At 40.0% G+C, this 67,551-nt stretch overlaps 2 protein-coding genes and 1 pseudogene across 2 annotated transcripts; 1 reads left to right on the top strand and 2 right to left on the bottom strand.

Annotated features, from left to right (window-relative positions):
- Nucleotides 1-9,323: 9,323 nt before the first annotated feature.
- Nucleotides 9,324-19,928, bottom strand: LOC103697586 (annotated as a pseudogene).
- Nucleotides 19,929-31,136: 11,208 nt separating this feature from the next.
- LOC103698269 (transcription termination factor MTERF15, mitochondrial) lies at nt 31,137-33,413 on the top strand. Its single transcript, XM_008780261.4, has one exon. The coding sequence runs from the start codon at nt 31,213-31,215 to the stop codon at nt 32,635-32,637; it is 1,425 nt and encodes a 474-aa protein (XP_008778483.2). The 5' UTR covers nt 31,137-31,212; the 3' UTR covers nt 32,638-33,413.
- A 1,992-nt stretch (nt 33,414-35,405) lies between these two features.
- LOC103698270 (ABC transporter B family member 25) lies at nt 35,406-51,961 on the bottom strand. The gene is made up of 17 exons (XM_008780263.4): nt 51,637-51,961; nt 51,467-51,517; nt 51,324-51,359; nt 51,167-51,241; nt 48,177-48,301; nt 47,252-47,351; nt 46,986-47,157; nt 45,977-46,095; nt 40,071-40,181; nt 39,842-39,986; nt 39,526-39,658; nt 39,350-39,425; nt 39,161-39,226; nt 38,918-39,025; nt 37,946-38,053; nt 37,667-37,864; nt 35,406-36,287 (listed from the first exon to the last, which is right to left on the bottom strand). Exons 1-17 carry the CDS (start codon nt 51,697-51,699, stop codon nt 36,060-36,062), a joined length of 1,914 nt encoding a protein of 637 aa, XP_008778485.2. The 5' UTR covers nt 51,700-51,961; the 3' UTR covers nt 35,406-36,059.
- Between the last annotated feature and the right edge of the window lie 15,590 nt (nt 51,962-67,551).

The following is a 67,551-nucleotide window of genomic DNA, read 5'->3' as shown; positions in this document are numbered from 1 at the left end:
GAAAGCAGGTAATTAAAGAAAAGAAAGAAAAGGGGCTTCCGAGCCAATGCGGGAGAACGACATACTGTAAGGCCGCCGGAAACCGTCCCAGGGTATCGCCAGAAATCGCCTCTCTCAGTCGCAGTCGGGAGAGAAGAAAAGAGGAGGCGCCGTCCAAACAAGCGAGACCTTTCTAAGGGCAAAGTCGAGGGTTTATATAGACCCTCCCGACGGCTCAGATCGGCGAGGCTGAAGCCCGCCTCCCGTCCGGATTGCGCCACGTGTCAGCCCCGAGAACCGAAGCGGTGCATTTATTCTGGACAGACGCCTCGGATACGGGACCGAGGCGCCGTCCCATCAGATCTTGGAGCCTCACCATGAGCCCGTTACACGAAGATGCCTCGAGGGGCGAAAGGGCGTCGCCTCCTTTCCCCCATTAAAAGCACCCCAAAGTGCGCGGAGTGCCGGCATAATTTAAGTCTCCCTGGCCCCCATCACCGCAATAAAAACGAACTACTTCCCACGTCCGAGCTTGCAAGCAACCCAAACTCGGAAGTCGGGAGGTAGTGTTGGTGAAAATACAAGTCCCCTCAAGTCATTTATGAACCTATGCAGGGGGAACCGCAGGCCGGCCCAAAGTGCATCGACGTACACCCCGACCCGACCTGGCGGAGGTCTCGTCACCTAATCTTCCGACCCTGCGAGTTCGAGACGAAACCCGGGTCGGAAGAAACATCGGGAGCGGACCAACTCCAGTTTCTCCTCGGTCAAAGTAGACCCAACCTCACCAGGACCAAGACCCATCTCGAGGGGAAAAAGGGGGACGAAGGAAACAGCAAGGAATGAAGACGAAGAAAGAGAAGAAAGCAGGTATTTAAAGAAAAGAAAGAAAAGGGGCTTCCGAGCCAGTGTGGGAGAACGACATACTGTAAGGCCGTCGGAGACTGTCCCAGGGTATCGCCGAAATCGCCTCTGAACGTCGCCGGGAAGGCTCAGTCGCAGTCGGGAGAGAAGAAAAGAGGAAGGGCACCGGCGGTACCAAACAAGTGAGACCTTTCTAAGGGCAAAGTCGAGGGTTTATATAGACCCTCCCGACGGCTCAGATCGGCGAGGCTGAAGCCCGCCTCCCGTCCGGATTTTACCACATGTCAGCCCCGAGAACCGAAGCAGTGCATTTATTCTGGACGGACGCCTCGGATACGGGACCAAGGCGCCGTCCCATCGGATCTCGGAGCCTCATCATGAGCCCGCTACACGAAGAGGCCTCGAGGGGCGAAAGGGCGTCGCCTCCTTTCCCCCCATTAAAAGCACCCCGAAGCGCGCGGAGCGCCGGCATAATTTAAGTCTCCCTGGCCCCCATCACCGCAATAAAAGCGAACTACTTTCCACGTCCGAGCTCGCAAGCAGCCCGAACTCGAAAGTCGGGGGGTAGTGTTGGAGAAAATACAAGTCCCCTCAAGTCATTTATGAACTCATGCAGGGGGAACCGCAGGCCGGCCCAAAGTGCATCGACGTACACCCCGACCCGACCTGGCAGAGGTCTCGTCACCTAATCTTCCGACCCTGCGAGTTCGAGACGAAACCCGGGTCGGAAGAAAAATCGGGAGTGGACCAACTCCAGTTCCTCCTCGGTCAAAGTAGACCCAACCTCACCAGGACCAAGACCCATCTCGAGGGGAAAAAGGGGGACGAAGGAAACAGCAAGGAATGAAGACGAAGAAAGAGAAGAAAGCAGGTATTTAAAGAAAAGAAAGAAAAGGGGCTTCCGAGCCAGTGTGGGAGAACGACATACTGTAAGGCCGCCGGAGACCGTCCCAGGGTATCGCCAGAAATCGCCTCTGAACATCGTCGGGAAGGCTCAGTCGCAGTCGGGAGAGAAGAAAAGAGGAAGGGCGCCGGCGGTACCAAACAAGCGAGACCTTTCTAAGGGCAAAGTCGAGGGTTTATATAGACCCTCCCGACGGCTCAGATCGGCGAGGCCGAAGCCCGCCTTCCGTCCGGATTGCGCCACGTGTCAGCCCCGAGAACCGAAGCGGTGCATTTATGTTGGGAATATACTGTCCCAGAAAATTTTAAATCTATAATACTCTACTTCAATAAATAATAGGCAGAAATAGGCTTAGAGAAAATAAATAGAGAAAGTGGAAAAATGGAACCCGAGATGCTGAGGCGTGGTATGTTGGTCACTTTTCTTGAAGTAGATTTCGCCGCCTTACAGTGCACTAGGCTTAGATGGCGTTCTACTCCTGAGATACAACAGCCTCTCGCACTGTTCCTTCTGCCTCAATGATTTGCACGGATCAAAGAAGCTTTCGAACCCAGAATCAGTATGCAGCAAGCCCGTTGATTGAAAGAAAAACAGCAAAACCGGGAGAATAGAAGTTCTCTGTTTTCAATTTTATATATATCTTGTCTAATCCGAAGAGGTCTATTTATAGACTTCTTCGGGACAGACGCGACCCAAAACCGATCCAACGGTCAAAACCGGTAAGAAAGTTTAAAAAAACACTGGGAGTATGGCCAGCAGATGCGAGGTTGGTTGCGAAGAGGTGCTAACGAGGAAGCGACGTGGCTCCTCGTGCTATGGGTGCGAGGCACGGCCCACGCACCTCTTGGCTCATCGTACCCGTTGTCCGACCTCGGCTCCTCTGGGCTCATCACACCTGTGGTCCGACCTCGGCCTCGGCTCTTCGCGCTTCAGTTGAGGTGGGTCGGACGAGCATAGGCACACAGAACCTCGGACGAGCAGGGGCAGGGCCCAGCGAGCACAAGCACATGCGCAAAGAACCTTCGCTCAGACAAGCACAGGCACAGCTCGGCTGCAGAGAACCTCGGCTCGGACAAGCACATGCCCAGCTCGGCTGCAGAGAACCTCGGCTCGGACAAGCACAGGCCCAACGAGCACAAGAGAACCGAGCTCGGCTCGGACAAGGAGGGAACATCCCAACGAGCACAAGAAAACCAAGCTTTACGTAATAGAAATAAAAAGGAGGGAATGGGAATCGAACCTGTTATCTCATCCCCACCCAAACAACACACCAACCACCAAGCCAAACTCCCTTATTAACATATATATATATAATATATATATTTTAAGTATGAAAACTTTTAATCATTATTTAATAAAAATCTAACATTCCCCCACCTGATTAAAATGTTTTCAAAAATAAAAAATAGTCAAATCGGGCTTGTTTATGTCACGATTTCAATAAAGGTAACTTGCGGCTTTGAACCTTTACCTAGTGAAAGTATATTTTCATCTGAAAGGTATAGTGGTAGCTAAAAAGCTTTGAACCAAATCCTTTGGTTCAGATTTCTATATACTTCACCCATGACAAATGCAAATACTGGGTTCATTATAGGTGGTGCTTTTTCTGGCCTTATGCACCAATATCTCAGTTTCATGAGTGCTCTAGGGGTTAAACCCTTATCCCCATAGACTGCGGCCACACAGTCACACTCACATAGGTGAGTCCTCCAAGGGTGCTCGCAGCACAGCACCTTGCCATAAACTCGGACTCATTCAAAGTTTTAAACTCTTCCGTATACCTCTGCTGTATTTAGCACTCACATTACAGGAAGAGACCAAATGACATAAAGTCATTTTATTATAGTGCTAACTAATCATTAAACAACTTGTTTTTCCCGTTGAACCTTTCATCTTGGGATCTCCAGTCAGAATAGGTTGGGTTGCTATTGTCAATGATTCCTTATGGGTTTTAGTCCCATCCCCTTTGATGTTTCTATGACTTTGCTTCCAGCCAGTCCTTTAGTTAAAGGATCTGCTAGGTTATCTTTAGATCCAACAAATTCCAAAGTTATGATACCATTTTTAATTAGGTATCTAATAGTCTTATGTCTCATACTAATGTGTCTTCTGTTTCTCTTGTTATACTCAGTATTTCTACAAGTATTAATTGCAGCTTCATTATCACATAACAAAGAGATAGCAGGTATAGGCTTTTCCATAATAGGTATTTCAGACATAAGATTCTTAAACCATTCTGCTTCTTGACTTGCAGAATCTAAGGCTACAATCTCAGCCTCCATAGTGGATCTTATGATCACAGTTTGTTTGGATGATCTCGAAGCAACAGCTGCACCACCCAACATGAATATGTATCCACTAGTTCCTTTTCGATTCACTGAATCAGTGATCCAACTAGCATCACTGTATCCTTCAAGTACAGTGGGAAATCTTGAGTAATGTAAACCATAATACATGGTACCTCTCAAGTATCTAAGTACTCTATCCAGTGCTTCCCAGTGACTAAGACTAGGGCAACTATTAAACCTATTAAGCTTTCCTATAGCATAAGAAATGTCAGGTCTACTTGTATTTGCAACATACATCAGTGTCCCAATAATTTGAGCATATTTCTCTTGGGCCACTGGATCACCTTTATTGCACTTCAAGTTCAAACCATGCTCATAAGGTGTACTCACTGGTTTACAGTTGTACTTATCAAATTTCTTCAATATTTTCTCAATATATTGTGATTGATCAAAGATTATACCATCAGGTATTCTGGTAATCCTGTTACCAAGAATTACCTCTGCCTGACCTAAATCTTTCATATCAAAATGATTAGATAAGAAAGTTTTGATATCAGTCACCATATTCATATCAGTACCAAAAATTAAAATATCATCAACATATAGACACAAGATAATACATGAATCATTTTCTAACTTTGAATATAAGCACTTATCTGATTCATTTGCTTTAAAGCCATAAGAAACAATTATTTTATCAAATTTCCTATGCCATTGCTTAGGAGCTTGTTTTAAACCATAGAGGGATTTGACTAACCTACAAACTTTTCTTTCCTGTCCTTGAGCCACATATCCCTCTGGCTGATCCATATAGATCTCTTCCTCTAAATCACCATGAAGGAAGGCAGTCTTGACATCCATTTGATGAATTATCAAATTATGGATTGAAGCCAGTGCAATTAAAGTACGAATAGTGGTTATCCTAGTTACAGGAGAATATGTATCAAAGTAGTCAATACCCTCTTTCTGAGAAAAGCCCTTAGCAACTAATCTTGCTTTATATTTTTCAATAGAACCATCAGGTCTTAATTTCTTCTTAAATATCCATTTACAACCTATAGCCTTACTACCAGGTGGTAAGTCAGTTAAAAACCATGTTTTATTAGTCATAAGTGAATTCATTTCACTATTAATAGCTTCCTTCCAAAACATAGAATCTAATGAGTTCATAGCATCTTTATAAGTTTTAGGATCATCTTCAACCATAAAAGTATAGAAATCAGATCCAAAATCTTTCTTTTTCCTAATTCTTTTTCCTTTACCAAGTTCATTAATATCATTAAGTTCATTTTCATTTTCATTATTAGGAATAATTAGAGAATTAGATGGCGAACTACAAGATGCATCATTAGATCTATCTATTACATGCTTTTCTATTTTATTCTTAAATGGAAAAATGTCTTCAAAGAAAGAAGCATCTTTAGATTCAATTATAGTATTCTTTTCTATGCCATTAATATCAGAACTAATGACTAAGAACCTATAAGTAACACTATTAAGAGAATAACCAAGAAACACAGCATCAAAAGTATTAGGTCCTAATTTTCTTTTCTTGATTAAAGGAATATTAACCTTAGCCAAACAACCCCAAACTTTTACAAAATTTAGGTTAGGTTTTCTTCCTTTCCAAAGTTCATAAGGAGATTTATTAGAACCTTTAAATAGAACCCTATTAAGCAGAAAACATGCAGTAAGCATTGCTTCCCCCCACCAAACCTCAGGTAAACCTGAGTTGGCAAGCAAAGATCTTACCATATCTTGCAGAGTCCTATTTTTCCTTTCAGCCACTCCATTAGACTGAGGTGAATAGGGAGGTGTAACTTCATGTAGAATTCCATTAACTCTACAGAATTCATTCAAGTCATTAGAGGTGTATTCTCCTCCTCTATCTGACCTGAGAATCTTTATTATCTTGTCAAGTTGATTTTCTACTAAATATTTGTAAGTCTTGAACATCTCAAATGCTTCATCTTTAGATTTCATTAAATAAACTTGACAATACTTAGAATAATCATCTATGAAGGTAATGAAATACCTTCTACCCCCTTTAGTCAAAGTTCCATTTAGATCACATACATCTGAATGTATTAATTCTAATAAAGTTGAATTTCTATTTACTATTTTAAATGGTTTTCTAGGTTGTTTAGATTGAACACAAATTTGGCACCTTTCCTTTTCATTTAATGAAACATTAGGTAATAAACCAGAGCTAATCATTCTTTTAATAGTATTATTATTCACATGTCCTAATCTAGCATGCCAAAGAGATGAAGAACATATTGAAAGCACAATTTTATTATTGTTATCAGAAGAAAAATCCAAAGATACATTATTTATTACATACAAGCCATCACACTCATAGCCTTTGCCTACAAATGTTCCATTCTTTGTTATAATCACTTTCTTAGATTGAAATAACAAAGAATAACCACTCCTATTTAAAAGAGATCCACTGATCAGATTCCTCCTTCCATCGGGCACATGGTACACATTAAATAGTGTAAGCACATTTCCAGACGTAAGCCTTAGAAGTACTTTTCCAGTTCCAAGCACTCGTGCCGAGGTGGAGTTCCCCATAGTTACTGTTAGGCCACTCCGGACCTGATAAGTAGTAAAAAGGGTATGATCAGTACACATATGAACATTCGCACCTGTATCCACTAACCAATCGGTAGAGCAAATTGCCAAATTTAATTCTGGACTTAAAGTTACATACCGATCATCAGTACTAGTAGGACCAATACTGGATAGCACCATGTTGGTTTGTGGATTTGCAGGTTGAGAAGGCGCATGTTCATAGTTCTGATACTTCTTCTTCTTCATCCGGCATACTCGAGCCATATGACCGAGTTTCCCACAATTGTAGCAAATCGGCTTCCGATCATTCTTATTGATATGATGTTTTGGCTTCATAGGTTTTCTTTTGTTTCTAGGTCCACCCTTTTCAAATTTGGAGTTCTTGAACTTATGGGTCTTATTCTGGCCTTCTACAAAGTTCACCTTGGTTAGAAGCTCAGGATTCATGAGTTGCTCATTATCTTTCTCAAGGTGTTGTTCTTGGATCCTAATGGCAGACAATAGAGTTTTCATTGTCATATCCTCGGTTTTATGTTTCAGGGATAACCCAAAGTCTTTCCAAGAAGGTGGGAGCTTGTCAATGGTACAAGCAACTTGAAGGCTCTCAGTTATTCCCATTCCCCTTAAGCCTAATTCATGATAAATCACTGTTAACTCATGGGCTTGATCAACTACGGGCTTGGTGTCAACCATCTTATAAGACAGGAATTGACTAGCAGCATACTTGTCCATTCCGGCATCTTGGATACCATATTTCTTATTAAGATCATCCCAAATCTCCTTGGAGATTTTAAAAGTGCAGTAGACATCAAAAAGGGGATCAGTAAGATAGGACAGAATCCTTCCCCTACACAGGTAGTCTTTCTTCTTAAATTCCTCCAAATTACAAGTTCTAGCTGGTTCATTCTCTTCCTCATTTGGAGGAGAGTCAAAGATTATGGAAAATAACCCAAGTGTGGTTAAGAAGATTTCTATCTTCTGTCTCCAACGCTTAAAGTTATTTCCATTAAATTTTTCAGGAGGAACCGGGTCACTTGCATTGGCCATTGGGGTAACTCTAAGTACTAGCCTATTATATGTAGGAGAATATCTACTTCAAGAATGTTGGGAATATACTGTCCCAGAAAATTTTAAATCTATAATACTCTACTTTAATAAATAATAGGCAGAAATAGGCTTAGAGAAAATAAATAGAGAAAGTGAAAAAATGGAACCCGAGATGCTGAGGCGTGGTATGTTGGTCACTTTCCTTGAAGTAGATTTCGCCGCCTTACAGTGCATTAGGCTTAGATGGCGTTCTACTCCTGAGATACAACAGCCTCTCGCACTGTTCCTTCTGCCTCAATGATTTGCACGGATCAAAGAAGCCTTCGAACCCAGAATCAGTATGCAGCAAGCCCGTTGATTGAAAGAAAAACAGCAAAACCGGGAGAATAGAAGTTCTCTATTTTCAATTTTATATATATCCTGTCTAATCCGAAGAGGTCTATTTATAGACTTCTTCGGGACAGACGCGACCCAAAACCGATCCAACGGTCAAAACCGGTAAGAAAGTTTGAAAAAACACTGGGAGTATGGCCAGCGGATGCGAGGTTGGTTGCGAAGAGGTGCTAACGAGGAAGCGACGTGGCTCCTCGTGCTATGGGTGCGAGGCACGGCCCACGCACCTCTTGGCTCATCGTACCCGTTGTCCGACCTCGGCTCCTCTGGGCTCATCACACCTGTGGTCCGACCTCGGCCTCAGCTCTTCGCGCTTCAGTTGAGGTGGGTCGGACGAGCACAGGCACACAGAACCTCGGACGAGCAGGGGCAGGGCCCAGCGAGCACAAGCACATGCGCAAAGAACCTTCGCTCGGACAAGCACAGGCACAGCTCGGCTGCAGAGAACCTCGGCTCGGACAAGCACATGCCCAGCTCGGCTGCAGAGAACCTCGGCTCGGACAAGCACAGGCCCAACGAGCACAAGAGAACCGAGCTCGGCTCGGACAAGGAGGGAACATCCCAACGAGCACAAGAAAACCAAGCAACATCCCAACGAGCACAAGAAAACCAAGCTTTACATAATAGAAATAAAAAGGAGGGAATGGGAATCGAACCTGTTATCTCATCCCCACCCAAACAACACACCAACCACCAAGCCAAACTCCCTTATTAACATATATATATAATATATATATATTAAGTATGAAAACTTTTAATCATTATTTAATAAAAATCTAACAATTTATTCTGGACAGACGCCTCGGATACGGGACCGAGGCGCCGTCCCATCAGATCTCGGAGCCTCATCATGAGCCCGTTACACGAAGAGGCCTCGAGGGGCGAAAGGGCGTCGCCTCCTTTCCCCCATTAAAAGCACCCCGAAGCGCGCGGAGTGCCGGCATAATTTAAGTCTCCCTGGCCCCATCACCGCAATAAAAACGAACTACTTCCCACGTCCGAGCTCGCAAGCAGCCCGAACTCGGAAGTCGGGGGGTAGTGTTGGTGAAAATACAAGTCCCCTCAAGTACGTGGGCGCGTCGCTAGCACGTGATCGGAAGCGCCCTAATCCGAACGACTGATTCCAGCAACAAAACCTGTGGCACTATTACATTGATACGTGCCATAGTGGAGAGTACTTATGTACATGGTTACTGAATAATGCATGTTACTTAACAAATTATATTTGTTGTTTTGATGTCTAGTAAGGCATGGACAAACCAAGTTAGTCTTTAATACCGCTCATCAGGTGCTTCACTAGATTCATATCTAGGTCCTTGCAGTTGCTTCTTCACCAATGCAGTATGGATGCCATTCTTACTCAGAAGTTCGTCGTGAGAGTACCACTTTCAGCCATCTGACCATCAGATATCACAGCTACAGTGTCTGCACTCTTGACAGTTGAGAGCCTGTGTGCTATGACAAGAACAGTCCTTCCCTTCATTAGAGAATCCATCGCATCCTGTATCATGTAGATGTACTCAATTAGTAAAAACAAATAAATATGTCAGGAGAACTCCTCAGAAAAAAATCAATCAGTAGTTTTTTCCTAAGCTTTTTTAGCATATCCAGGAACCATGTTCAACAAAAATGCTCAAACCACAGCTCAGAAAATTCCAGGTGACAAGAGATGTAATACTTTATTGAAATGTAAATCAAAATTATGTTCTAATTATTCAGGATACAGCAGCCCTTGTTTTCAGAAAAACAGTAACCAAAATAATTTATAAATATACCTGAACCAGATATTCACTTTCAGCATCCAATGCACTTGTAGCTTCATCCAAGAGAAGGACCCGTGTGTTCATCAACAAAGCTCTTGCAATAGCTATTCTCTGTTTCTGGCCGCCAGAAAGTCTCATGCCTCGCTCCCCAACATGGGTCTTATATTGTTCAGGAAATTTAGATACAAATTCGTGTGCATTAGCCATTTTCTGCGGTAGCAGATTAAGAGTGGAATTAGCAACATATGTCATTCAGAAGAATTATTGCCTAAGGAACGATATTAAGACTTAACAGCAGCATTTTCGATGTCAGTACTGCTGGCTTTGCCATCAAATCCATAAGCAATATTTTCTTCAACAGAGCAGTTAAAAAGGACAGGTTCCTGGCTAACAATGCTAACCTGCATTTTTAAAATTAATAATAAAAAAAATTATCGATCAAAATCTGCAAAAGAACTATGATTCTCAATTTTATCTCAATTTTATATTTTAATAGCAATAAAATCCAGAAAATGCAAAGATGATGCAAGTGGTAGATCTATTTTTTTGCGTGAGCATACAGCTTGAAACAGAGTGATGGGGACATCAGAGTCCTTCGTCCAGATAATCCTGAGCCCCCGAATTGAGCCAGACTCGGATAGGGTCCATTTGAGTCTGAGTCATTTTCTTTTATTGCATTATTTGCTTTTGTCTTAGTCAAGTAAATTTGGTCAGTTGTTTTGTTATTAGACTAGTCAATTAGGTTTATGTAATTGGGTCAATGTGTAAGGTCTATATAAAGACCACCCCTCTCATTTATGAGGGAACTGATGATTGAATGAAAAAACCCTAGCATCCTTCTTGTTCTTCTTCTTCTTCCTCCTCCCTTCTCTTCTTCCTGTGTCTCTATAACCTCTTCTTCCTTATTCCTCCCCTATTCTTCCTCCTCCTTTTTTTCCTGCAGTTATGCTACATCAGCTTGGTATCAGAGCCCCGGCTTTGCCCCTGTTGTCAAAGCCACGATCCAGCATCTTCTCCCTCAACCTCCCACGGTCCACCATCCCTATTCATTCACCCCACCAAAATCCCACCCGAGACATCATCTCTGTCTCTTCCCCTCGGTGCTCACCAGAAGAACACACACACAAAAAAAAGAAGGTCCCTCTCTCCCTCTCGGTTCTCATCAAAGACAAAAAGTGGAAAACCCCTTTCATCGGGCCCTTCCCATTGGCCGCCAAGCCCGCGGCCACCACTTCCACCGTTCGCCGCCGGCTGCACCGCACCCCACCGCCGCTTTGTGCCATCCCGACACCACCGACCTGCTGTGACCCCTCTTCACCGTGCACGTTTCCGCCTTCACCACCGGAAGATGCCTGCCGGAGCCATGACCACCTTGCCGTCGGCTCGCCACCAGACACCGCCGCCTGCCGGAGCCACCCGTCGCCGCGGACCACGGAACCGCAGCCGAGATCACCGCCCTCCGCCACGGCCGTCGGAGAGCCCTCCCGAACCGTCAGGAGGTTGAAGTTGCTTAACGGGTAAGCTTCACACCCGTTAACCCGAAACCCGGCAACCCGGATCCCACAAAAAAAAAGAAGGTCCGACACGTGATTTACATGTGACAACTCCGTAACGAGTATCGGGTCGGGTCAAACCCGATAACCAGAAACCCGGGTCCAAAAAGCCCGCACGTGACCGCACATGCGTAAAAAAAAAAGAAAAAAAAGGAAAAAAAGAAAAAAAAAAGAAAAAAAGGAAAAAAAAGAGAGACCTACCACTGTTCGTCTTCTCCGGCTGGACGCCGCGCCGCAACCCTTGAGCGCCGCTCCACCCGTGCCGCCGCCCACCCTTCGCCGCTTCTGCTCCGCCGGCCAAAGCCACCATCCCCTTCTATCTTCCGTGTCCGCCTACACCGCGCCGCCCAACCCATCCTACTTCTTCCCTCGAGCTCCGCCTCCATCGTCGCCGCAGCTCTGCCGCCACCTGCCTGCTGCTTTGTCTGCTCCGTCGCCGGCCATCCCCATCCCGAACCCTTGTCACCTTCCGCCGCCCCTCTTTCCCCTCATCCCTTTTCTTCTTCGGCCACTGCAGCTCACCCGAGCACCCTCCATCGACCCCCAGGCAGGCCCCTTTTGGACCCAAGTTTCGAACCACCCCACTGCCACCTCACGGGCCCAAGCCAGCAGGCCTTCACAACAGAGGCCTAATCCCATCCCACAAACTCCAACAAGTCCACTCCCCGCCATTTTACAAGCCCAGCTGACTTGCCAAGGTGCTGTGATTGGATCCAAGTTGAAGCCAATTGAAAGTGTCCATCAGCTACAACCACGCACCGATCGTCGCCCAGCCCACGAGCATACATTTTGGTCATCTATTTCACAACAGGTAATAAGGTTTCCACTTTTCTTGGGTTTGTTCATCTAATTATGTTCTAGTTCTCTTGCATGATAACCATATTCTTGAAACTTACTTTTGCTGTCAAAATTTAGAACATAGAACCCCTACTTTCAAACCTACCCTATTCGCCTTTTAAAATCTAGATATTAAATTAGTACACCCTAGCAACTGGATGTTTCTTAACATTCTTCGATCAGATTACTTTAGGATCAGAACAACTGTACTACTTGATTGCAATCTAATTTCGTAAATCGAATAATCTTAATCCTTAATTCTGAATAACTGAAGTAAAAAATTAGCAACATTTAAACTTTAAGATATTCTTGTGAAAACTTGCTGATCTCTGAAATCATAATAGATTACATTAATAGGTTGTCCTGCGTCAAATTTAGTCATACATCATATCTATTAGGGTTTCATTAGTGATACTATATTTTACATCATCACCTCGTGTCGTCATTGCATGCCAAATCGTTGTGAGAGGAAGTACTATTTCAATCAACCTAAAACCTCTGTAGCTACCATTAATTTCGACATTTTGAGGTCTCTCATAGAACAGCTCGATGCCATGCGGGCTGTACACAAGGAATTCAAACAAGAGATCCGTGAGCTCATGCGAAATTCTAGGACCTCTAAACCGTCAACCCCTGTTGCAGCCCGACCTAACCAAAATTATCTTCCACAATCTACACCTCTTTTCAATCCTCCTAATCAACCCGGCCTAACCCACGCACCAAATTGGACCTCCCCGATGCCTGTCCCAAACCCTTCAACTGATAAGAAAAAAGGAATATTAGGTTCCAACCCTTCTTCTCGAAGCCAAACCCAATGCTTCTGGTGCCAAAAGTCCGGCCACATCGCGTCCCAATGCCCTGCCAAGACTTACCTAATTACTGAACCAGAAGCTGGGACCCAAGAGACCGAGTATGTCAAAGAAGTCTATGAACCAAATATAAAAGACTATGTAGCAGACTTTGAAGACGAACCCACAGAATTAGACTTTGTCCAAAATAATTTCTGTAATAACCTCCAATTTTTTTTTATAAAAATGGATAGAATAGTCCTTTAAAATTGATATAAGGGATAAAATTGGAAGGAATCAAAAGATAATGGCATAGTTGTAGATGAGTTGAAGTGGTAGGATAAAATTGGAAGGAATCAAAAGTTAATGGCATAATAGTAGATATGTTGAAGTGTTAGGGGCAAAATGAAAATTTTTGGTGTGTGCTGTGACTTAATTAAGAGGGTTTGGTGGCTCAGACGTGAAACAGAGAGGAGAGGAAGGTCTCAGGCGTGGAAGGAAAGAAGAAAAAAAAAGAGAGAGAAGAAGAAGAAGAAGAAGAAGAAGAAAGAGAAGAAAGAGGAAGGGGATTCGAGGTGGAGGGGAGTTCCGGTTGCGCTGCCAGCTGAAGGGAAAGGCGTAGGTCTCCTTCCCCTCTACGCAAAGACCTCGATTTTCCGAAGAGAAAAAGGTAAATACCCATTCCTACCTAGTCTTTTGATGAAATTAGGCTATACAAAGGGTGGATGTAGTCTAGAGGGATTGGATAAGGATTGTAGAGATGGTTAAAAGAGGAAGAATTGGATTTCGACAAGTTTTTCCGGCACTGCAGAAAAACCATATCGAAGTTCCAACTTTGGCGAATTGTTTCGGAGGTCAATCGGCCTTCGATGGCAATGTATCTTACCTCTTTGGAATCCCTCATTGTGTATAATGTTAGATAAAAATGTCATAAAATTTGAAGTTTGAAAAATGGACCAAAATCAGGATGAAGTAACCTTGTCGGTCCGGGTTACTGTTCATCCGGGTGGGAAATAAGAAATTTCATGCCATAATAGGGTATTAAGCCTAGATTAGGCTAAGAGAGACCTTGTACTCGTGCAAGGGAGTCCCTAATACACATAAATGGTGAGGTAATTAATAAGAAAAATAAAAAAAAAAGAAAAGAAAAGATTTAGGGAAGGAGGGAGTTGAGTCAACTAAAGCCTTCTATGTTATGATTGATACATAGATAATAGGCCCTTGATACAAAACTAAGAGCATGATTAATATATGTTTTAGCTAGGCAAGAAGTTAGGGAGCAAGAAGAAGAAGCCCCCTACTGCCTACCATAAAGTTTTGAAGGTGTATCAGGGCTGTGCCAGATTGACAGGTAAGTGGGAGTTTGTACTTTGCACCATGAGCACATTCCTTATTCATTTTCATGAATGTTGCCAAGTGTGACTTGATTCCATCTGAGCTCATTGATTAATTGTTGTGGTAGATTCCTCTATGTTTTGTTCTCCATGCTTGATTAATCTGTACATGCATTTGAGAAAATATTGAGAGAAATTACGAGGGATAGATGAGTAATTAAATTGGTTCCAAATTGTGAAATGACTTCTTTTGTAAATTGATTTTATTTTCTCTATTTCAAAGACTTGTGAGTGGTAGTCTTGATTATACTCCTTTATGAGTAGTTAAATTGGATCCGAATTGTGAAATGACTTCTTTTGTAAATTAATTTCATTTTCTCTATTTCAAAGACTTGTAGAGCCTTTCTCATGATATATTGAGTTGCATTGTACTCCCATGATTCCTCACTCCCAACCCTGATATTAGTTGTGATTGGGTCATGGCCGAGTGAGTGGTAGTCTTGATTATGCTCCTTTGTAGTAGAGTATTGGAATGGTGCATTATGGCATTTATGCAAAGCTTGGCAGTATCTACAGGACACCTATAGTCGATGGGGTTAGATATCGGCCTTGTGCACATAGTAGCCTTCTGGGTGGGCGGAGCCCAGTCCCTTCTTAGGGGTGACACGGCCCTAGGCGTAGGATCGGTCGGTCCTACGACTTATATTCTGCTTGCCGCCGGGCATAGTAAGACCCCGCGAGGTGCAATATGGCTTTCCGCGGATGTAGAATTCCCGCGAGGTGCCGTTTAGTATATAGATGTGAGATGTTTCTGTGGATTTCTGTTCTGGATACTGGCCAGCATTTACATGATCAGTGTGGTGTCTTATCCTGCATATGCATGTGACAGTAGGAAGTTGTTGTGGTTCGCCTGGGGCGTAAGACCCACCTTCCGACAGCTGTCTAGTGATGACTTCGCATATTGACATCCTGATTTACATATTGGTGTGGTGTCATATTCTATGCATGCATATGGCAGTAGGAAGTTGTTGTGGTTCGTCTGGGGCGTAAGACCCACCTCCCGATAGCTATTTATCGATGTTTCAGCATATTGACACCCTAATTTACATATTAGTATGGTGTCATATTTTATGCATGCACATGGCAGTAGGAAGTTGTTGTGGTTCGCCTGGGGCATAAGACCCACCTTCCGATAGCTATTTATCAATGTTTCAGCATATTGACACCCGATTTGTATGTTCCAGTATTATGATCTGTCGAGCATATTCATGAGTAGCATATATGATTACTTGATTATTCCATATGTGCTCCAGATGAGTTGATTGTGATTGTGGTGATATTGATGATTTACTCTATATTCTCTATGTTGAGTTCATGTTCATCTTGTTATTGATCTTGAGATTTCATCTCGAGCCATGATTATATTCTATCTCATGTGCATAGTACTCTCTATCCACTCATTGAGTATTGATATACTCACTTCCCAGTTTGATATTTTTGATTGCAGGGCAGGTATTGTATAAAGAGGAGCAGGATTAGTGGTTGCCTGCTAGCTGTGCCGCTCCATAGTATAGTATAATGTAAATAGAGGTTTATACCTTTTGGTGTATTACAAAACTTCTGTTGTATGTAGTATATAGTTACAGTCATAGATCTTGTTGTGGATATGGGTTGACCATGGATGGATTGGGAAGCAGGTATATATATATGTGTGTGTGTGTGTGTGTGTGTGTGTGTGTGTGTGTGTGCAGATCAGTTGTGTGCCTGTGATAATGTATTGCTATATATTGTCCAGGTTTATTATGTGACAGATTATGTGATTGCTGCTCTGACAGGTAGTGTTGTTGTATGTATTGAGATAATTCTAACAGGTCACCATAGGAAAGATGATCATTTTGTGCATGCATCATGCCAATTTTTTTTAGAATTTACTGATGATTGATAGGTAGTAGGGTTCTACGTGGTGGCTGGTGGCCTTATGCCTACCCGCACCCTAGGACCGTCGCGGCGGCCCGCCGGAACGGGGCGGGGGTCGTGACAATTTCCAAAGGGAGACTATTGATCTAAGTACAACCATGCCATTTCACATCACTACTGTGGAAGAGGTAGTGAAAGATATTGAGAGCCAGTCACCTGAGTTGGCACTTGTGGCTAAAGATACCAATGCGGAGTCCAACCTTGAACATTCTCCTATAGTAGTTTTCTTTCTAGAGGAGTTTCATTTTGTAGTCCCTGATGATCTTCTAGATGCACTTCCTCCGATGCGTGATATCCAACACGCAATTGATCTAGTTTCCGGAGCATCTATGCCCAACCTTCCACAACATAGGCTCAACCCAAATGCATATGCTAGGACCTGGGATTTAATATTACCGACAGATGAGTTTGCATATAATAGTTCAGTTAATAAGTCCATAGGCATGAATCCATTCGAAGTGGTGCATGATTAGAAACCTAGGAAACCCATAGACTTGTTTTTCATGTCTCATTAGTATAGAGTCTTTGAGTTTGCACAATCATTTGCATCACATCCACATTCATTGCATTAAGAAATCGGCAATTGTAGTCACTTTAGTAACTTAAAATATAAATTCCTTGCTGATTTACACAGTTGTTATAAAGAGATAAGTGAAAGAGATTACGTCATGATAAGAATTAGGCTTGAACGACTTTCTTCGGAAATGTTTAAGAAATTGCAAGCTTGTAGTGCGGAATCGTTCAAAGTCTTAATGAAAATCAGTTCGAATGCATATGTTGTGGATCTTCCTGATGACTCTGGGATTAGTGCGACATTTAATGTTCAAGATTTAGTCCCATACAAAAAGACAATATTCATGCCTTCTGACCCCTTTATTGATATACCTGCCCATGTTGAACACCCTGATCTATTACCTGCTGTTGAGCCACTACCTCCCAAATTTCATGCATGCAGAGAACAAATAGAACATATATTGGATGAGCAGGTTATATCAACCAGGAACGGTGGTTACCAACGTTACCTTATTCGGTGGAAAGGTCGACCAAAGTCTGACATGACGTGGATTTTCAGAGCCCGGTTACAGCGCTTTGACCCCGATCTTCTGGAACAGTACGACAGCTGGCTAGACCTGTACCCGACGGGGTTGAGCTTTTCTCATCCGGGAGGAGTTGATGGGGACATCAGAGCCCTTCGTCCAGATGATCCTAAACCCTCGGATTGAGTCAGACTCAAATTGGGTCCATTTGAGTCTAAGTCATTTTCTTTTATTGCATTTGTCTTAGTCAAGTCAATTTGGTCAATTGTTTTGTTATTAGAGTAGTCAATTGGGTTTATGTAATTGGGTCAATGTGTAAGGTCTATATAAAGACCACCCCTCTCATTTATGAGGAAATTGATGATTGAATGAAAAAACCCTAGCCTCCTTCTTCTTCTTCTTCTTCTTCTTCCTCCTCCTCCCCTTCTCTTCTTCCTGCGTCTCTATAACCTCTTCTTCCTTCTCCCTCTCCAATTCTTCCTCCTTCTCCTCTTTTTCCTGCAGTTGTGCTACATTATTAAAAGTAGTTACTGGCTCAACAAAAGGATACATCAGCATTTTTTATATGTTTTTTTTTCTTTGCCTGAACTTATTCTGATTGACACTAACAGCTACAAACTACTGCAATAGTTAGGTGGACATGTGAGCAATCTCCACATCCTGAACAAAGCAATCCACTAGCATGTCAGTGGTTCTCTTCATAAAATTGTAAAATCCTACCATCTCTGCTTGAAGAACTGACAAAAATTATGATTCATTTATAGCTCTAGCAGCATCAAAATATACTAGCTCTCTTTATTGTGGGTGACTGAGAGTATATACTGGAGGAGCAATAAAAATATTGATATCAGATTTTCATTGTGGTTGTGGTATAGCTTTTTTGTTTGATTGTTTGTTTGTCTTCTTAGCACATTTTCATGTATATGCCCATATACAAACTTCCAAATGTCATGATCATAATTCTTGTGTCTGATAGACTCTTAGGTTATTATCACAGATCACTAACCATCTATATTGATGCATTACATTATTTAGAACTGCATATGTGCATCTCCGAGTCAGAAACTTGATGTGTGAAAGGTGGGATGATCTTCTTGTGTATCTATGCAAATGAATCTTAAGATGTTTAGGAAGTTTGGTGACAATACAACAAATATCATGTCGAGTACCTGTCTGTGTAGATGCTCGTGTGATACTTCTACCAATGGAACTCCGTTTAGTAAGATCTTTCCCTTTACAGGGTCATAGAACCGTTCAATTAAATTTGCTATAGTAGTCTGCAAGTTCCATGCAACAAGAATAAGTAGTGAATATCCTACAGATCAAGTTTAAAAAAATTTGCAAAAGCTAACTCCTTTGGCAGGATCCAATTACTAGAGAGACAAATGCTGCTGGTTTGTAAATGAAATTACTTTTCCACCACCACTTGGCCCAACAAGGGCAACCTTTGAGCCAGGCCTCAACTTCAATGTAATTCCCTAAAATTGAGAAAGTAATTCATCAAAATGAATTGCATGAGAAATCAGGATCAATTGAGAAATGAAAGTTAATAGAACTTCTATTTGGATTGTGTTTTAAAAACAACACATAAGATACCTTAAGCACCATATGAGTGGGGCGAGAAGGATAAGCAAACCAGACATCATCCAGCTCAGCATCTCCATCTTGGTCGCTACCATCAATCCACATTGTCAATTGAAAACATCAATAGCTATCAAAGTAGCTGAAATATTGTTAGTGTCAGCGTGCACTGGTTTATATGGATAACCAACCCAAGGGGGCATGTATCTCCTGATTTTGGCATGGAGGAGACACGATCAAGAAGCTGAAAACTCTTCGGCTTGCACCAGCAGCTTTCATCATAGTTGTATATAATCCTGATAGAGAAGACACTGACGAACCAACTACAGTGGGACAAGAAAAAATAAAAGAATCATCTCCATCTTGCATCAAATGTTTAGCATCTTTGCCAAAAAAATCTTTATGGTTCAGATGTATATATCTGCATTATCAGAAGATAACTAAACCATTTTCGAATCTTGTTTAAAGCTAAATAACTTGAAGTATATTTAAAGCCTTCAAGAATAACCTGTAAGGCTGTAAAGAATGAATGATGTAAGAGCACCAGTAGTCATAGACCCAGTGATGGTCAGATTAGCTCCATACATCACTACAGCGACAACTGACAATGTTGATGCTGCATTGAGTCCACAAAAAGACCAACAACTTTCTGGAGCAAAGGTCATTAACAGTTCAGCAATCAACTAATTATCTCAAATGCATAAACAATTGCAAACCAGAAAAGGAACTCACAGCCTGTTTGAGTCCTAGCTTCAATGTTCCATCTACTTTCTCAGGGTATCGTGAAATTTCATAATCCTCCTGAGCAAAGGACCTGACTGTGCGTATGGCTCCAAAAGATTCCTGAATTGGAAATTCACTCTCAGATTGTGACTTCATCTGTCATATGACCTGCTGAAGTGTGTAAAAGAATACAGCCTACAGATCAACTTAATGGAATCAGAATAAATAAGTTTCGATTTTAAGATCTGCTTCATCCCCAGTGTGTTTCAATGTCTATAACTCACTTAGCACCTTATAAGATTCAATCATCATAACTGGAACATGTTAGGAAAAATTCAAAAATTATAAATGGTGTATTGAAAGCAAAAAAAAGAGATAATGTTCGAAAAATCTAACAAAAAAAAATAAAAATAGCAATTAGAAAACTTGAAAATAACAAAAATTTGAATATTAAAAAAATAATATTAAAAAAAATTCAGAAAATGATGATGAGAAAAATATATAAATTTAGGTATAAAAATATGCTCCAGGGTGAATTTTTAGTTTTCAATGGCACATATGGCATACATATAAACACCTATCTACCATATATGGTGCGAAAGTCTCAAAATCCAGCACATTGGGGTGGCCTTTGAGGTTTCTTCCATGGATTCTTTTCTTTTTTCATTTTTTCATTGTTATTAGATTCCCAAATCTTCTATTATGTAAAGGCTTTCTAATGTGATGGGGGCCACATAGAGTCTCAACTCTCAATGTTCCCTTTGTGTGAAAGTTTTTCTAATATGGTGCCCACACGGCTGGAAGAAAACAATAGTACAAGATGCCGATTAGCTAGCTGATACGGTTGTGCCAAAGGCTCGCAAACAGACCCCCTCTTTGTTAGGGTTGGGCGAGTTCAATCGGGAAGGGCTATTCCATGTCAGAGCTAGAAATTGCTCATGGCCTCATCTACCAAAAAATTGCAAATTGTTTATAATTTATATAATGTGCACTACATGGAACAGAGCCTTGCAACAAATTTCAAGTTGTTAATCATGTAATAAAGATAATTACATTTTAGAGAAGAACTCCCAACAAAAGAGAACCTTATGTTGTATGGCATTTAATGGTTTTAATAGTTTTGAAATTTGGCAAGCAGGGCCATATAAAAGGTGATTCCAAATGTGCTTCCTTGTGATGAAGGGGTCCCAGTTGGATAACTTGTGGCAAGTGACTGTGTTTTTATTGAACCCTCCATCTTCATAGATCAAGTTTGTTTGGAAACAGATGAGGCACTGACTGGTATGACATTTTGTTAAACCTTGATATAAGCCTATAACTTTGTGCCTGTGTGCGAAAGAGAGATCATTTGATCCACCAGGAAGGGAGGAAGACATATCAATATGCACCCACGGAAACCAGTTATTTTGCACATTGGATTTAGATCAGAAAAAATCTTTCAATTATCATGCACTGAGCCTGCACAGGAGATGCTAGAACGTAATTCCATTTTCACTGATATTAAATAGGGCTCTTAACATGGTTTCATGCAGTGTGGTGGGATGTGGCTGTTTGTTTCTCGGTGTCAACTAACCCACGCTATATACAAGCATAACAATTTTTATTATTTACTGACACAATGGAATCGATTAAGTTTGAATCCTGGCCAGGAGGAACCAGAAATCAAGGCCGCCTACCTAGCCTATCTGGCTAGATAGGGATGCCCGGATTTTCGTGAATAAGTTGCGGACTGAGCTTTTCTTAGTGGAGATCATCCGTACCACCACATTATTATCCTTTAAGATAGCCAAAAAAAAAAAAAAAAAAAAGGAGCCCTCCTTTTGCTTTTGCGGTGCCCAAGACCATGTTAGTTTTATTGGAGCCTCAACCCCCACCCCGGTTTTCTCAAGGGTTTCATGGGAGCTCCCACCTCTCTAATTTTTTCAAAATAAAATTTGATGGAAGTGTTGGCGAGAGCGGATGCATAAGAGGCGCAGAATTCATCATCAAAGACTATGATGCTAGGCTGGTAGTAGCTGGGGGTCGGTAAATCTTCGACATATCCGTAGCCTATACCGAGTTCAAAGCTGCATGGGCGAGTATCACCTACGTGAGGCGTGTGCTAGGGCCGGACCGTATCTCCTTGAAGGAGATTCAGCAATGGTGATCGAGTGGATCTAAGGTTGGAGACGTAGCGCTGATTCTAGACCACTGTTTTATGACATCCACAGGCTTTTAAACGAGTGTGATCTCTCGCAGGCCTCATACGTCTATAGAAAGGCAAATAGCGCTGCCGATTAGATGGCTTCCTTTATGGCATATCATTCTGGAGGCTTTGCCTAGGTAAACCACATGTCGGTGCCTTTTTTTTCTTGCATTATCTTATCTTTTCTAATTTGGTTGGCAGCATTCACATCCGTCGCATGTGAGCCGCCGTTGCCAGGGAAAAAAAAAAGATGCTAAATTCCAAAAGCACACAGTTGCAGTCCTAACCAAGTTCCTTTTGAATATTCCAAGTTAATGTGACCACCGGTACCTTTTCAAGCCACGAGAACTCTCTCTTTGTTCCGATCTATGCATCAATTATAGAGGGCTCTGCGAAAAGGTCACAAGGCTGTAAATTAGATGAAAAGATTTCCATCTCGATGGAGATCTCAGCAAATATGTATTAATCATATCGATGTAAAGCTAATCTAACACCCTCTTTGATTTCTAAGAAAATTAAAAATTATAGAAATATAAGATTGATATTTTTATCGCTTGTAAAATTCAAGGAGAGAAAATATTTTAGAGAAAATAAAAGACTAAAATATTCTCTAAAAAGTCTAATTGTTTTTTTTTCTTTCCAAAATCTAGCAATTTTGAGACGAAATGACAAGAAGAAAAATGATTCAAGATAACCTAGGCCCCGTTTGGTAGAGATGTTGGCAGTAGAGTTTTCAGAAGTTGAGCTTTTTGAAGTAGAACTTTTGAAATAGAGCTTTCACAAAAAAAACTATTTGTTGTTTGGTAAACAAACTGAGAAAATACTTTTAGTACGACAAAATAACTATAAAAAATATTATATAGTATTATACAATAGAGCATAATAAAATATAATATGTATTAATACATAAATATATAATATAGTATAACATTACTGTAATATAATATAATTGTCATGACCCCCGCTCCGTTTCCGGCGGGCCGCCGCGACGGTCCTAGGGTGCGGGTAGGCATAAGGCCACCAGCTACCGCATAGAACCCTACTACCTATCAATCATCAATAAATCTTGAAAATTTTGGCATGATACATGCACAAAACGATCACTTTTCCTATAGTGACCTGTCAGGATTATCTCAATATATGCAACAACACTCCCTATCAGAGCAGCAATCACATAATCTGTCACATAATGAACCTGGACAATATATATCAATACATCATCACAGGCATGTAACTCATCTGTATAAAAATCTGGTTCCCATTCCATCCATGGTCAAACCCATATCCACAACAGGATCTATGACTGTAACTATGTACACTATATACAACAGAAGGTTTATAATACACCAAAAGGGTATAAACCTCTATCTACATTATACTATACTATGGAGCGGCACAGCTAGCAGGCAATCTCTAACCCTGCTCCTCTCTATACAATACCTGCCCTGCAGTCAAAAACACCAAACTGGGGGGTGAGTATATGAATACTCAGTGAGTGGAGTAGAGAGTACTATGCACATAAGACAGAATATAATCATGGCTCGAGATGAAATCTCAAGATCAATAACAAGATGAACATGAACTCAACATAGAGAATATAGAGTAAATCATCAATATCACCACAATCAATATCAACTCATCGGAAGCATATATGCAATAATCAAGTAAACATATATGCTACTCATGAATATGCTCAACAGATCATAATGCTGGAACATACAAATCATGTGTCAATATGCTGAATCATCGATAAATAGCTATCAAGAGGTGGGTCTTACGCCCCAGGCGAACCACAACAACTTCCTACTGCCATATGCATACATAGAATATGACATCACACCAATATGTAAATCAGGGTGTCAATATGCGAAATCATCACTAGACAGCTGTCGGGAGGTGGGTTTTACGCCCCAAGCGAACCAGCAACAACTTCCTACTGTCACATGCATATGCAGGATAAAACACCATATTGATAATGTAAATGCTAGACAGCTGCCGGAATGTGGGTTTTACACCCCAGGCGAACCAGCAACAACTCCCCACTGTCACATGCATATGCAGGATAAGACACCATACTGATAATGTAAATGCTGGCCAGTATCCAGAACAGAAATCCATCTCACATCTATATACTAAACGGCACCTCGCGGGAATTCTACATCCGCGGAAAGCCATACTGCACCTCGCGGGGTCTTACTATGCCCGGCGGCAAGCAGAATATAAGTCGTAGAACCGGCCGATCCTACGCCTAGGGCCGTGTCCTCCCTAGAAAGGAACTGGGCTCCGCCCACCCAGAAGGCTACTATGTGCACAAAGGCCGATGTTCAACCCCATCGACTATAAGTGTCCTGCAGATACTGCCAAGCCATGCATAAATGCCATAATGCACCCTCCCAATACTCTACTAAAAAGGAGTATGATCAAGACTATCACTCACTTGACTCCGACCCAATCATAAACTAACATCAGGGTTGGGAGTGAGGGGTCAAGGGTGTACAATGCAACTCAATATACCATGAGAAGGACTCTACAAGTCTTTGAAATGGAGGAAATGAAATCAATTTACAAAAGAAGTCATTTCACAATTTGGAACCCATTTAATTACTCATCTACCCCTCATAATTTCTCTCAATGTTCCCTCAAATGCATGTACAAAATAATCAAGCATGAAGAACAAAATACAGAGGAATCTACCACAATATCAATCAATAAGTTCAGGTGGAATCAAGTCACACTTGGCAACATTCATGAAAATAAATAAGGAATGTGCTCATGGTGCAAAGTACAAACTCCCACTCACCTGTCAATCCGGCACAGCCCTGATACGCCTCCAAAAAATCTACAGCAGGCAATGGAAAACTTCTTTCTCTTGTTTCCTAGCTTTTTGCCCAACTGTGACATGCATTTACAATACATTTAGTTTTGTATCAAGGGCCATAATCTACGTGCCAATTATAATATAGGGAACTTTAATTGATTCAACTCTCCCGTTCCCTAAATCTTTTCTTTTCTTTCTTTTTTTTTCTTTTTCTATTAATTAACTCATCATTTATGTGTATTAGGAATTCTCTTGCATGAGTACAAGGTCTCCCTTAGCTTAATCTAGGCTTAATACCCTATTATAGCATGAAATCCCCTATTTTTCCACCCGGATGAACAGTAACCTGGACCGACAGCCGGTTACTTCATCCCGGGTTTGATCCACTTTCTGGACTCCAAATTTGATAAAATTTTTACCTAACATTCTACACTCATAGGGAATTCCAAAAAGGTAACATACATCACCATCGGAGGCCGATTGGCCCCCAAAATAATTCACCGAAGTTGGGACTTCGATACGATTTTTCCGTAGTGCCGGAAAAATTTGTCGAAATCCGATTCTTCCTCTTTTAACACCCTTTACAACTGTCATCTACCCTTTTTATAGCATAAATTCTTTAGAATACTAGGTAGGGACGGGTATTTACCTTTTTCTTCTTGTGAAACTTGGGTCCTTGCGTAGAGGAGAAGGAGACCTACGTTTTTTCTTTCAGCTCACAGTGCAACTGGAGCTCCCTTCTACCTCGAATCCCTCTTCCTTCTTCTTTTTTCTTCTTCTTCTTCTCCTTCTCTTTTTTTTTCTCTCTATTTCACGCCTGAGACTCCCTTCCTCTCTCTCTGTTTCATTCCGTCTGAGACTAATTCAAACCCTCCAATTAAGTCACATCAAGCACTATTCATCCTTTGTTTAATATTATTAAATTCTCATTTTGCCCTTGCCACTTCGATATATCTGCAATTATGCCATTATCTTTTGATTCCTTCCAATTTTACCCCTAACACTTCAACGCATCTACTGTTATGCTATTAACTTTAATTCCTTCCAATTTTACCCCTTATATCAATTTTAAAAGACTATTCTATCCTTTGTTATATATAAAAAAAATAAAAAATTTTGGGGTTATTACATCCTCCCCCCTATATAAAATTCGTTCTCGAATTTAAAAGAGTAAATTACCTGATTACTCAAAGGGGTGAGTGTATCTGCTCTTCATATTCTGCTCGGTGTGGTATTGGAAATCAAATAAATTGGGAGTGTTTTACCTTCTATCTCTACCACACAGGTAGGATACACATACTTCGCTTTTATACTATCCCCTACAGGTATACTAATAGCTAAGGGAATATGCATTAATATCTTATCCTTAGCTAACTGTTTAGCAAAATAAGGGGACACAAATGAATGGGTAGCTCCAGAATCAAATAATACTCTAGCTTTAATCTTATCAATGAGGAGCATATCTGTCACAGCTGCATTCGATGCTTGTGCCTCCTGTGGATTTACCGTGATCACATTTCCTTGCCCTCTGCCTACTGGAGCTGACAGTTGAGATGGTCCAACACTCTGCTGTGACGCTGGTGTCTGACCTCTGCCTCTGCCTACAGGCCCCCTACTACTAGGCCTGTCCATCTGCACAGAAGGATAGGATGCCAAAGGCACCAACTGCTGGGTGGCACCCTGCGGGCATTCTCTGGCAAAATGACCCGGCTATCCACATCTGTAGCACACTCCCTGACCCATTCTGCATCTGTCAGGGTGCTGCTTCCCACATATGCCACACACTGGCCATGATTGGAACCCGGATTCAGTTCTGGCTATAGTGACTGGAGGACGAGGTACTGATGGTAGAAAAGTATCTTGTGATTGACCTCTTCCCCTCCATTTCCTCTTACGTAGGGCAGGTGGAGCTGAGCGTACAGACTGCTCCGTCGGGCCCTCCGAGAGATCTACTCCCTCAGATCTACCTCTACTGCTTTGCTCCTTCCCCACACTCATTTTCCTCTGGTCTCTTTCAACTCTTTCCTCTTTGTTTCTGGTCTCCCACTGTTTTGCTTTATCTATCAGCCTAGACAAGATGGGGACCTCTACTGCCAGTACTGCATTATAAAGCGGGGAAATCAGACCCCGCCTGAATCTTTCTATCCTGGCAGCTTCAGTGGGGATGATGTAAGGAGCATACTTCTCCAATCTAGTGAACTCACGAGCGTACTCAGATACGCTCATTCCAGGCATCTGCTTCAGCCTCTCAAACTGAAGAGCCTGATTTTGCCTCTCAGCCGGAGACAAAAACTCATCCATTACTGCTTGCCTGAACTCTTCCCAGGTTGGAGGATTCCTACTGTACAATCTGTCCTCCACTTGTCTCTGGTACCAGTCCCAGGCATCTTCCTTCATTGTAAGCCCTACAAGTTCTATAGCTCTTGCATCAGAACAGGGCAGTCTCCGTATCATCTTTTCAGTCTCCTCCGGAAATCTCTGAGGATCTTCACCTTCTTCCCCCTTAAACTCCGGGGTTCTGAGCCTAAGAAATTCCTGTACAGTAATCCCCTCATCATCTAGAGCCCGCCTGGCCAAACTTCTTGGCACAGGTACAGGAGGTGGGATGGATACTACTGACGGGGCAGGAGATTTTCCCCGAGCAATCTGCTCCCTCAGAGCCTGATTATCTGCCAGTTCCATCAATGCATCTCTACTTCCTACCTCTCCTTGATCATCAACTCTCTGCCTATGTGCAGGAGGAGATTTTTCTCTTTGGGGCTCGACATGTGCGGAACCCGCATCCAATGCTATATCTGGCTCCATCCTCTTTCCAGGACGAGCAGGTCCTCTCCTTGGAGGTATTCTTTATATGTCTCTAAAAGAGTTAAAAAGAGAGGGCAGTCGTTACACACTGAGTCATAATATATTTTACTGAATTGTAAATGACTCATAAATTAACATACAGAAAAACCTTATGCTCCATAGTATAATCCTATACTTAATCCTGACTCACCCTATTGCTCTGACAGGACTCTTCTTAACCTTTGCTCTGATACCAAGCTTTGTTACGACCCCCGCCCCGTTTCCGGCGGGCCGCCGCAATGGTCCTAGGGTGCGGGTAGGCATAAGGCTACCAGCCACCGTGTAGAACCCTACTACCTATCAATCATCAATAAATCTTGAAAATTTTGGCATGATACATGCACAAAACGATCACTTTTCCTATAGTGACCTGTCAGGATTATCTCAATACATGCAACAACACTCCCTATCAGAGCAGCAATCACATAATCTGTCACATAATGAACTTGGACAATATATATCAATACATCATCACAGGCATATAACTCATCTGTATAAAAATCTGGTTCCCATTCCATCCATGGTCAAACCCATATCCACGACAGGATCTATAACTGTAACTATGTACACTATATACAACAGAAGGTTTATAATACACCAAAAGGATATAAACCTCTATCTACATTATACTATACTATGGAGCGGCACAGCTAGCAGGCAATCTCTAACCCTGCTCCTCTCTATACAATACCTGCCCTGCAGTCAAAAACACCAAACTGGGGAGTGAGTATATGAATACTCAGTGAGTGGAGTAGAGAGTATTATGCACATTAGACAGAATATAATCATGGCTCGAGATGAAATCTCAAGATCAATAACAAGATGAACATGAACTCAACATAGAGAATATGGAGTAAATCATCAATATCACCACAATCAATATCAACTCATCTGAAGCATATATGCAATAATCAAGTAAATATATATGCTACTCATGAATATGCTCAACAGATCATAATGCTGGGACATACAAATCAGGTGTCAATATGCTGAATCATCGATAAATAGCTATCGAGAGGTGGGTCTTACGCCCCAGGCGAACCACAACAACTTCCTACTGCCATATGCATACATAGAATATGACATCACACCAATATGTAAATTAGGATGTCAATATGCGAAATCATCACTAGACAGCTGTCGGGAGGTGGGTTTTACGCCCCAGGCGAACCAGCAAAAACTTCCTACTGTCACATGCATATGCAGGATAAGACACCATATCGATAATGTAAATGCTAGACAACTGCCGAAAGGTGAGTTTTACGCCCCAGAGGAACCAGCAACAACTTCCCACTGTCACATGCATATGCAGGATAAGACACCATACTGATAATGTAAATGCTGGCCAGTATCCAGAACAGAAATCCATCTCACATCTATATACTAAACGGCACCTCGCGGAAATTCTACATCCGCGGAAAGCCATACTGCACCTCGGGGGGTCTTACTATGCCTCGCGGCAAGCAGAATATAAGTCGTAGGACCGGCCGATCCTACGCCTAGGGCCGTGTCCCCCTAGGAAGGGATTGGGCTCTGCCCACCCAGAAGGCTACTATGTGCACAAAGGCCGATGTTCAACCCCCATCGACTATAAGTGTCCTGCAGATACTGCCAAGCCATGCATAAATGCCATAATGCACCCTCTCAATACTCTACTAAAAAGGAGTATGATCAAGACTACCACTCACTCGACTCCGACCCAATCATAAACTAACATCAGGGTTGGGAGTGAGGGGTCAAGGATGTGCAATGCAACTCAATATACCATGAGAAGGACTCTACAAGTCTTTGAAATGGAGGAAATGAAATCAATTTACAAAATAAGTCATTTCACAATTTGTAACCCATTTAATTACTCATCTACCTCTCATAATTCCTCTCAATGTTCCCTCAAATGCATGTACAGAATAATCAAGCATGGAGAACAAAATATAGAGGAATCTACCACAATATCAATCAATAAGCTCAGGTAGAATCAAGTCACACTTGGCAACATTCATGAAAATGAATAAGGAATGTGCTCATGGTGCTAAGTACAAACTCCCACTCACCTGTCAATCCGGCACAGCCCTGATACGCCTCCAAAAAATCTACAGCTGGCAGTAGAAAACTTCTTCCTCTTATTCCCTAGCTTCTTGCCCAACTGTAACATGCATTTACAATACATTTAGTTTTGTATCAAGGGCCATAATCTATGTGCCAATTATAATATAGGGAACTTTAATTGATTCCAACTCTCCCGTTCCCTAAATCTTTTCTTTTCTTTCTTTTTTTTCTTTTTCTATTAATTAACTTATCATTTATGTGTACTAGGAATTCTCTTGCATGAGTACAAGGTCTCCCTTAGCTTAATCTAGGCTTAATACCCTATTATAGCATGAAATCCCCTATTTTTCCACTCGGATGAACAGTAACCTGGACCGACAGCCGGTTACTTCATCCCGGGTTTGATCCACTTTTCAGACTCTAAATTTGATGAAATTTTTACCTAACATTCTACACTCATAGGGAATTCTAAAAAGGTAACATGCATCACCATCGGAGGCCGATTGACCTCCGAAATAATTCACCGAAGTTGGGACTTCGACATGGTTTTTCCGTAGTGCCGGAAAAATTTGTCGAAATCCGATTCTTCCTCTTTTAACACCCCTTACAACTGTCATCTACCCTTTCTATAGCATAAATTCTTTAGAATACTAGGTAGGGACGAGTATTTACCTTTTTCTTCTTGTGAAACTTGGGTCCTTGCGTAGAGGGGAAGGAGACCTACGTTTTTTCCTTCAGCTCGCAGTGCAACCGGAGCTCCCTTCTACCTCGAATCCCTCTTCCTTCTTTTTTCTTCTTCTTCTCCTCCTTCTCTCTGTTTCACGCCTGAGACTCCCTTCCTCTCTCTCTGTTTCATTCCGTCTTAGACCAATTCAAACCGTCTAATTAAGTCACATCAAGCACTATTCACTCTTTGTTTAATATTATTAAATTTCCATTTTGTCCTTGCCACTTCGATATATCTACAATTATACCATTATCCTTCCAATTTTACTCCTTATATCAATTTTAAAGGACTATTCTATCCTTTTTTATATATAAAAAAATAAAAATTTTGAGGTTATTACAATAATATTATTCTAATATAGTTAATATAATATTGAATACTATAACATAATAATATAACATAATTCGATATTATATAATATAACATATCAATGTATTATGATATAATATAATATAATATTATATTTATAGTATAATACAAAATATTATAATTATTATCATTATATATTAATATTTTATTAATATAATATTTTTAGAAACTAATTTTTGGAAAAAAATATAGAATTACAATATGATTATAGTTGCGACATGATTTTAGAATTTCAATGTGACTACTTCCCTATTTTGCATGACATACAATATCCCTATGGATAATTAACTAATTGTTAATGTAGCTTGGAGTTTGGACCGGCAAAACTATCAATCATTTTGGGTTTATTTGGATATCCCTGAGGAACGAACTAAAAAGGCTGTAAGATTAGTAAGATTTTGACCTTTAAGGCCATGCTTAAATAACTCAAGGTTGGGTGAAACTTGGTTGATATAGAATCACCCTGATTATCTAATTTTCGAATCATGTAGAACTTTCAGCCCAATCTTTCGGTAACAGCCGAACTCGCCTTTTTACTCATGCAAGAAGACTTCCCCTGTACCCAAGGAGGAATGTAAATGAGTCGGGTCCGGACTCCCAGCAAACCCTGTCTCCACCAAATCATGGCGATCAGGGTTTCATCCCGACGACCTCTCCATTGCATCCTCTCCGATTTCCCTCGAATTCCATCACATCACCCTCAAAAAATTCGATCTTTCTCCAAACCCACAGATCCCCCAAGAAGAATTCCGACGGAATCGCCCGCAGATCGTCGGTTCTCACAACAGAGTTCCCTCGCCAATATCTTGCAGAGGTACTGTTTTCCCGAACCGAAGCTGCACGAATTCATCCAAAAGAACCGATTTTTATTGAATTATAGACCTTCGGACGTCGAGAAATGCATTGGGATTCTCCAATCCTTCGGCCTGCCGATGAATTCTCTCCCATCGATCCTTCCCTCTTGCCCCAGTGCTCTGGAACTAGGGTTTCTGAGGAAGTGGCAGACGGGCTTCTCGAAATTAGGGTTTCCCACCGTTTCCTCTTCCCTAGTCCAGAAAGTTCTCGAACAATCCGGGAGGTTTCAGATTGAACCGGAGGAGCTCCGTCGAAGTGTACAGTTCATGAAAAATGTCGGCTTTAGTGGTGAAACAGTGAGCGAGGTTTTCGAGGAATTGCCTCTATCCTTAACGAGTAATTCTACTGACATAAGTCGTAAACTTGACATCTTGAAGAATGTTGGACTCAAGAGGGCTGAGATTGATAAAGTCTGCTGCCAATTTCCAGGTTTCTTAGCGCTCAGTTTTGAAGGTAGGTTAAGGCCCTTGTTTGAAGAGTTACGGGATTTGGGTTTCACTGGAAATGAGGTCAGAAAGACGATACTTGATTATCCAAAGCTTCTTCTTGGTATGGAAGTAGGAGAGCTCTCTCGATGCATCGAATTGCTGAATAATTTGAAATGCAGGCCAGCAATCAAGGAGAAGATTCTAAGGAAGGGCCTTCTTAGAGCTGGGATCGATGTGAAGCTTAGAGTGGACTGCTTGTGCCAGCATGGTTTGATCCACAGAGATGCATTTAAGGTTTTGTATGTAGAGCCCAGATCGATAATATATGATTTGGAGGATATGGAGAAGAAGATTGAGTTTTTGCTACACAAGATTGGGCTTTGTATTGAGTATCTGGTTGAATTTCCTGAGTATTTGGGAGTGAATCTTGAGAAACAGGTAATTCCACGTTACAATATCATCGATTATCTGAGATCTAATGGCGGGCTTGGTTTTGATGTGGGAATGAAGCATCTAGTAAAGCTTAGTAAACTTAAGTTTTACAACTTTTTCGTGAAACCATACCCAGAATGCGAAAAGATCTTTGGGGGATCAGTAAGAGAAGTAGAAGCTAAACCACGGCATCCGACTGGATTGTGGAAGCTGTTTAAGCCACAAAAGTTCTCTGATTCTAAAGAAGACATTAGGAACATGAAGCAGTTCATGGAAACTCTGGTTTAGCACTGATGTAACTGCCTGTGTAAATGCTTTCACAAACATATGGAATTAATGTCAAGCTAGAATACAATACTGACATTGCAACAAGAATGTTCAAAGGTGAGTATTGTGGATTTGAAGGTATCAACCTAACTGGCATTACTTAAAGCAGGCACCGGAAGTCTGAAATCTGCTGTTAAAATTTGTTAAGAGGAGTGCACTGAATGGTTTTTACGTGTTATAATGGGAAATGCTCATGCAGTCAGCATTATGTCAATTTGGAGCACCAACCAAGAATAAGTGTTGACATTTTATGGAGGTCTTTAAGTTGTTGAAGAACTCAATTGCCTCATTAAAAGGAATGAGAAATGGTGGTCGGCATGCCAGATGTAGATGTTTCTACCTCTCCTGTCTGTCTATCCAAGATCTACATCACATCTTGCCTTAACCAGTGCATTAAAACAACTACCTGATTTGATGAAGCCATTCCTCTTTGAGAGGGCCAGAACATCTTGAATATCCGAGATGATATTATCTTTGTATCTGATAAGCGGGAATCTATATATGCACATTATCATGCTTTTTCTATTGGAGGGGCGGCATTCCGTGCTCTATCCTATTTATCCAAGAGACTTTGAGTTGCTTTCTTGAAGGTTACTTCATCTCAATCATTATCTTGCAACTGGCATAGACTCTATGCTCCTCCATTATGATTACAAGTAATTTGTTGTTCGTATTAAAGCAACAGGTTTACTTGTATATTTAATCCTGTGATTGCTACACCTGTCATTTTTTTTCTATATGCCCTCCTTTAGAGTGATTTTGGTCAAGATATATATATATATATATATATATATATATATATATATATATATATATATATCAAGCTTGTGAAGTTTAGTAGATCACAAAGGATCTTTATTCTAGCATACTTTGGAAGTTCTGGAGCATGCACGTATTCAAACCCCCCATCAGACTGCCAAGTGGTTTTGAACAGTTTTCCAACATATATTATGAAGATCTGCCTTTTTCTTGTTTTACTTAAAAAGTCTTGTTTTCATCTCGCATAAAATTCCTTGTGAAATCTTTCCCAGGGTGTCTGATATTTCCAGGAAACTTATTAAGATCAACAATGTCATATGTTTTGATGAGAAAAACTGTATTCATGCAGCACCTGTTCGATCCCTACTCAAGGTATATGCCCTTTTGTTCCCTCCATGATGAAAACATAATCAAATGAAAAAAAGAAGCCAGTATCCTGCAAGAGGGAAATGAAAACAACACTCACTTGAGCAATTAAAATTTAATCCTCACTTTTGCTACTCCAAAATCACTACATTGACTCTTCCATTGAAGATTTCTAGTGTTACCCACTGCAGGTAATTTTAGTATTTTGGTTTTGAGCAGACAGGGCATTGTCATCTCCTTGCAATTTATTTGAGTTGGGTTACTTAAGAACAGCATATAAATGGAGAGCCATCCAGAGGAAAATATCAATTAGGAGGTTTCCTAGTTTGCATGGTTGAGACTTTTTTTTTTTTAAAAAAAAGCACTATCTAACTTATCAGATCATGCATGTTTATTTTGAGCTTAGGAGCAGCTATAATTGCTTAGGCAGTTCAACAGCAGCCAAAACATCTTTCCACTGAGATACATGCGCAAAGATCTGTTGCGTTTCATTCAAATTAGGAAAGTAGGCTCTGCGCAAAGAGCTTATAGTAGTTATGAGTTCTTGGCCAGAGTGGCCGGTAATGATTCAACTAGAGAGATTTTCACTGATAAAAAGTTTGTATGGACCATGATTGTTCCTGTATCTATTTGAAAATAATCAATATATGCTTTTTCTAGCAAGCCTTGAGGCTTCATAATTGATGCTAAACATTAGGTTACAATTTGAGGCCTCTGGCCAGAGCTCTACCCTCTGAGTAGATGATATACTTGGTATTTTACATTTTGGATTCTGGTACAAATGCTGTAGCGTAAAAATTATTGAGTGTGTTCCAGTTCAGAGTTTTCTTGATTTACTTCAGTTGTGGTGCATGTGGTGGACTTCTACAAAGATTTTAACAGACTACCAAGTAGTGTATACTATTTAGTAGTTCTCGCATTACCAACACCAGTCTAGATTGTTTTACCTAAGGTTCGCCGCTTTGGTACCGGATCCTGTATCAGTGCCACACTAGCATAATATTGGTACGATACGGTATGTAGTATGATTAGCATATCAAGTATCGATACACTACCGACACCGGTACAATATGGTACGTCCGGTACCGTTCGATTCGGTACGGCACGGTATACCATAATTTTACCCAAAACATCTTAGTTTTTCTCTAGATAATATTTCATAAAATTCCTTGGAAAAATGTCTCCATTTTTGCAGTAATTTTATCAAGGTCAACAGTTTCATGCGTCTTAATGCAAGTAAAATTGTACCCATCAGCACCTTGCCATTCCTGGCTCTATTTGTAGGCCCATTTCTTCCCCTCACTTACGAAAAATAGAATCCAATGGAAGAAAGAAGCCAGTAGAGCAATCAAAATATAATCCTCAACTTCATCATTCCAATGATCGCTGCCTTGACTCTTGCATCAGAGAAGAGGCTATGTAACCACTTCAAAAAGAAGCTCAAACGTCCTGGTTGAATTGTCAAGCAAACAGCATTTCTTCATCTCCCTGATTTGGATGTTTCTAAACAGCATATGAGACTGGAAGTTTCATTGTTTAAACCGTCGAGAATTTGAAGCAGTTGCATGATGTGGTTCATCATATCACTCACGGATACTTTAAACTTAAAAAGAGCAAGCATGGAAGCTTATAGTTTAAGAGCAGCACAAACAGCCTTCCACTAAGATACATATAGAAAGGCATGTTGAGTTTCATACAAAAGAGTAGGCTGAGCACAAAGACAAAAATAGCAACAGCTTGACTTTGAACAAAGAAACAAGTTCTTATCCCGGCTTCTCGGCCAGACTGACCAGTATGATTCAATCACTACTGCTGTGATTGGCAAACAGTTGGACTGGAATGCCTGATTGTTCCGGTATCAATTTGTAAATAACCAAAATGATGTCAAATAGTCCAGAGTATAATCTGAAGGCATCTAACCAGATCTCTGCCCTGTGAGCACATGAGATTCCTGGTATTTACATTTTTGACCTGCACAACTCTTGAGAATGTTCCAGTCCAGTTGTCTTTCATTGGTGGGCATTGCTGTTGAAAGTTGGGCACTGGGATTGCTTAAGAAAATGCAGCAGAAAGCAGGTTCAAAGGCTGAAGTGTAGCTCAATAAAATCATCCAACAGTAAACCTGTGGCACCATTACATTGATATTGCCACAGTGGAGGGTACTTGTATGTATATGGTTACTGAATAATGCATGCTACTTAACAAATTATATTTGTTGTTTTGATGTTTAGTAAGGCATGGACAAACCAAGTTAGTCTTTAATTCTGCTCATCAGGTGCTACACTAGATTCATATCTAGGTCCTTGCAGTTGTCTCTTCACCAATGCAGTATAGATGCCATTTTTACTCAGAAGTTCATCGTGAGTACCACTTTCAGCTATCTGACCATCAGATATCACAGCTACAGTGTCTGCACTCTTGACAGTTGAGAGCCTGTGTGCTATGACAAGAACAGTCCTTCCCTTCATTAGAGAATCCATCGCATCCTGTATCATGTAGATGTACTCAATTAGTAAAAACAAATAAATATGTCAGGAGAACTCAGAAAAAATCAAGCAATAGTTTTTTTTCCTAAGCTTTTTTAGTATATCCAGAAGGATTTTTTGCGTACATACCCTCCTAACTATTAAAATTTGCATGAATACCCTCCTAAAATTGATATTTGCATATATACCTTTATAAAATACTTGTTTTCTGTGTATAGCCTTTATTTTCCTTTTTTTTCTTGCATATGTGCCCACACCATCTAACGCCGTCAAAAAAAATAGTAGTTTAGAATTAAAAATTACGGAATATCCTTGATAAGTAGATATGCAAAATTAAATATTTATAAGGGTATATATACAGATAATACTTTGCGAGAGTATTCATACAATTTCACATATTTAGGAGGGTTTACATGCAAAAAAAAATTATATTATTTTATTTATTTTAGTCTGTTTTAACATTCGGATTGTCTAGGGTGCCTTCTACCACATGGCCGTGGAGATTGTTAATAAGTCTGAAAGGTTCGAAGTCCTTCGATAATTTTACTTGGGGATGATTGATGTTGTTCTTCCGCCCATGAGCATAGCAGTAGCAAGGAAGCTCGATCATTACAATCTATCGTGTACCTTTAAGAGATTCTAATCCTTTTCTATATTTCAATGTATGCTCTCGTATATGCATCTATAACAATAAATATTATAAGCTATATTTCGATGAAATAAGATATAGAGGATGCTATAAATGAAGAAGAATAAAGTAGAATAATCTTATAATTAGTGAAAAAACTTTCATAACTCTTTTTATTATCTAATTGTCGAATCAATCTTTTTTTAAGCAATATTTTTATGGAAAACATTGAAGAACAAGCACTAAACAAATCTGAGTGTTAGAAAAAAATAAAATTAGAATTTTTTGCATGTAAACTCTTCTAAATATGTGAAATTGTAGAAATACCTGCACAAAGTATTATTTGCATATATGCCCTTATAAATGTTTTCTTTTGCATATCTATCCATTAAAGATATTTCAGTCATTTTTAATTTTAAACTGCTAATTTCTTGACGATGTTAGATGGTGCGGGCACATATTCAAGAGAAAAGAAAAATAAAAGGTATACATGCAAAATAAGTATTTGGCAAGGGTATACATGTAAATATCAATTTTAGGACATGTAAATTTTAATATTTAGGAGGATATGTATGCAAAAAACCCTACCCAGAAACCATGTTCAACAAAAATGCCCAAACCACAGCTCAGAAAATTCCAGGTGACAAGAGATGTAATACAATCATGCAAATCAAAATTATGTTCTAATTATTCATGATACAGCAGCCCTTGTCTTCAGAAGAGCAGTAACCAAAATAATTTATAAATATACCTGAACCAGATGTTCACTTTCAGCATCCAATGCACTTGTAGCTTCATCCAAGAGAAGAACCCGTGGGTTCATCAATAAAGCTCTTGCAATTGCTATTCTCTGTTTCTGGCCACCAGAAAGTCTTATCCCTCGTTCCCCAACATGGGTCTTATATTGTTCAGGAAATTTAGATACAAATTCGTGTGCATTTGCCATTTTCTGCGGTTGCAGATTAAGAGTAAATTAGCAACATATGTCATTCAGAAGAAATATTGCCTGAGGAACGATGTTAAGACTTACAGCAGCATTTTCGATGTCAGTACTGCTGGCTTTGCCATCAAATCCATAAGCTATATTTTCTTCAACAGAGCAGTTAAAAAGGACAGGTTCCTGGCTAACAATGCTAACCTGCATTTTTACAATTAATAATAAAAAACTTTTCAATCAAAATCTGCAAAAGAACTATGATTCTCAATTTTATCTCAATTTTATATTTTTATAGCAATAAAATCCAGAAAATGCAAAGGTGATGCAAGTGGTAGATCTGTTTTTTTGTGTGAGCATACAGCTTGAAACAGAGCCACAGTGTTATTAAACGTGGTTACTGACTTGCTGTCAAATGACAAAAGGATACATCAGCATTTTTTATATGTTATTTTTTTCTTTGCCTGAACTTATTCTGATTGACACTAACAGCTACAAACTACTGCAACAGTTACGTGGACATGTGAGCAATCTCCACATCCTGAACAAAGCAATCCACTAGCATGTCAGTGGTTCTCTTTATATAATTGTAAAATCCTACCATCTCTACTTGAAGAACTGACAAAATTCATGATTCATTTATAACTCTAGCAGCATCAAAATATATACTAGCTCTCTTTATTGTGGGTGACTGAGTATACTGGAGAAGCAATAATAATATTGATATCTGATTTTCATTGTGGTTGTGGTATTTAAATCCAATAGAACTTTGGATTCTGTAGCTTTTTTGTTTGTTTGTTTGTTTGTCTTTTTAGTACTTTTTCATGTATATGCCCATATACAAACTTACAAATTTCATGATCAAAATTCTTATGTCCGATAGACTCTTATCACAGATCACTAACCATCTATATTGATGCATTGCATTATTTAGAACTGCATATGTGCGTCTCCGAGTCAGAAACTTGATGTGTGAAAGGTGGGATGATCTTCTTGTGTATCTATGCAAATGAATCTTAAGATGTTTAGGAAGTTTGGTGACAATACAACAAATATCATGTTGAGTACCTGTCTGTGTAGATGCTCATGTGATACTTCTACCAATGGAACTCCATTTAGTAAGACCTTTCCCTTTAGAGGGTCATAGAACCGTTCAATTAAATTTGCTATAGTAGTCTGCAAGTTCCATGCAACAAGAATAAGTAGTGAATATCCTACAATTCAAGTTTAAAAAAAATTGCAAAAGCTAACTCCTTTGGCAGCATCCAATTACTAGAGAGACAAATGCTGCTGGTTTGTAAATGAAATTACTTTTCCACCACCACTTGGCCCAACAAGGGCAACCTTTGAGCCAGGCCTCAACTTCAATGTAATTCCCTGCAATTGAGAAAGTAATTCATCAAAATGTAATTCCCTGCATGAAAAATCAGGATCAATTGAGAAATGAAAGTTAATAGAACTTCTATTTGGATTGTGTTTTAGAAACAACACATAAGATACCTTAAGCACCATATGAGTGGGGCGAGAAGGATAAGCAAACCAGACATCATCCAGCTCAACATCTCCATCTTCGTCACTACCACCAATCCACATTGTAAATTGAAAACATCAATAGCAACCAAAGTAGCTTAAATATTGTTAGTGTCAGCATGTACTGGTTTATATCGATAACCAACCCTAGGGGGCATGTATCTCCTGATTTTGGCATGGAGGAGACACGATCAAGAAGCTGAAAAACTCTTCGGCTTGCACCTGCAGCTTTCATTGTTGTTGTATATAATCCTGATAGAGCAGACACTGACGAACCAACTGCAGTTGGACAAGAAAAAATAAAAGAATCATCTCCATCTTGCATTAAAAGTTAGCATCTTTGCCAAAAAATCTTTATGGTTCAGATGTATATATCTGCATTATCAGAAGATAACTAAACCATTTTCGGATCTTGTTTAAAGCTAAATAACTTGAAGCATATTTAAAGCCTTCAAGAATAACCTGTAAGGCTGTAAAGAATGAATGATGTAAGAGCACCAGTAGTCATAGACCCAGTGATGGTCAGATTAGCTCCATAAACTACTACAGCGACAACTGACAATGTTGATGCTGCATTGAGTCCTCCAGCAAAAAGACCAACAACTTTCTGGAGCAAAGGTGATTAACAGTTCAGCAATCAACTAATTATCTCGTATGCATATAACAATTGCAAACCAGAAATGGAACTCACAGCCTGTTTGAGTCCTAGCTTCAATGTTTCATCCACTTTCTCAGAGTATCGTGAAATTTCATAAACCTCCTGAGCAAAGGACCTGACTGTGCGTATGGCTCCAAAAGATTCCTGAATTGGAAATTCACTTTTCAGATTGTGACTTCATTTGACATATGACCTGCTGAAGTGTGTGAAATAATACAGCCTACAGATCCACTTAACGGAATCAGAATAAATAAGTTTCGACTTTAAGATCTGCTTCATCCCCGGTGTGTTTCAATGTCTATAACTCACTTAGCACCTTATATGATTCAATCATCATAACTGGAACATGTTAGGAAAAATTCAAAAATTATAAATTGTGTATTGAAAGCAAAAAAAAGAGATTATGTTCGAAAAATTTAACAAAAAAAATTAAAAATAGCAATTAAAAACAGGAAAATAACAATATTTTAAAAAATAATATTTAAAAAAATCAGAAAATGATGATGAGAAAAATATATAAATTTAGGTCTAAAAATATGCTCCTGTGTGCATTTTTAGTTTTCAATTGCAAATCTGACATACCTATAAACACCTATCTACCATATATGGGGCAAAAGCCTCAAAATCCAGCACATGGGGGTGGCCTTTGAGGTTTCTCACATGGATTCTTTTCTTTTTTCAATTTTTCATTCTTATTAGATTCCTGAATCTTCTATTATGCAAAGCATGGAATGCCGTACCGGCCGGTACTGGACGGTACGTACCGGTCCGGTCCTAGACCAGTACCGGAACCACAAGAAATCCGGTATCTCTCGGTTCTTTTAGCCGAACCGGCCGGTACGGGCTGTACAGAGCCCGTACCGGCCGGTACTGACCGGTTCGCACCGGTACATTTTTTTTTTTTTTATGAACCACAGCGCGAGGCGCTGTGGTTTTTGAAACCACCGTGTGGCGCGTGATTTTTGAAACCACCGCGTGGCGCGTGGTTTCCCAAAGTGGCCACGGGCCACTTCTTTCAAAAAAAAAAAAAAGCTATGGCCTGTGGCCTTTGATGGGAAAGGAAGAAGTGGCCTCCGGCCACTTCTTTCTTTCAGGAAACAAAGAAGTGAGAAAAACATAACATGCATCATCTATGTTTCAAATTTCAACCCTAAATTTAAACATAAAAACATCAAAAATCATTAAAAAAGAAATAAAAAAACATCAATCTTCACTTAATTTAAGATCCAACAGAGACAATATTTTAAAAAAAAATCCAAATGTCTGGCTCGCGGTACCGACCGGTACGGTACCAGTACCGGCCGGTATGTACCGGACTGGTACCGTACCCGTCCGGCCGGCCACCGGTACACCGACTGGTACCGGTACGGCGGACCTTTGCAAAGGCTTTCTAATGTGATGGGAACCACATAGAGTGTTAGTGCTTCCCTTCGTGTGAAAGTCTTTCTAATATGGTGCCCACATGGCTGGAAGAAAACAATAGTACAAGATGCTGGTTAGCTAGCTGATAAACTTTGATCTTGGGGGTTGTACCAAAGACTCGCAAACAGACCCCATCTTTGTCAGGGTTGGGTGAGTTCAATCGGGAAGGGCTATTCCATGTCAGAGCTGGAAATTGCTCATTGCCTCATCTACCAAAAAATTGTAAATTGTTTATATAATGTGCACTACATGGAACAGAGCCTTGCAACAAATTTCAAGTTGTTAATCGTGTAATAAAGATAATTACATTTTAGAGAAGAACTCCGAACAACAGAGAACCTTATGTTGTATGGCATTTAATTGTTTTAATAGTTTTGAAATTTAGCATGCAGGGCCATGTAAAAGGGGATTCCATATGTGCTTCCTTGTGATGAATGGGTCCCAGTTGGATAACTTATGGCAAATGATTGTGTTTTTATTGAACCCTCCATCTTCACAGATCAAGTTTGTTTGGAAACAGATGAGGCACTGACTGGTATGGCATTTTGTTAAACCTTTATATAAGCCTATAACTTTGTGCCTGTGTGTGAAAGAGAGATCATTTGATCCACCAGGAATGGAGGCAGACATATCAATACGCACCCACGGAAACCAGTTGTTTTGCACATTGGATTTAGAATCAGAAAAACTCTTCCAATTATCATGCATTGAGCCTGCACAGGAGATGCTAGAACGTAATTCCATTTTCACTGATATTAATTAGGGCTCTTAACATGGTTTCATGCAGTGTAGTGGGATGTGGCTGTTTGTTTCTCGGTGTCAACTAACCAACACTATATACAAGTATAACAATTTTTATTATTTACTGACCCAAAGGAATCAATTAAGTTTGAATTGTATTATAATTTTAAAATCAGAATTGCATTCATCATTAAATTCCAAATGAAAACCATGGGATCGATTACAACATCCAAAAATTTATGGTTCAACCATGGTATGCTGAACCGACTGGCACCGGTTCGGTACGGCATATAATTTCGGTTCCGGGGTCGGAATCGAATGGTTCTATACTTGTACCGGTGGGAACCGGCTTGGTTCGCATTGGTACAAGGGTGGAACCGACTGTCGTGCGCGGCCTTTTGTTTGAAGCGGCCGACAGCGCATGGCCACAGTGGCCACACGCTGTCTTTCTTTTGGCCACAGCAAGTGCTCTGGCCGAAAGTGGCACAGGGCCATGCATTGTCAGAAAAACGCGTGGCCGTCCACTCAAAGAGGTGAGAGCCTCTCCCTGCTCGGCTATAAAAGCCGAACGAGGAGCTCAGAGGCGAGGCAAGAAATTGAGGAAGGAAAGAAAATTGAGAAAGAAAAGAAAAGGATAGGGATTAGCCCAAAAAAAATATTAAGAAAGGGAAGGAAAGGGAAAGGTAGGGATTAGCCAAAAAAAGATGGAGAAAGGGAAGAAAAAGGAAGGCATCCAGCAGAGAAAGGAAAGGTGGATCAAGCAGGGATCCTGCAGAAAAAAATATGTCAAAAATTGCTTAAAAATATGTCTTTTTTAGCGCTTAAAAACTTTTTTTTAATATTTCTTTTTTAGTGCTTAAAAAAATGTCAAAAATTGCCAAAAAATAGGAAATGATGCCTAATGTTCCCATTTCGCCTTGAATTTTTTATGTCGTTGATCTATGGACAATGTACATGGTGACATTATTTTTTTCAGAATACATATGATTTATATTATAATTAAAAACAAAAAAGTTTAAAAATTAATTTTGTAATAAAAAATAAAAAAATTAAAAAAATAGTAGTACGTTGTACAAATCAGCAAGAATAATCTTCGTCATATATGTAATTATCTTTAATATTTTTGCAGCTGAATGGTGGATTCATTTTGGTGGATCCGCGAAAAATCTTAAGCAGATAGCTATCTGGATCCTCTCTCAAACGGTCTCCTCGAGTGGTTGTGAGCGCAACTGATCTACCTTCACCCTCATCCACAGCAAACAGAGAAGCCGTTTAACACAAAATCACCTCAACGACCTTATTTATGTGCACTACAATTTGCGGTTGAGGCTAAAATGCATTTAGAAGGACGTGGAGCTCAAGTATTCAAATCCCGTCTATAGTACTTTCACAGATGATGACGATGATCTAATTCTCAGCGGGCTTGTGGGCCAGCAGCAAGAGCTCGAGCTTGACGAGCCAGGATCGCTTCTACGACCAGCTGACTTCATAGCCAGTGAGGCTAGGATCGATCCACGGCAATGGGCTGAGCACAATATTTCACGCACTCCCACAGTTGATCAGCTGCAACCAAAGAGAAGCCAGTCACCACATGACTGGTACGACACACCTCAGAGAGATGATCGAGAGATGCCTAGACGAGAACGCTCCGGTACGCAGTCAACTCAGTCAGGAGGGCGTCAATCCAAGCAAACGAAAAAAGGAAAGAAAAAGGGCCTCAATGGAGAGAGTCGAGGAAACCTGGACCAGCAGCGATGAAGGTTCTGGTGGTGATGGAGGAAGTGGACGACAGTAGGGTACTACTTATGAGACACAGCCGGAGGCAGGTTTTCGATACACCAGTGAGTCCCAGTTTACGCATGCTATACATGATAGAGACCACAGTAGGCCATCTGATAGACCCCGATCGGATACCATTGCATATCGAAGACAGGCTCCTTGAGGTCGTTCAGGAAGATAGGATGCAGCTGCAGATGACCTCGCATATGGAGTAGGATCCATAGATGTATCAAGTTCTGAATTTTTCTATTATCCACAGCCTTAGGCAGCCTATGGATATGATGCATCGGAGTCATCTTCCGGTGGCTACTATCCTGCGGAGCCTGGAGGGTCTTACGAGTCGGATTTTGGTGCCGGCATATTCGGATGGGCTCCTCCACCGCAATGTTATCAACAACAGGATACCTCTTAGAGCCAGAGCTTCAGCGAGAGATCCGAGAGTTCTTATGACCTGACACGCATTTTTCGGAGACTGAGCATACAAGACTACAACGCTGCTTGGTTAGAGCGATGGGTTGACCTGCCTCATTATGCTGATGATCCGGATATCAGCGACAAGCATCACCACTCGATCCGATTTTAGATATTCGAGAGTGCTTTAAATATATGTAATTGATTATATCTTAATTTAAAGATATTTTATGTTCTTCATCTTATAATTTGAATCATTTGGAAGTAATAAGATGCATCTAGTTTAAACCTTAAACCTAAACATAAAAACATCAAAAAAAGATCCACAAGTGAGAGAACTCCTCCCCCCTAAAAAAAACGACGCCAGGGCCGAAACCAGCACCACTAGTAGATACTGGTTCGGCTCGGTTAGGTACCGGTACCGTATCGGTACCAATGCCCACCGGTACGGTAGGTACGGTGGACTTTGGTTCAACCATCTTTTCCTTCCTCTTGCTTCTTCTGTTCCATTTGTTTTATGATTCAACCATTCTTTCCCTTTGTCTTTCTTCTTCCTTTCATTCCATCTCTTCTTCTTCCACACCACCACCCTGGATTAAGTGGGCTGAACGCTTGAACCACACGTACCCAAGAGTAGCAGCCTAGGTTTAGGAGCTAAGTGGTTCAAACCTTCCTAGGGGATTGCCACCTAGAATGTGGGTGGGGTACTGGAATAACAATGCCAAGGCGGCCACCTATGAAGACTAGTTTTTTGCATACTGGATATAGAAACTAAAAGATTTTCTCCATTATCATGTGTCAAGCCCGTGCAAAAGATGCTTGGTTATAATGGAATGGTCCTGTTGGTATTTTTGGCATTGCTATTAAAACACAGTACTTGACATGGTTTCTTGGCAATGAGAAATAGACCCTATGCAAGTCATGCATGGTAACATGATGCTGCAGTTGGTTTCTCGGCGTCAAAGTTCAATGTTCAGAAGACTGTTTCACCACCATTTTAGTTTAGTGGACAAATATCTATCTTTTGGCTCTTCAGATTATCCATGTCCTACACTTCTATGTGCGCTGCCATCTGAGATCCTTGTCAAAATAGACCATACAACAACTGGTCAAAAGGGATCAACTTGAGTTTGCTTGAAACAAGATTAAATTGATTTATAAACTGAATCAAGGATCTTGATTAGGAATATATGACTAATTATCAAACTATAATACCTATCCATTGAGATATAGAGCAAACAAATAAATACTTAGGCTAGATGAATCTGAAAGGTTGTCCAAGATTCATATCTCAGTCACTATCCTATCCTAAATGGTATAAAGAGAACAAATTATGACATTGAAAAAAAGGTTTTGCTATGGGTTTCAGTTCCAAGTAAAAAGCTTCACAGAGATAATATTTGCCCGACAATATAATTATAAATTTATAATTAAAAGTGGAGCATCACTGTTTTATTATCGATCAATTACTCCTGCAGATATGCAGCAGTAAGAGCAACGGGTTGATATTATTTTATGACTGTCTTTCAACATATGTCCCGATAAATGTATATTTAGAAGTAACTAACATGGTTCAACGAACATACCTCAGCTATTGATGAAGCTACAGCTGCTGCAGCTTGAGTTTTATGAGAAAGTTCACGAAGATAACGCCCAAACTTACGCACAGCAACAGATATAGCCGGCACAATAGCAAGTGCCAATACTGTTTGAAAGGAACATCATCAGACATTTTTATTCATGTTATTAACCATATTTACAAATCAAGAATTATTTTTTAAGATATACAGACACAGAATTCATACAGTTCTTATCACAATATAGAGTTAGGAACTTGGAATTCAACAAAACCAGTAGCTAAGGCAGAAAGCAAGAGAAAAAACACTACTACTTGTATGGCATAGCAATACTCACTTGTGTAATATTCATTTACATCCGTATATCTAGAACAATTGCATTCTTACCATTTATTTTACATTTTCAAATTTTTAATTAATTTGTACAGCTTATTAAATGGAGAAAGCCAATAAATTATGTCATCACCACATGCTAATCAGGAACATAACACCCACGAGGGATCACATGAGCCAACGTCCATAAATAGGATTCCATTCTCTACACTTGACACCCATAGTGCTTCCAGCTTTTCGCAGGACATAGGAGATTTCCTTATTCTAAGCTAGTATCGTTCTATTTAATATGCAGCATGAATATGTTATCTTCTGTAAATTTTCCCGGTTATTTACAGTTCAGTACTTCAGTTCTTGAATCAAATGTGCTTTTTTGCCAAAATGTCATATTTTTATTGCTTTTTTCATATATTTTAGCATGCTTTTCAGACAAGCAGAATAACATATTTAATCTTTGGACAATTTAACTATTTAGCCACCTAGATCAAATATGTATTGGCTACTTCTTCAGGAAGGTTAACTAGCAAGTTTCCTACCTGCAGTGTCATAATTTAAAGGATGTTAAACCCCTGCAATACATCAAAGAACAATCGCATCTCACCACTATTACAAGAACCTTAAACATGAACCATGCAACTCACATATTAAATAGCCTTTCACAACTCTCCAGAAATTTAAAGCTTACATGTTAATTTCCACGATGTTGAGAACATAAAACAAAGACCAATAAGAGTGGTAGCAATACTACGCAAGGCCTCTGACAGATTGGTTGTTGCCGCATTTTTTATAATTTGTGTATCTTCAGAGAGTCTACTTAGGAGCTCCCCTGTTCGGGTCACATCATAAAATGCTATTTCCTGTCAAACATTTCCAAAATGTTGATGAAGAATTTATGCATTTGGAAGGGAGTAACAAAATGACATCAAATATGAACTAACATTTAAGACTCACTTGGTTTATAAGATGACTAAACAAATCTTTTCTCAATCGAGCAACTACCCTTTCACTGGCAGAATTAAACAACCATGCCCGTAGTGCACTGCAAATTGATCTAAAACAAGAAAACAACATGTTAATCTGATAAATGTCACAGCATTATAGCCTTTATTCATTGCTATAAAGGAAACAGCACTAAAAATGGGCCACCATGGTATAGGTAATTTAACATCGTATTTTTACAGGTTTCCGTAAATTCTATTGCTCGACTCTTGAATAAATAAAATGGAAACTCTGGTAATCTTTCATTCTGCAAATTGATCATCAAAAATTCAAACTAAAATTGACAGCAAGTCTATGGTCATCTCATTTCTTTAGGTTTGAAATACCAGTTACCACAGAAAATTTCACTGTGCTGCATATTAAACTAACATGACAGCTTTCGACGTTTTCTGCCTTTGTCAGTCATCAGTGTCCTCACAGAAAATCAAGATTGAGTAGGTTAGAACTGATTTTAAATATATATAATTATGTCTTGAGGGCATGTTTGAGCCGGAGGAGGAGAGAGATAGAGAGAGAGAGAAAGAAAGAGAGAGATCTATAATCTTTTCTTTTTTTTTTTTTGTGAAATGGATCTGCAATCTTTTCCATATGGACAATGCTTCCAAATATGCAAAAATTAGCTTTAGGCTGATAGTGAACAGGCTAGCTTACATCTGCTGCATAGATGCTATTCAAAAGGAGGGGTTTTGACATGTGACATTCCAAGAGGACCTTAGATGGTGACAATTGATAATTTATTGTGAATATTGAATTACAAAAATGGAAAGTGTTAAGATAAAAAGCAGATCAGATGAAGGTAACCACAACTGAAGTTTGCAATGTGCAACAATTATTTACATCAAAAATTACGAACCAAACATGTCATTATTAAATATACCCTATGACAACGATCAGCACGATCTCTAATATGGTATTCTTGACAGCATCTAAAGCTTCAGCTTGTTGTTCAGGTTCTCGGATATCTTTTGATACAATGTCTATAATCATACCACCGTACTTTGGCTGCAATGTACAAAGGAAAATTCTTAAGAAATGTTGCAAGACATGAATCTTACTAGAAAGCAAGATATGAAATGTAGAACGTGTTAATTTCAAATCAAAAGAATCTGCTAGTGCTGGCAATTATTCCCTTAGGACCTGATCCTTTATTTAGCAAAAATGATGAAACAGATAATGTTTGAAGTCCAAGATATGTAGGCAGCATACAGGCAAGAATATAAAAAGAAATGATACAAGACTAACCTATGGAGAGTCATACAACATCTCTTCTTGCCCTTATTCCAGGTTTCTTTTTCTTGCAGTGAACTTTATTGGTGTTCTCTGGATAAACACAGTGGGATCACTAGAGTTACAACCAAGTACTCTGGTTAATGTGTATAATAATAGCTTATTCTTGTATTCTCCTCTATAAGCAGACTTTTAAAGGGAAACCATGCTAGACAGTTCCAGCTAGTAAGGAGGTTCTTCCCAGAGATTTTTTTTTTTAATTTTAGCAGCCTTCAGCCATTCTGCCCCTGTTTCTTCCAAAAGCCCCCACCAGGCCCACCCCCTCATCCTCTAGGTCCCATTTCCTGCCTGCCCCCTCTTGCCAAAGGTCATGGCAACCTTTTCCACTGCAAGTCCCACTCCCAGAACCTGGAAATGCCGAAATGACCTTTCCACTGAAAAAATCAGCCCTATTTCCCTCCATTTCTGGTCCCACTACAATCCAATATTCATCCCTTGGAATTCTCCTATTTTGAAGGAGATCATCACTCTCTTTGTTAAATGATGTTTCTTAAAAAATAAATTAGAATTTTTTAAATCCTAGCTAATCTCCTTCTCTCAATGTTTTTAAGTCTCGTGGACCCTATATAGGTACCTTACCAATATGGGTAGGCACAGTATGGTACGCCCCATAACAGTATCTGGTACCAAGGTTCACCATACCGTACAGAGCGTACAGAGTGTATCGTACCGTACAGGTTCGATACCGGTACACGATACAAAGGATGTACCGATATTGAGTATGCCGAACTAGCCCCATAACATATCATACCGACACAGTGATAGTATAGCATTGGTATAGGGCTCGGTACCGAAACAACATATCTTGCATGATACAAAGGTTGGAGTTAGTACAACACTTGCACCATGTGTTCGAATGAGGGTGTAACAAGCTATGCTATTATACTGGCCCCTCACCTCACAAGTACCATACCAAGGTAATATGGTATGTCATGTACCCACTAGTATGGGTCGGTACTTAAAACCTTACCATGTCGACCATTATAACCAAGATTCCCTTCAAGAATGGAGCATAAGGCCCCCTATCCCATCTTTTAAAGCACTCATTCATCAAAATCCTATTGATATATAACTAACCCAAATCAACCAATACTACTCTTATATTGAATAAATATACTCAGCATAGTTCATATTTTACTCCTAAGGAAGAGAAAAAGGAATAATGATACATAACAGCTTGCATGAATAACAGAAAAGACTTCTATTAAATCAAGGGATCCTTACAACATTTCACACCTCTCACAGTTTGAGGACATTGCAAGAATAATTATTTTACAATCAGAGCAAAAGATCCTACATTGCAGTGGTCAGGTCTAGTTTCATTATAAATACATTTTCTTTAAGTAAACTACACTCCCACATTAGTAAATGACTATGGATAGTATATAGACTTGAATAATTGGTACATCAAATTTATCACAACAAGAAAAATGATTGATGGGGCCCTTTACCAAGTCTCCTCCTTGAATGAACCATGTGCATGCCTAAATAACATCACACATGTGTTAAATGTTAAATGTCCTCTCACCTCATTCAGTTCTTATCTGATGATTACCTCCTTCCTGATCCCCTGCTCAATCACATGCATTGGTTGCTCACCCCTTTCGCGCACAACTCATAGCCATACAAGTCAGGTAACTACTAGCTCATGGTTGTTAGCCACTAAATACCTCACAACAGTAGCAAGAGTCATGGCTTCAGCAAGTCCCATGATATCTCCCAGTACAACTCATGCACTTGCCACCCCTAAACAACCAGGAAAAAAAAAACTGCTCCATTCCTGAGCATTATCTCGAGTGTATACTAGTGCAAAACAATCTTTTTTCTTTTTAATTAGCAAATAGTGCATCAAAATCTTCGAGCCAACTACTAGCAGGATAAGCAGCATCATGAACATCGAAGTAGCACCCTAGTGTAATGAATGGAAAGTAGGTGAGAGCAATAGAGTTCTGAAATTGATTAAAACACAGAAGTGAAGTTATGGCATGGGATAATACCCTAGTGCTATCTGTAGTTTGATTATGTGGAACCTCTGCAAACAAATCATCTCGGGTATGCTCAAGAGTAAAGGGTTGATGATGATCCAGATCATATCACAGTTGGTATCTTGCTACCCTATCCAACAATCGGTTCAATATTCTAATTTTAACTTTTCAGTTGCAAGTTATCTGGATTTAATATACCTTGCGACGTCATATGTAGCATAAATCCTCAAAAAACTGGCATTTCCTTTTCTTCTTTTGTCTAATTTCAACTCTAGCCAAGCCCTTGCCAATGAGATCCCCGATATTCTTGAAATATATTCATACATACATATACACACATACATACATACATACCACATGCGCAGGCATGCACAATAAAGACATAAATGAAGCATAGGGCTTGCATCAATTTGTAAGGGGAAATAATAGCATTGCTAGTTGCAGCTAAAGCTGATGGCTTTAAAGATAGAAGTTACACATACCAAAGCCAATGACTCATGTTGCGTTTCTTTGTCCATAAAAAATAATAGATGCATCGGAAAGAATTATATTCGAAGAACAAATGCACAAACATCAGTATAAAAGGAAAACCTACAATCAGAATACTGGTTGTAGATGCTATAAGCAACGCTATCGTAGCAAAAACCAGTTTCCCCGCATCAGGTTTTGCCTGCAAGTGGATGATAAATCAATGAGTTTCGATATATGATAATCTTTTAAAGGAACGAGCAGAGAGCAAACTTTCAGCTCACCAGCCGTAAAACCCTACAAAATCCAACATTCGCCGGCTGCAGTTTACATTGCAATAGCATCAGTAACATTTTCATCGAATAGGTATGAAGCAAAGCACAAGAAAAGGAAGAGCAAACATAAGTAATCGGACATGAAAAAGCACCTGAACAGAATCACCATGCTCAAGATCTGAGACAGCACGACTGGATGGTTCCTATAGAACGAAACTTCGTTAGTTATCAAATAAACATGAACATAAAGAGAAACAGATATCAAGAAACCAAAAAAGAAAAAAGAAAACAACAAAACAAGAGACCAGAATACTAGATTTACCTCGTGGTTCAACAAAGGGACTCTCTGGCTCGCCGCGGTCTTGATCCTTAGATTCTTTCCCATCGAAAGCCTTCTTATCTCCTCCCAGAACCGATGCCCTTCCTTTCTCTCCTCTCTCAAGAGGCCACACGGAGAGTGGAGATTATATGTAACTCTGGATCCGGAGACATAGTTGTTGACTTGGAGTCCGGGCAAGGAGAGGTCGGGAGTGGATTCCAACAGAGAGCTAAGTTCCAAAAGCACGCAGTCGCCGACCTCCTTTTTGATATTCCAATTTAATGGGACCACCCGTACCTTCTCAGCCGCCGGAACCCTCACTTTGTTCCGATCTATGCATCAACTTTAGAGGGATCTGCAAAAGGATCACAAGGCCGTAAATTAGATGAAAAGATTTTCATCTCGTCGGAGATCTCTGCAGATGTTTGATTTCTACGAAAATTAAAAATTATAGAAATTATTAAAATTGATATTTTTATCTCTTGTAAAATTCAAGGAGAGAAAATATTTGAGAGAAAATAAAAGACTGAAATATTCTCTGAAAAGTCTAATTGTTTTTTTTTTTCCCAAAATCTAGCAATTTTGAGAGGAAATGACAAGAAGAAAAATGATTTACTACTTTCTTTACAGTATTCAAACCTAAGAATGAAAGAATTCTTTTTTTTTTTTTTGTCTGTTCTTCTGTTTTCCTCTTTCTTTCCTTTTATTTTCTTGAAAACTAAACATAGTCTACCTCTCTCTTATTATTTAGACTAATATAAATTGATCTTTTTGTCTGAGATTGTATTAATTAAGATTTTCAAATTATTTCTTTACTAAACTAGAAATTGTAATATTTTTAATAATACTAGTTAGCTAAATTTTAAAATATAAATTGATATTTTGATATCTCAATATTAAAATAAGCCAAAATTTTGAAATATCTCAATTATTTTCAAATCTTTCCGCCTTCCATCTGGATTAAGATAAATCAAGAACCTAGTTTTTTTTTTTTGAGTCTAAGAACACTTATAACCTAATTTCATCAAATTATTAAAAGGGTTTACATTCAACACCTCATTAGTTAGATAACTAAATTCAAGAAATTTAGGAATGGGTTGGATCGTAAGTGGAAGGACTGGTGTTGCATAAGACAATTTGGTAAGCATATAAGCACAACTATTGTTGAATCCATATATATAGTTTGCTTTGATATATCAAGATTTTTATATTTTTTTAAAAAAAAAGTGGTATGAAATTATGCGGAGGATGCACCAAGATAACTGAGATTAGTTCACTAATAGAAGCTTTCATATAGCGTTCATTAGTTTATCTCGATATTAGTTTTGCATTGAGATGGTCGAATATCTCATTTCTTTCAACAAGAACGTTAGGTGTTGATGGGAACAAATTAACTACATAGCAAAGAAAATGTTGGCTTAACCACAATGTATTCTTTATCATAGACTGTGAACTTTTGTTATTTGATTAGTGTTTGATAGGCTTGCATGTGAAGCCAAGGCCCCAGTTGCTGTTGGCCAGTTGAAAAGAGGCATCCTTGTGTGCCTAATATGAAATATTTACTAGCATGATCTTGGCCATCCAGTTTGGTCTAAAATTAGTTAGGTTTATCTTTTTTGTCTTTCGAAATAGTGTTGAATTTGGGGTGAAGCTAAACTGATCTAGGCTAGACTTATTATTTAGATTATTAGCATTGTACATATGGTTGTTAAGATCAGCTGTTGAAGAACACGATTAAATTGAGTCAGTTACATGGATGTATTTAAGTAGATTGATTATAATGAAATGATAGGGTTAGATAATGGACATGGAAATACAATTGCACATTATCAAATGCAAATGGGCATATCAGCATGCTCTTAATGTTTTGATGATCATATCAGGAATTCCATTGAACCAAGTAGTTGGCACTTATCTTGAAGCCACTTTTTTTTTTTGAAGAAGAAGAACATTGAAGCTATACTTATTCACATTGCAAAGTCAACATATGCCTTGTCCTGAAGAATGCATGGCTAGGTATATTTCCATATGGTGCACCAGGGGATAACCCAGAAATTGGAGGGAGAATGGCTTATAATATTCACTGAAGAAAGTATCACTTCATTGGAAAAATGTACAGCAGTGCCAACTGAATTCTGCACCAAAAACATTGGGAAAAAATACTCTCTTTTTGTTTTTTTGTTTTTTTTTTTAAGCAAAAAGGTAGAAAATCCTTCACTCCTACCACTCATTTCATTGAAGCAATCAAATGGGATACAACAAGCAAGTAGGTCCAATAAAGACAGAACCCCAAACAAAGGCCCACAATTATGGTCAAAACTTTGAGTATCTGGGGAGGCCATAACAACAAAAATCCATTGGATTGGATTGGAACAAGGCCAACCCATGACTTTGAGCCTGTGTTTGAGAGAACACCACAAGGAGCAAAAGCACCCAAAAAATTCACTGAACACACATCCACACAATTTCTTTTAATTTTGAAGGGCTAACTAATAATACTTGTAGGCATTTTTTTATTTCTGCAAGCAATCACTGGAGGCTCTTCTCACAGTCACATGTATACAACAATTGATAAAATATGACATTAATAATACACAAGATACATCTTAATTAAGATCCTTTGCTAACTCATCCAGTGGCAATTATAATCAATTATTGGAAGTCCAAATGAATGCAAGCTCTTCACTTATTCGAAATTTCAGAACTCGTCATGCATCACAATGAATCCAATCCCAGTCCAGCCCCACCTTGCATCCAAATTTCCAGGCCTACCAAACAAAACACCAATGCTAAGATCATTTGTTTCTTCCTCATGGACATTTATTTTTAGTATCATATATGGCTGGGCAGAGTGACATTAGTCATCATCTACATTCAACTCATCGACATGCCGTTCCTCCTTTTCAGCTGTTCCCGAGAGCCATGGAACAAAACCTAGTGCTCGGAATGGAGCAATTTGAAGCTGGTTGTGGTTGGCCTCAGTGTATGATTGGCATGGAAAATCTTTACAGCCATGAGCAGGTCGCATCGCCGGAGCATGAGATCATGCATGAAGAATTGGCAACGTCGGAAGGTGCTCTAAGCTTCTGCTAAGTGGCCGGCCGGAGGCCTCGTTTTGATCTTAATTTAGGCCAGGCTTCAGAAGTACATATGAAAACATCATGTTTAAGGCTAAAAACGGCCACCTACAGACTTACCTCCAACTCAACCCATCATGAGGCTGGTTGGAAATAACAGTGGCAATATGTCGGTTGAAACATAGATTACAAAACATTCTAAAAGTGCTTTCAACCCAACCTTAACTTGTTCTTTTGGTAACCTCAACCCTAACTTGTTTGCCAAACCTCAACCAGACCCATGTAATATTATGAGCAAACTACCCCACACTAGGAGCCAAGCTGACATGATATTTGATTTTTACCTTTTCTAATTTATTCATTTTAAGAATATGGTGGTTGCTTATTAGGTTTGAATTGGAGGTCTCTTAGGGAGAATCGAGTGCGAATTGATTGAGCTACCAGATAGTAATTACCTTTTCAATTTATCAAAGAATGTTTGCACATTATTCAAATCTAACATGTTTTGCATGATGTCTTACAAATATAAGTTTGGCATATGGACTTTAATGAGTTTATCTTTCAGCTTTCCATAATATTCATATCAAGTCAACCTGACTATTGAACGGGCAAATCCGGCTTAAACAAGTCGAGCCTCTAAACCCAAATCTAACCTATTTAATAAATTAGCTGGTCATGTATTAAATTGATCTCAGGTTGGTGGGTTGGGTCAATAGTTGCCGGTATTAACTTAGCAGCATCCCAATATAAAGATTTTTCACATGCCATACGTCAATTTGTATCCAATTATGTTCCATCAACTGTATTTAATTAATCAAATTTTAATCCGGCACGAGTAAAATTTGTTGAGCATACATTTCAAGACCCCACCTATGCATTCAATAACAAGGAAGAGTTTTTGCTATCTACAGCCCACAATTAAACTAATTCCATAATCAGACCTAAACCGCTAGTCTCCCCTGGTCCCCAAATCATACCAAACCAACTAGCTAATTTACCCACATCTCGCCCTTGGGTTAGCATGACTTAGATGGGCTGGATTAGGGCTGATCACTTCTACCATTGTAACAAGGCAAGGGCCCAAATAGGTCTTTGAACTTGCCTTTTAGCTAATTGGACCTAGTATTTAAGTAAAAAATGAATTAATTATAAAAAGTAATCCAAAATCATGTCTGTTCTAATCAGGTTAATTTAGACTCATCGTGTGAGGCCCAATAGTCCCACATCGGAAAGACTCGTTCCAGAGCCTGGGCATATGAGGCGGGTGTCTCCTAATCCTGCAGACGCGTTTTGGGTGGAAAACAAAACCGGGGAGGGATGAAGGACGCTTGCGTGAAGCCCCAGAACCGGACAATATCTGGCAGGGGAGCCCCGTGTTCCCCCCCTCATGTGGCCCCCACGTGGGCACTAGGTGCCTCACGTGCCTCGCGCAGGCGGGGGCGTGACATTTGGTATCAGAGCCGAGGACGGCTCTTGTCCGATGGTGGGAAGGGTATGAGGCCCAATAGTCCCACATCGGAAAGACTCGTTCCAAAGCCTGGGCATATGAGGCGGGTGTCTCCTAATCCTGCAGACGCGTTTTGGGTGGAAAACAAAACCGGGGAGGGGTGAAGGACGCTTGCGTGAAGCCCCAGAACCGGACAATATCTGGCAGGGGAGCCCCGTGTTCCCCCCTCATGTGGCCCCCACGTGGGCACTAGGTGCCTCACGTGCCTCGCAGAGGCGGGGGCGTGACATTTGGTATCAGAGCCGAGGACGGCTCTTGTCCGATGGTGGGAAGGGTGTGAGACCCAATAGTCCCACATCGGAAAGACTCGTTCCAGAGCCTGGGCATATGAGGCGGGTGTCTCCTAATCCTGCAGACGCGTTTTGGGTGGAAAACAAAATCGGGGAGGGGTGAAGGACGCTTGCGTGAAGCCCCAGAACCGGACAATATCTGGCAGGGGAGCTCCGTGTTCCCCCCTCATGTGGCCCCCACGTGGGCACTAGGTGCCTCACGTGCCTCGCAGAGGCAGGGGCGTGACACATCGGGTCAAACCGAGCTATCTTGACACCTAACCAGAATGTTACATAATGTGGTTGATAACTTCCATAACTTTTCTTTTCTTTTTTTGATAGAACGGATGGCTCATACAATCCTGGTACGAATATATTCCAAAAAAATAGAAAATAAAATATCACAAAGCACTGAACAACTGACCTAATAGTTCATAAAAACTCTCCAGAGTGCTCTGCTATAAAGAAGGCGACCCAATCTGCCGCTTCACTCCCCTCACGGTAGATGCGCATGGCTATGAAGGATATGCACTCTCTCGAGCTCCTCCTAATGTCGTGAGAAATTTATATTGAAAATAAGATTTGAATTACTTGTTCTATTCATGGTGCCGGTGTGCTTTATATACAAGATGAGCCTCCAAATATAGTATAATACAATAGCAAAATCTTATGATTTGGTACAAATATTAAATTTAAATATAACAATCGGATTCCAAAATTTTTGAAGATTGATCTGAGCTGATGTACCAAGATTGTGCGTGCAATATGTGGCAACTATGATATCCAATATCATATATACTATAGTAGGCTAGATTGTGCATGATTTTGACAATTGTACTACTCTTCCTCAAGTTGGTGTGTGTAAATCTATAACACCCAACTTGTGTAGAAGATAAAAAAATTGATCACGACCCAAAGCCTTACTAAAAATATCAGCACGTTGATTGTCACTTTAAAGAAACTTAGTTTGGATTGTGCTTGCTTATAGTTTTTTTTGGAAAGACATGACAATCTATTTTGATGTGTTTTGTCCACTCATGGATACAAGATTGGCAGCAGTATGAAGTACTACTTGGTTATCACAATAGAGAGATATAGAGTGAGGATGGTGAATAGCCAAATCAGAGAGTAGAGTTTTGAGCTCGACTAATTCATAAGTGGTAGAGGCCATTGATCGATACTCAGCTTCAGCAGTAGAGCGAGAGATAATACTTAATTTCTTTGAGTGCCATGAGATAGGACTAGTGCTAAGAAAGCTGCAACAACCTATGACGGAATGATGAGTAGTTGAACAAGTCGCCCAATCAACATCACAATAAGCACTGAGATGAAAGTTATTCGAAGCAGGCATGAGGATACCAAAGCTAGAGTATGATTTGAGGTATCTTAAGACTTCAAGAGCAGCATCCATATAGGGTTGGCATGGTGCGTGTATAAACTGACTAAAAAGATTGATAGCAAAGATAATATTCGGATAAGTAATTGCGAGATAGATCAAACGACTTATCAGGCGTCTATATGGTCCAGGATCATGCAAAGGTTCTCTAACATTAGGTGATAATTTTAAATCTCCATAGGGGTATGTGTTGGTTTAGCACCTAGAACAACTGCATCTTCAAAAATATCTAAGGTATATTTTTGTTGAGAGAGAAAAATACCTTTACTGCAGCGTGCAAGTTCAATGCTCAGAAGTATTTAAGTGTGCCAAAATCTTTAATTCGAAATTGATCTTGGAGAAAAGATTTAGTGGAAGCAATGGAAGAAGGATCACTGTTAGTAATGAGTAGATCATCAACATAAACAAGCACAATGATGACGTTTTGAGGGTAAAGAGTGAATAATCAGCAACTGATTGAGTGAAACTAGCTTGAAGTAGTATAGTGAAAAATTTGGAAACCAAATAGGGAGGCTTGTTTAAGACCATATAAGGATTTGTTGAGGTGACAGATTGATTGTTCTCCTTTCTCCCCCTTTCGAGAAAAATATGGTGGGAGTTGCATATAAACTTTTTCATGTAAATCACAATGAAGAAATACATTATTGATATCAAGTTGGTACAGATGTGATTGTTTGGTGGCTGCAATAGAAATAAGACGACGAACTATAACCAATTTAGCAATAGGAGCGAATGTTTCACGGTAATCTAGGCCATCAGCTTGAGTATAGTCTTTAGCAACAAGCCTTGCCTTATACCGTTCAATACTACCAACAGATTTGTATTTGATCTTATATACCCATTTGCGTCCGATGGCATGTTTGCCTGGTGGAAGTGGCATCACGGTGTAAGTGTGATTAAACTCTAAGATCTTAATTTCATCGACCATAGCATCACGATGGTGAGCATGTTGTATTGCTGAGGAAAAAGACTTGGATTCCTAAGAAGAGGATGAAGAAGCTAGAAAAGTATGTTAAGAGCTAGAGAATTTATCAAAGAAAAATATTTTTGGAGCGAATACTTAGTACCTATCATGAGGTTGTTTTGGTATGGGCAAGAAAAGGATGAAACTTGAGAGCACTGAAAATATTGAAACCATTGGGGAGGACGTCGGATCCTTGTGGAGCGTTTTGGAGGTGGATTGATAGATATTCCAAAAAGATCAACCGATTCAATGGAATCTAGATTAGAAGTGGAAGAAAGCTGAGTAGGTGAAGATGGAAGATCAATTGAAGAAGTAGAGAAGATAGGTTCATCACCATTATTAGTAATGTGAGGAAGAAGTAGTAATTGGGAAAAAGGAAAAATGTAAGATGTATTGGCAAATGGAAAAACTGATTCATGAAAATAACATCCCTACTTGTGAATATTTTTTTCTCAAGTAGGCTGTACATACGGTAACCTTTTTGGCCATAAGGAGATTCTACAAAAATGCACTTATGTGCACGAGGTCCAAATTTATTTTTGGCTTGGATATGAGCAAAACAAAGATATCCTAAGGTGTGTAAATAGTGGTAAGAGGGTTTTTATTAAAACACATTTTATGAGGAGAATAATCACCTAAAATAGGAGAAGAAAGTTGGTTAATAAGATAAGCAGCAATTAAAACACAAAATAGATTGGTAGGTTGGCTTGAAAACGTAATGCTCAAGCTACTTCAAGTAGGTGTCTATATTTGTACATAACTATACCATTTTGCCGTGGCGTGTCGACACAAGATGTTTGATGAATAATCCCTAAAGAATCAAGATAAGTTTGCAATTGATGATCCATGAATGCTATTCCATTATCACTTCTAATCATTTTAATTTTACAAGAAAATTGGTTGTCCACAAGAGCAATAAATTTCTTAAGCAAATAAAATGCTTCATGTTTGAATCTCATGAGAAAAATTCATATGCAACATGAAAAGTCTCTACAATTGTTAAAAAATAATGTGCCTCAGTATGAGATGGAATAGAACAGCCTTCTCAAATATCAATACGAATAAGTTCAAAAATGAAGGAAGTAACGGAAGTACTTGTAAAAGAATTCTAGTTTGTTTGGCTAGAAGACAAACAACAAAAGAATCTATTTTATTTTGAAAAGTAGAAAGAAGAATAGAAATATCATGGACTAAAACCTTTAATCTTGGAGTCGACAGATGACCCAAACGATTATGCTAAAGACTCAATTGGGTGCAGTAAGCTCTATAAATAGGAGAAACTGGACCCTTGTAGTAGTAATGACCATTGTTTTCTTTATTCAGACCAATCAGCTTTCTCGTTGCTAGGTCCTAAAAATTACAGAAGTCGGAAAAAAGATAGCAACACAATTATGTGTTTTAGTAAACCTACTTATAAATAGTAAATTTAAATTAAAAGTGGATACGCAAAGAATTACTTAAGAGAAGGAGATATTTAATAGTCTTGTTTTGGGTTATTTGAATGGTATCTCCATCAAGTAGTTTAATAGATTGACAAGTTGGTAAAGGTTCAAGTAATAAAAAAAGATTAGAGCCGGAGATCATGTAGTCAGAAGCACCTATGTCAATTACCTATTTCATAGGTTGTGAATTGAAAAGAATACCTGTCATGTTGATGGAAGTGATTGTTTTGTTGATGTTTAATATGGATAGCAATTGGACATACTACTCTGGCATGAGTTAGGGCACAATAAATGGGCTAAGAGAATTTTCACTATTGGCAATGTGATTTATAGTAAGAGTAATAATTTTGGTTCCTCCATGGTAGTTCGGGTAGCCATGCCATTTGTAACAAGTGTCACATGTATGACCAAGATTATTGCAGTAATCACAATATAGTCATCTCGACTACCGCGACCACCACGACCTGCACGGCCACGACCTCCTCATTAACCGGAGTAACTAGAATCATGCTTGTCAAAATGTGAGGTAACCATGGCAGTACCTTTAAGAGATTGCATCAGTTTGACTTGTAGTGCCTTTTGTTTCTCCTCTTGTAAAATCAGAGAAAAAGTTTTACTTGTTGTAGGTAGTGGCTCCATGGTGAGAATTTGGCTCCGAACGGTTGAACAGGAGTCATTGAGCCCCATAAGGAATTGAAAATCCTTTTCATCTTGAGAGATCTAGTCCAACTCTTTTATTGCACCGCAGGTGTAAGTAGAAAGTGGACATAAATCATTAATTTCATCCTAATATGCTTTGAGTGTGGTAAAATAAGAAGCAACGGAAGATTGATGTTGAATATGCATTGAGATATCTCGCTTGATACGATAAATTTGGGCAGCCTTATCATGAGAAAAACATTCCTCTAGATTTCTCCACTTCTTTTGCAGTTTCAAAATAGACTATATTGCTCACATGATCTTTTTGGACTGTGTTCTAAAATAAAAAAAGCACTATTATGTGACAGCATTGTCGTGCATCAAGTGTTGCTGAACTTTTGTCAAGCTTCTCAAGTGGGCCATCAATAAAGCCAATTTTTGTTCTTAGCTAAGAGAGCAGTCTTCATGGCACGCCTCCAGAGAGAATAATTGTCATCAGTAAGGATTTGAGAGACTAGGACCATGTCTGGGTTTTCTGAGTGGTGGAGAAAGAACGGTGATGTTTATATCATCCCTAGCATTGGAAACAGTAGTAGAAGAGGCCATGATTATTAAATAGAGAATAGAAGGCCAAGGAAAACAAATATTGAGAGGATGATAGGAGAAAAAGAAATAGAGGTTGACTAATCAAGAAACAAATCACTCTGATACCATAAAAAAATTGTATTAGAAATATAATTTGAATTGCTTTTGCTATTCATAGCATTAATGTGCTTTATATATAAGTTAAGCCTGCAGATATAGTAGAATACAACAATAAAATTATATGATTATGAAAAAGATACTAAGCACCAGATATAATATAATACAATAGCAAAATTCTTTAATTTGATATAAATATTAAATTTAAATATGACCATCAGATCTTATGATTTTTGGAGATTGATCTGAGTTGATATACCAAAATTGTGCATGTAATATATGACAGTTATGATATCCAATATCATATATATTATAATAGGTGAGATTGTACATGATTTTGAGTTGTAATATGTAACTTTTGGAGAATGTGGCTTCTAAATGTTCTGTTCCTTTATCTCTCATTCCCACAATCACCAACATGGAGCAGTCCAGTAGTGCAACAACAAATATGGCTTCCAAGTTGCTTAGGGAAATCGAGGATTCATGTATACCTGAAGTAGATGACTCTGCTCTAATTCTTTATACGAGTGGCACAACTGGTTAAAAACCAAAAGGTGTAGTGCCAACACACGAAAGCTTAATTTCTTAGGTCCAAATTCTGACAGGCATGGGGAATATGCATGTTCGAATCAGCTTCTGCATTGTCTACCCTTACACCATTAATTTGCACCGTCTCTTTAATGCCTTATTTGCCCGTCTTTATGCGGGAGCTATGGTTGAGCTCATGTCAAGGTTTAGCGTTTGTGGTGTATGGCAGAAATGGCGTGATTCATACCCAAAAGATGGAAGTATAGCAGATGATGTTATTACTTTGTTTCCAGGAGTTCCAACGATATATACTCAAATGCTACAAGGCTGTGAAACAATCGACTCCGATCTACAAGCAGCTTCAGCTTCTACTGCAAGTAAATTATTTTTCATCATGTGTGGGTCATCGGCACTTCTATATCCACTCCTGAAACAGTGGGAAAAAATGGCAGATCATTGTTTTTCTGGCATGACCGAATTTATCATGGCACTATCCAATCCCTTGCGTGGTACTCGAAAGAGAGGCACGGTTGGCAAACCTCCTCCTCGAGTAGAGGTCAAGATTATTCCGGAAGATGGGAGTGGAACAGGAACAACCAAAGTGGGTGAGCTTTGTGTTGGAAGAAGGCACACTGGAAACAGCCAAAGGTAACAAAGTAATCATTTATTGATGGTGGCCCTCGTCTCTACATAGTGACCTTGAACAATTACTCTTTTGTTCTCAAAGTTGAACATGATGCCCATTATCTAATAGATACACTTGGTGAGAGGCTCTACAAATGGTGTGACCAAGCTTGCATCCTGAAGTTTAGTGGGAAGCACAAGAACTCCTACGATAAACACCTTGTTTATCTTCTACCACGAGAATGCCGGTCTAGTTTAAGTCAGGATTAAAGATTGTCTAGATATTCGGTGGCTCCATCGCTACACCTACAAGCTGAACACCGGTTATGGCAAGACTATTTGCTTGGCATAATCAATGCTGCGATTATATAATCAGCTCTTCATTAAAGGTAGCGGGGTACTCCTTCACTATTGTCATTGTCGGCCGGGCTTGGGCACAGAAAAGGTCAAATTTTAAATAGGCTAGACGCCATGCACGATTAAAAATGAATAAGGTTTCGGTCCGGAGCGCCCGGCCCGTAATCAGCTATAGTTGAATTGGACGCATGTGATGCTGCTCCCGCACGAGACGCAAGCCCCGTCCGTATGACACCGGTTCTGGCTGCATAGGTCGCAGGTCACATATGCACAAGTCTTGAAACACGACTAGTTTTTGATGAATTAGTTATTCTTCTATCATAGAAAAGTTTGAGTTAGTTAATTTTAAGAAGTTTTGATTTTTGTAGACTTTCTTTTTGAGAACTTTTGATGTATTAGAAAAGTTAATAGGAGGATTCTCTGAGTTAGAATAGAATTTAGAATCTTATATTGACAAGTTGAATAAAAAGGACTTCTTGTACTACTTATAAATAGCCTCATTGGGGCTTCTTTTGTAATTATTCTTAAGATACTTTAGCTATTAATTAGTGGGAGATTTTATTGTGGGAGCTATTCGTCTCTCGCCTTTCTCTCTATTTTTGTTTTTTTTTTAATTTTGTGGATTCGTAGGATTACAAGGGAGCGTGTGAGAGTTGTATCATTAGAGGCCAGCTGAAAAAGACTGATCTGGCTCTGCTCCTTTTTCAACTACCATTCTTCTTTATATTATACATACCTCGCTATAATCTATTGCACCAAACGTATCCTTTCCCTTCAAATTTTGAGCCTAAGTTGAACCCCTTCCAGCATTAAGGTCCAAGGTTTTTCAAGCTCTAAGCCTTCTCAAGGTGATTTCATGGGCACTAGGTGTAACATGGGAAGTAGAAAAGGAAGAGCCATCCCTGGATATATAGCATATTTAGGAAGGTGAAATCTGGGATAACCAGGATCCATGGCTCTTATCCCCACTTCTTATCCTCTTTAATTAGTGCAAATACCCTAGAAGTAATTTAACTAACAAATTTACCGATCTCTCCAAAGAGACAAAAGATTGGTGATGGGGGTACATCCCCCTTCTCAGCCAGTGGTTGCCCCCGGGGTCCAATTTCCAGCAACAGTAAGGTTCTCTGAGTTAGAATAGAATTTTAGAATCCTATATTGACAAGTTGAAAAAAAAAGTCTTCTGTATACTACTTATAAATAGCCTTCATTGGGGCTTCTTTTATAATTATCTTTAAGATACTTGAGTTATTAATTAGTGGAGATTTTTATTGTGGGAGTTATTCTTCCCTCGCCTTCTCTCTATTTTGTTTTTTTTTATTTTGGTGGATACGTAGAATTTACGAGTGACGGTGTGAGGAGCTGCATCATTCGAGGCCAGCTAAAATGATGCTTTCGGCCTTGGAAAAGACTAATCTGACTCTGCTCCTTTTTCAACTATCATCTTCTTTGTATTATACATACCTCGCTATAATCTATTGCACCGATCCTTTCTCCTTCAAATTTTGAGCCTAAGTTCAACCCCTTCCCGGCATTGAGGTCCAAGGAGTTTTCAAGCTCTAAGCCTTCTCGAGGTGAATTCATGGGCACTAGGTGTCACATGGGAAGTAGAAAAGGAAGAGACGATCCATCTTACCCTGGTATATAGCCCATTTAGGAAGGTGAAATCTGGGATAACCAGGATCCATGGCTCTTATCCCCACTTCATATCCTCTTTAATTAGTGCAAATACCCCAGAAGTATTTAACTAACAAATTTTACCGAATCTCTCCAAAGAGACAAAAGATTGGTGATGGGGGTACATATATCAAACAACGTCAGGACCACCTCAACAATTGTACAAGCCTAAAACAGAGCCTATTCAAGCAAAGTCGTTTTAATTAACAAAAAATAACCAAATATAAATATATTTATCTTTTTATCTAAATAATAGCTTACACATGCGAGACATGCTATGATATTGGCCTAGTAGATAATGGTTAAATGGGATAAAATCATTTACTCCAAGAACAAATTTTTTCATATCCTCACTTATCCAACTTTATTCAGAACCGGATGGTATTCATCGAGATAACAATAAGTTATCCCTGAATTTTCTTCCTGCTTCCGAACGATGCCCCACTGCCTGAACCTTTGTCCGATTGAGAGTGAGTAGAGACAGAGGGGGGAAAGGAGGTAGGGTTGCTGCACAGTATGAGTTATAATTTTATGGTTACAGGTCACACTGCACCCACTGACCTGACACACAACAATATGAGTAATGTCCACTGACTTGCCAAATTAAGTCCTGTGGCTGGGTCACACCAAATTTTATGGCTTGCATGGCTAGGCAAAGACACAATAATGATGTGAGCACATATAAATGATTGCACCAATCCTTTCACGCCACATCACATGACTAACTCGCGTTTTGCACGCATGAATTCTTTCCCCCGAAAGAATTGGTGTAATGTATGATCATCGCAAGCAAGTGATTTGATATGAACATTGAGTGGCCAAATTTGCATTATGTAGATTAACAAAGCGCTAACTCGCCGTGCTAAAGCATTTTCTGAATTTATTAGCTGTTTCATTGATTTCGATGATGAATCTGAATTTATGAACATAATTGTTCATAATTTAATTATATAAAGTAAAATTAAAATGCAAGATATTTCTCTGTTTGTGCACAAGAAAATGTCGTCTATCCCGTTCATGCGAACAAATGAATTGTGGGAGTTGCAGATCTTATTCGATATATGAGGGTGGTAGAATGTTAAGTTGCTAAATTAATGCTATATGAACTTGAGAATTTTCCATGTGCACTAACTTGCCATCTCAAATAGTTTTCCAATCTTTATATTTTTTGATGATCAGCCTCAATATTTAGTCGTGATGATTTGTATCTGTTATTGCAAGGATAGCATAAAATACAAAATAATTTTCTTATCTTTGAGAATTTCAAGCATGGTCATCATGTTAGTTGTTTTTTTTTTTTTTTTTTTTTTTGGTGAAAACGGCAATTCATGTAACTCTAAGTTGAGTACATCCAGCCAAATCAAAATAAAGTAAAGAGTGCAACGTAGAGGGAGTATCTCCTAACGAAGTCCAAATGACCTCTCCGGAGTGCCGACGGCCATAAGAGCGACCCCAGTCTGCTGCACTGTTCGCCTCCCGAAAAACATGTGAAGCCTGGAAGACGCTCGACTCCTGAGCCAATCTCCGAATCTCACGGATGAGAAGATGATCATCCCCATGTCTGTCCACTCCCCGAATCCACTATATCACCACAGAGGAGTCTCCCTCAAGCAAATATGCTCAGCACGTAGTACCCGCCTCGCATAGGATATCCCCTCCCAGGCTGCCCGCAACTCCGCACCAACTACGGTAAATCCCGGCGCACGCGGCCACGGCTGCTATCAAACTGCCGAGATGGTCCTGATAACAAAGCCAACTCCTCCTGACACCCCGTCTGCCGACCTACTACCATCAAAATTCACTTTGAGATGACCAAGGGGTGGGGGTACCCAAGAGACTAGGGCGAACCTGGGCGCTGTGACAGCAGAAGAGTACCCCAGGTGTCCCTGGCCATCTCAGAAGAGAAAGTAATAGCAGTGGTAGAAACCTCCCAAGCAAGACGCATGGCTCTGTCCACCACCACCGCGGGGGAAACCGTCTACCCTCAAAAATGCCGGCATTCCTATCCAGCCAGATAGAATGAGCCAAATATGCCCCCGGATCCCGGCCTCAACGTGCTAGGCCGCCGCATAGCCACTCTCAACCAATGAATCAAATCCTGTGTCGACTCGACTGAATGGGGTAGCAATGTGGGCGATCGGCTCCAAATGCCCCTAGCTCTGGGGCACTGCAAAAGAACATGATCCATCGTCTCCTCAGTCTCCGTACACTCATCACAAACTGAGTGATCCTCACCCCTCGCCGTGCCAGTAAGCTCCTGGTCGGTAGGCAGCCCCACGCTACCTTCCAGATGAAGAGCGCCACACGCGGTGAATCCGCATCCTCCAGATCCATCCTCCCTCTATCTGTCGTGCTGGCTCTCGGCTCAATAATGTATGGATATCCCTGGCTCGCACCTGCGATCGCCCTGTCGGCATCCAGACTAATCTATCCGCCCCTCCCTGGGCAAAAATAGGTAGGGCCAGGATCCTCTCCGCCAACTGCTCCCCGAAACCTCCCTAATCAGCTCCACCCTCCAGCGGTCCCCCTCCGGCTCCATCAAGTCACTGACCCTGAGACCGGCTAACCTCGATGTGTCCACTGTAATCGGAAGTCTACTCATAGGCTGCTCCGTCACCCACCGGTCCTCCAACACATCAATAGATCGACCATCACCAATGGCCCATCTAATCGCCGGAACACCAACCCTGCTCTAGCACAAATCTCCCTCCAGATCGGTGAGTGGCGTCGCCCCGA

This window comes from Phoenix dactylifera, chromosome 4 (genome assembly GCF_009389715.1).
Source record: "Phoenix dactylifera cultivar Barhee BC4 chromosome 4, palm_55x_up_171113_PBpolish2nd_filt_p, whole genome shotgun sequence".
Classification (NCBI taxonomy): domain Eukaryota; kingdom Viridiplantae; phylum Streptophyta; class Magnoliopsida; order Arecales; family Arecaceae; genus Phoenix; species Phoenix dactylifera.
Note: the sequence above shows the minus strand (reverse complement) of the source record. Positions and strands in the feature narration are given on the sequence as shown.

What these genes read in the sequence shown, in the direction of transcription:
- LOC103698269 (XM_008780261.4), top strand. Translation starts at nt 31,213, where the DNA reads ATGAGTCGGGTCCGGACTCCCAGCAAACCCTGTCTCCACCAAATCATG.
- LOC103698270 (XM_008780263.4), bottom strand. Translation starts at nt 51,699, where the DNA reads ATGGGAAAGAATCTAAGGATCAAGACCGCGGCGAGCCAGAGAGTCCCT. An exon ending in AACATCGTGGAAATTAACAT is followed by an intron (nt 46,096 to 46,985) that starts GTAAGCTTTAAA and finishes CCTTTCAAACAG; the next exon opens with TATTGGCACTTGCTATTGTG. An exon ending in AAAGTGAACATCTGGTTCAG is followed by an intron (nt 36,288 to 37,666) that starts GTATATTTATAA and finishes TACATGATACAG; the next exon opens with GATGCGATGGATTCTCTAAT.